This window comes from Cryptomeria japonica, chromosome 2 (assembly GCF_030272615.1).
Source record: "Cryptomeria japonica chromosome 2, Sugi_1.0, whole genome shotgun sequence".
Lineage (NCBI taxonomy): Eukaryota > Viridiplantae > Streptophyta > Pinopsida > Cupressales > Cupressaceae > Cryptomeria > Cryptomeria japonica.
In genome coordinates this window covers 380,875,157-380,947,245 of record NC_081406.1, presented here as the reverse complement: position 1 = coordinate 380,947,245, position 72,089 = coordinate 380,875,157, and the positions used below count along the sequence as shown (strand labels likewise).

General features: G+C 36.9%; 1 protein-coding gene across 2 annotated transcripts; it reads right to left on the bottom strand.

Moving 5' to 3' along the window:
- Nucleotides 1-15,310: 15,310 nt before the first annotated feature.
- LOC131026958 (protein ABCI12, chloroplastic) lies at nucleotides 15,311-54,486 on the bottom strand. 2 transcript variants are annotated; one of them, XM_057956959.2, is made up of 7 exons: nucleotides 54,021-54,486; nucleotides 51,739-51,855; nucleotides 50,436-50,672; nucleotides 16,851-17,015; nucleotides 16,081-16,156; nucleotides 15,804-15,868; nucleotides 15,311-15,719 (listed from the first exon to the last, which is right to left on the bottom strand). In XM_057956959.2, exons 1-7 carry the CDS (start codon nucleotides 54,372-54,374, stop codon nucleotides 15,717-15,719), a joined length of 1,017 nt encoding a protein of 338 aa, XP_057812942.2. In that variant the 5' UTR covers nucleotides 54,375-54,486; the 3' UTR covers nucleotides 15,311-15,716. The 2 variants fall into 2 exon arrangements, with proteins under 2 accessions (XP_057812942.2, XP_057812936.2); XM_057956953.2 differs by having other exon boundaries at nucleotides 15,311-15,690.
- Nucleotides 54,487-72,089: the final 17,603 nt, after the last annotated feature.

The window sequence follows — 72,089 nt, the reverse complement described above, 5'->3', positions numbered from 1 at the left end:
AGGATTCACTCCTATCTATTCTACATGTAGTAAACTTAAAAGGAACAGGTGATGCAAATGTGAACATTTTAACGGTCACGAGTAACATACCTCTTCCTTATGAAGACAAAATAGATGGAGTCGTTCGTCTGAAAGAGAAAGAGGGAACCTTCGCAAGGTGGCCATTAAAATATTTGCAGAAAATGATATAGTTGAATATGTTTATCATGTTTCTTATTGTTTTATGCAGTATTTTAAATATTTTGAAAGAGTTGGAAACTCTTAGACAACTTTGACATTTTTTATTATATTTACATATACACCCTTTGACAGATTTGACATCTTATAACTTGATTTATATATACATATTTGCATTATGGTTTTTTATTGCAGATTACCTTGTTGTCATGATGTTCAATCAATCTTTTAATTATAACATGTAGCTTGTTCGTATATATAGTATTTTTATTTTCTTTTATGATCTAGTTCGAGTTTAATGTTATATTATTTTTGCATTATAAAATGATTAAATATACTACCAATAAATAAAAATGATTAAATATACTACCAATGGATGTAAATATATGACTAAAATAAGGACTAAATATATGACAAATAATGACTATGATGACTAAATAAATGACCATTTAACAACAATCAATGATTAAATTAATGACTCAATATATGACTAAATTAATGACTAAATATATGAATAAATAAATCACTAATGTGACTAAATAAATGACCAGATAACAACAATCAATGACTAAATTAATGATTAAATATATGACTAAATTAGTGACTAAATATATGACTAAATTAGTGACTATCATGACTAAATAAATGGCCAGATAACAACAATCAATGACTAAATTATTGATTAAATATATGACTATAATGACTAAATAAATGACCAGATAACAACAATCAATGACTAAATTAATGACTAAATTAGTGACTACATCAATGACTAAATCAATGACCAAATCAATGACCAAATTGATCAATCAAAACAACCAATAAATGACTAAAACAGTTTAGTCATAAATTTGGTTGCGTGATTAATGACCAAAAATAAACTACTAATGGTCATGTGATCAAATTTAATCATTTATATGCAATTTTTTGTAGTTTTTTTAGTCATATATTTTTTTTTTGTACTAGTGTCTCCGGATCAAAATTCTCCTCCTTTGTCAAATCTTAGACATTTCACCTACAGTCTTGTTTCAGTTTCAACCTTTGCTTTGAATATCTTGAATTTGTCCAATGCTTCCGATTTTTCCCTCAAAAAGGCAATCCACATCATTCTAGAATAATCATCAATCAACAACATGAAATATTTGTCACCCTGTACACTTCTTATACTTGTAGGTCCACATAGGTCAGTATGTACAAGATCTAGCAATCCATTAGATGAATACTGCTTACTCTTGAAAGAAATTCTTGTTTGCTTAGCCATTTGACATTCCTTACATACCGGATTAGCAGGCTTAACAATTTTAGGCAAATATCTAACAGCTTGAGTGGAACTGATCTTAATCATTGAGTCAAAATTAACATGACACATTCTCCTATGCCACAACCAACTTTCATCAATCTGAGCAATCAAGCAAATTTTCTCATTGGCATTAAAATGAAAGATACTACCTTCAGTTTTAGTTCCTAATGCAATTTCTATATCGGAGGCATTTAGGATCTTGCATTTTCCATTCTTGAATTGCAAATCATAACCTTTGTCAACCATCTGTCCAACACTTAAGAGATTATGCTTCAAGCCTTCAACATACAAGACATCATCAATGTTATGCTTACCATCAAAAGAAATAGAACCTCTACCACAGATCACACAGGCTTTGTCATCTCCAAATCTTACTATTCCACCATCAAACCTTTCCATATTCATAAATTTTCTTTTATCACCGATCATATGATGTGAACAACCATTGTCAATCACCCATTCATCTTTCTCTTCAACTTTAGCAGCTAAAGTTTTTCCTTAATAGTGCAGCTTGTGGAATCAACATGTACCGGTCCATGTTCTTTAATAGCAATAAACACAATTTCATCTCCTTATGATTCTTCATTTGTAACACCTTCATCAGCAGCATAATAACAATTCTTCTAATGCTTATACTTTCGGTTAGACTTGTAAGGCTTATCATACTTCGCATGCTTCTCATATCTATCATTCCTATCATACTTATCAAATTATCATGTCTATCATATTTAGACATTCTCTCTGGGCATCTAGAAGCAAAATGTCCTATCTTATTGCAAGAGAAGCATTTCAGAGGCAATTTTCCATCATACTTACCAACACCTTTAGGCAATCTCCGGGCAATCAATGCTTCAAGCTCATCCAATTCTCTTTCTTGCTCTTCCATCTCTCTTCTCTCTCTTTCATATCTGGATATTTTGCATTCATCAAGATCACACTTCTTCTTTCTGGATATAGATGCTCTAAATGATGTCTTAGACTTTCCATGTGATTCACCAAACTCACTCAGTTCAAATGCAGTAATATTTCCAACCAACATATCTCTTGTCACAGTAGTCAAACTTTGGATCTCATCAATAGTAGCTACCTTATGTTTGTAAGGAGGCGGAAATGATCTCAGCACCTTAGCAACAATTTCATCTTCTTCAAGGGTTCCACGGGCACATCTGATACCTAGGACAAGTTCATTCACCTTAGCCATGAAAGAGTTTATGTTCTCATCTTGTCTCATTTTCAGCATCTCATACTTCCCTTTCAAACTCTGTAACTTAGAAAATTTGACTTGTTTATCTCCTTCATATAGGGTCTCAAGCTTCTCCCAGATCTCATGTGCAGTTGGAAGTCCCATTACATTAGTCATCTTTGAATCAGTAAGGGCACTCAACAATGCTTCCTTAGCTCTAATGTTATTTTCATCATCCTTGATCTCAGCAGTAGTAGCCAGTCCATTCTAAGGAACAGTATAGGCATCCTTTGTAATCTTCCAGTAATCCTCTCCAAGACATCTCAAGTGCACCTCCATCTGGTTCTTCCATATAGCATAGTTACTTCCATCAAATATCGAACTCTCCTTCTTAAATAATACCTCCAATTGCCATGGAGGATCTCCTCAAGTAGTCAAGCTTCTTTTGGAGGATCTAGCTCTGATACCAATTGTTGGCAACAACAATGAAGGAAAACTGAGAGGGCGGGTGGGGGGGAGGGTGAATCAGTTTTCACCGGATTAACAAATTTAACCTCAAATACAAATTTGATTAACTGTAGCAACAACAAAGATACCACAACACACAACACCGAGATTTCGATGTGGAAAACCCAGTTAAGGTAAAAACCACGATGGGAACCTACCCACAATAAGATGAATGTGAAAATAATTACAATGGGGAATGCACATGCATTCAGGCTCACTGCTCAAAATACAATAACCCGGAAGGCTACAACCCTCAGGGAAGGTTCACTACCTTACAAGGAAGTCTCACCGACTTACAAAATATTTGGACAACAATTCGGAATCAAATGAGCTGAAAGAATAGCATCTGCAAATACCTAATGACAGTTCCGATTAAGCACATATGTCTGCCCTACAAAGCTCCAATATTTGCTCAACCACAATGACGAAGGATGTGTTGAGCACTATTTTTAAAAAAATAAAAATAAAAAAATAATAATATATGTTTCCATAAGCATGAAGACTAATGGATATTTCGGCCAGTAAACTGTATCGAGCACTGCAGGAGAAGTTTCATCGAAAGAGTGTTTTCATCGACACAGGGCATATAAAGCATTAAGCAAAGGTATTTCGGCAAAAAGTTACCTTCGATGAACGCAAGAAACCGCTCATCGATACTCCAAGTTTCATCGAAAAGGTAAAAGCAAAAAGCGAAAAAGGCAAAAGGTGATTTCGAAGGAATGTCGTTACCGAAGAAACTCAAGATACATTCATCGAAATGCAAGTTTCATCGATGAACGTGGTGTCGAACAAAAGAAAAGCTTTTTCATCGATAAAAGAGGATATCGATGAAAAGGGGATATCGATGAACACTCATAAGCCTTCACCGAAGAAAGAAACTCATTGAAAGTATGGCATCGATGAAACTCACGAGCAACTTGTCGAAAAAGGGAGGAAATTATTAAAAGAGGCCGGTGTGATCATCTTCTCTGGTTGGGATATCAACTCAGCACTCTTATTTGATGGCTTTTTGAAAAAACAAGATTTGAATCAGCAGGTATTGCCCCAGGAGGTAGATAAACTGTTCCTAGGCTCTGGATATGATCCAGACAAAAAGGCTCTCCTACAGTGGGCACTATATCCAAAAGGGAAGAGGCCAATCATTGTGGATATAGAAGAAACCTTTGGGCATCTCATGGTTCATCAGGTTGGAAAGACTGATCCTAGGGTCACTGCAAAGCTCAACCTGGATGTTGCAAGATTGAACTTGGACCAGACAGAGTTTTTGGTCAGAGAGAACATTACATACAAGGGATTATATGAAAAATCCAAGGAGGAAAATCAGAAGCTGCAAGCAAAGGTATTGCAATTAGAAACGGGGACTCCTATCAGCGAATACACCTCATACCCCGCAGGACGCAGCTTGGATGACGTCTCTGATGCCCTGTACTGGAAATATCAGGCAGAGAAGGCCAATAAACGCGCAGATAATATCCAGCAAAAGATGGACAAATTGGTCAACGACATCATAGGACATCGGTTTAACACCATGCTCTTACAGGTTGAACCATATTGGATAGTTTACAATGGAACAATAAAAGCGCTAACAGAGCATGAACGGTTAAGAGCACGATTGCAGGGGGTGCTAAGCAATGACGATACCATGACGCCAGAAGAAAAGGCTGAGGGTAACGCGTATATGGATAATCATGTCAAACTCGAGGATATGCTGAGAAGAGATTTAAAAGAATTAGATGATGAAAAACCCGTTGGAATGCCTTCCGTCTACAAGGAAGGAGAGGTAATAACCTTGGAGGATTTGCAAAAGGAACCTGTCAGCGTCAAGGATTGGGCCTTGTCAAAAATTGATCGGAGTAAGGATATGGCCCCTACCGTCAACCAGATAATATTCAAGTACCTGACGCTAGGGGATGAATTAAAAAAGCAAACGCCTCGAATCAGAACATTCAAAGACGATGATTACATTCATCATTTGGGGCTTTTGAATCTCTTTTTGCTTAAGTTTAGAAACACTTAAGTTAACGACTAATATTTTGAAAAGTCGTGTCTCTTCGTGAAAAACTTTCGTCCTCATATATATATGAGAATGATTTTTGTAATGTAGAGAAAAAAATAATTAGATAGGATTAGGAGCGAAACAGCAACAGCCTGTAAGTCTTCTGTGTACAAACTATAATGGAATACAAATCTTGATCTACTATTTCCTTGCATATGTGTTGTGGATTATTTCATTTTCTTTTGGCAATCGTCTGTGATATTGTCTGATAAAGATAAGGTTATTCATGTTCTTAAGATCAGATCTATGCTTTATGTTATAATGTTGCAACAAAAGTTCTGCTTGCGGATTGTAATCGTTCCTTGCAAAGCTTAATTGACTGGTCCCTTAAGGGTAGGGTTAAATTCACTCAATCAGCACATAATATAAGCATTCATTTGGTTTTAAAAGAAATAGTAACTGACAGGTTCATAAGGGATGAATTAAAAAAACTGTCTCACAGATTCGCACTATAAGTCCTGAAGAAAATTGTGATGACTCTGTAACCCAAACAGTGAAGAAGGCACTGGCTAAAATCTCAAGTTATACTCATCATTTCTTTCATAATTAGTTATTTTGACAGCTATAGAAGTAATTAAGAAACACAAAACAAACAATTATCATAACAACAATCTTGAACTCGTCTGCTATATCTCCATTCAAGGAACTCATGCCATTTCAAGATCAGGAGATATCAGATTAGGATAACATATCTGCTATAAAAAGCACTGTTTATTGGAGACATTCAGTGAATAGGTATACCCGCCTAGGTCCTGCAGAGCCTAAAGTGAGAGAGTAAGCAACCAAACAGGTTCACTCTACATGTTGGCCAAGTCAATTGGAGGGTTTGACCATAGGGACTAGCATTTCCTTAGAACCTATCCAATCTGTTGATTTGAGACCCAACAGGATGTATTCTCTTGTTCGCACTTTTACCATTCTCTGATAATGCAGACACGACACTGATACCAAATTTACATGACTTCATTACCTATTTATACAATTCATCAACCTTGACTACAAGGTCAGCCAAACCCTCAACTCATAAATACAAAATTACATCACACGATACAAAGATCGACCACTAGACCAATATTATGATATACATGATATAACATGGACCAAAACCAAATTATCAAAAACGCAACACCACTGTAAATCACGCCAAGATCAACTGCAACACGCTACACTACCAAAAATACTGCATAACACGAAGAATATCACTGGTTCAACAAAATCACCAAGAACGCACACAAGGATCAATGCGAACCATCAAAACAAATAGAACACAATTAGGAAACACTAGCAAGCACATTAGAATTGTCTATAACAGTTGTACCAACACCACTTATGCAAATCTTCATCGATCAACATCTGAAACTCAAGAACACTCAAACAACAACAATTGTCACGATGAAAGATAACTTGTGGAGCACCAAATCATGATCCATCTGAAATGAAGATACACAAGAACATCCCAAACAATCTCCCAAAAACTCAACTCAAGATCTGATCACACCGGAATATACTAGAGGAAATACCGAACTCTGCAAAGCATTGATCAGAAAAAACCAAACTGCAAACCGAATCATATAATATGATCAATTAAGCTTCTGGATCACATAAACCAATACAGAAAGATATAATGATACTAGAAATACTCCATACACCAAACTATGATCCCAATAAATTAATCTGCAACCACCAGAGCAATAAACCAAAGGAATATGTTGACATCAATGACAACAAAATATCCTAGCAGCAGCAATGTCCAACAGTAACTCTACATTTGTACAATGACCGCATGCCAAATTCTATATATTCATGGGTAGAATCAAAGGCATTCTTATAGAAATTCGGGTGAAATGCGAATCAAAATGAAGCCTTATTCTAATTTGCATTAATAAGAAAACTTAGTTGTTCAATCAATCAATTTAATAAACACTTTTTTCATCTTTGAGAGAATTGGCATCAAGGATAGGCCCAATCAAATGAATATAGTGAAAGATTACTTAGGGCACAAGATATAATTGTATCCCAAGCCAATTTCATTGTAGCCCACCACAAAATTAAGTGTGCTACCAAAAGAAAATGTATGGAATGCAACCAATGAAGGAAAACTATTACACTCATTAAAATTTAATGTTACAACAATAATCACAAGGTAACCAACAAAGTTTTTATGTTTTTCCTTTAGTTTCTAGAACATGAATCATGATTCTATCCCAAAGATTTCATATTAAGATTCACTCAAGTATAGTGATGGCTCTGATGATGAACTCAACAATGGAGTCAAGGGGACAACTTGTGAGATGATTAGAAAAAAACTTTCAAAATGACAAAGTGAAATCAGGCATAGATGAAGAAAGTAGTAATAAAACTAAAATTTGTGATATTTCAACCACATATAATGAAGAATACTAATGAGAGATCGATACTACACCCCAACTAGTCATGCCTAGTTTGGAATTAGATATTCCAAGCTGTATTAAAAGTTGAATAACAACATGAAAAAACCCTTGAATTTATTAGCACTTTTGTGCCTCTTTTAGAATACAACTAAGCATAGTGATGTCACATGTTCATAGGTGATCATAAGATTGGGCATGACTCTCAAAGAGATAATAGAAATGGTGAAAACGGAGTGTGAGCGTCAAATATATGGTGTTGCTACATCAAGTAAAAATGTGAAACATATTTCATCTAGTAAATTTGAAGAAAAACATGAGTCCCAAGAATCTCTTGATTTGGTGGATGACCCAATGAAGTAGGAGTCTTCTGAAAGTATATTCCCAATCCAAGTAAGGAGCAATGGATTGTAGTGAAGAGGGTCTTCAAATCTTCAGTATGTGTTTTAAGAGTGTTTGATTTACAAGTAGGGAGATCTAAATGTGATTAAGACAATGGGTAAACAAGGATTTATAAATTTTATTGACTAGGAGATATGGATAACAAGAAATTTACCAATGGATGTGTCTTTTCCCTATTTGGTGGTGCAGTTAATTGGATGAGAAAAAGATAGATTTCAGTTGCTCTTTTAACAACAAAGACATAATATATGGAAAAACAATCATCGCCTATATGGACATAGGATGACTTCAAAAATTGTGTTCAATTTTTTAGTTGAGTCAAAATACAATGTTGATTCAATGTGATAGTCAAAGTGCCATCGACTTGGTAAACAACCCTACCTTTCATGTGTAATATCACTTTGTTTGTGACAAGTGGAAGACAAGAGGGTTATTGTTGAGGTGGATACTTCTATGAATGTTGTAGATGCATCAAAAAATCCCATGAACACAGATTCGAGTGGTGTAAGGTGGTTATTGGAATAAACCCCTAACATTACTTTTTGATAAAAGGCTAAATATATTTTACAAGGCTCCTAAAACCCATTAACAAAAAAACAACAGCAACAAAAATAGCTAACCAACAACAAAATAAAGAACAAACAAAAAAGCAAAAGACACTACAAACTCAAGAGCAAGTTTCAATTTCTTTAAGATTTCAACAACCTCCAACTCCTCTCAATAGAAACTTTCATGTAGATCAGCAAAATCCAACAATTCCTTCTCAATTCTCACCTTCTTCTACTTGCTACCCCATGTCCTTGTACTAAGTTTGACCTTGTCATTTTTGTCCATGTAAAGAGGAGAAATGGGGTTCTCATCCATCCTATCCAAAATAGGCATTCTAGCACTATATTCTTCCCTCTCTCTTATGTTGGTATCTTCATATCCAATACTCTTTTGATACAAGTGCTCAACCTCCAACGTACTAACTTTAGAAGGCAACTACAATTTTTCCACATGGCCATCTTAATGTTCCAGATATTGATAAATCAACAAATCACTTGGTGAGAATGCTTTGAGCTTCAAAGGCTTCCTATACCAATCTCATATTGTGTATCACCTAGTTAACCACATCTACCATGTCTTGTAGGGAAGTGGGCTCCACCACAAGGATGTCATAAAAATCAATATTGTTGAGGCCTAGGGTTTGAACCTCTAGAAATAATTCTCCAATGGTAGGTTCCAAAACAAGGTGCATTTCCTTTACCTTTTTTGTCTCTACTCTTCTTTAAAGTATTAGCCAATCCCTCACCAATATCATTCTCCTACCAATGCTTATACATTTTGTTGTCCTCACCTCTTTTCCTTTTAATGCTTCTTGAGCCCAAACCATGTACACCCTTCTCCAACATATGTCTAGTCATCCCACATGGGTCCTCCAAGGCTATACTCCCCAAATCAAAATCATACTTAGGGTCCATCCATGAGTCAATCAATTGGATGGGGAAGTCCATAGGACTATCCATGGTGTCAATTGACTCAATGGACCTAACATTTTTTATGCTATTTTGTTTGATGGTATGGATTAGAGAGTTTTTAATCACATAATTACATATTAACATTATATGCCCCTAGTGGAGGTGGGTCATATCAAATGCCTTCTACTCATTAACAAAATTTTCTAATGACAATGGATGATAAAAAGGAAAAGACATCAATTTCTTGTTTCTAAAGTGATTTAACAAAATAAAGTGGTAAGAATTCAAGGACTTGAATCTACTCACTAGGCTAATGTACCTCATTATGCATAAAGTGGTATCTTCCCAAGGGTGCTTCAAAGGAATCTACATGTGACTGGAATGGAGTTTCATCAATTATCCACTCAATTTCAAGAACCAAGATATGACATCATCTCCAAATCTTTGATCCTTAAAAATCTTTTCTCCCTTAGTTGATAAATCTATAGCCTCTGCAATCATCTCTTATATTACCTTAAATGTCATGCCATGCAGACTATCCTTTCTATTCTCCCACCCCTTTGCGAACTCAAATGACAAGGGGGTATCATTTCTATTCCATCTTTCAAGGAAATGATCTAGCCCCCCATTGTTGATAATTTTTTAAGTTTTTGGATTTTTCTTGAAATTGTTACAACTAAGTGGCTCAACCATATTCCTATTACCTCTAATTTTCACAATACTACAAAGGAAACTACCCCACCAAGTCTCAACTATCACTTTTCTCACTTTAGTTTCCATGTTCGCATTCCATCTCTCCAATAAAATGATGATAACAATGAGCCAAAAATAGAAATACTGATGTGACTTTGCCTTAAGCAAAGGGTAGTTCCCCACATGACATCATGACAAGTGACGATTAGTGCAATCATTAAATTTCATATGAATTAGTTCCACTGGGAAATAATGATCCTAACTCCTTAGCCCGTTATTATTAGCCCCCCAATTGGCCAATTAATTGACTTTCCCACTAGCCTCCCTATAAATGTGAACAACTTTGAAATTTCTTAACTTGCTAATGATGTCTAAGGAGACCCTTATCATTAAATCTAATGTCCAACTAGGTTGGGTTTTTCTATTTAGGCAATTAATAATCTTCAATGATAAGAGAATTGATTTTCAAAATTTGCACCATCCTCAAAGAATGATACACAATTGCAACTTCTACATAGAGGCTACTATGTGAACCAAGATCAATAGCATACACCAAGATTACCTTTAACAACTCCATCGAAGTTTAATTTGTACCATGTTGGTAGGGACAAGACCAAGAATTACTACATCTTTGGACCTTTATCCCCATTATAGAGATATAGATATTAAACTTGAGAAACCAAGCCTCAACCACATCACATTCAATCTTGTACACATCACCAAAAGATGAGGATTTAGTGTTCACCTTGGCTGCCACACAAAAAAATCCTTTATGACAACTATTTTTTTCAAAAATTCTAAAAACTTCTACTTTTATCTCTCTAAAAAAATTTTTGTTACTTTCCAAATTTCTCATACAAGATGGGGAATTGCTAACTTCCTTTCATTAGAGTTCACTCTATTTAGAATCCTTACATTTATTGCAATGTATACAAGTGGGAGATTCTTAGGAGACTAGGTGTTGTACAACTTACAAGTCCTAAGGCCTAAATGAATTATTTAATATTTATATAATATTGTAAATAATGTGTCCAAATTAGAAAAGGTGTCTTATTTAGAATCTTGAGATTTCAGTGTTAGCACTTTTCACCTTGTATCATTGGTCTTATGATGGATATGATAAGTCATTAAACAAAGGGTTAAGTGGTTGACTATAACTAGTATCTTTGACTAGTTCTTTATAATCATCTATAAGAGGTGTGTAAGAGATATTATTACACCCACATGAAGTGCTTGAGACTACAACCTATATTTAATGGTCAAATGGTTGTTTTCAATTATTTTTGTTGTAAATGCAATTAAAATTTAAGGAGATTGTATCACAAGAAAAATGATATTTTGGAAATATTAGCATTGCCATTACTATATATACACGCTTGACAAGCAGGGGCAACTACCAAATTAGGCCATGCTTGGGAGTTGCAGTAGACCCCCTTAGTCATATAGGTCAATTAGTCAACTAGAGAGTTACATTCTAAATTGGGAGAAGTTATTTCAAAGAGAGCGCATGGATTGAACTTGGGTATTGGCTCATGGTTTAGAGCCCATAATTTTGGAAAGTCAATTGCAATTTCTTGGGTATCTTGGCCTATATATTAAAGGCTTGAGATGAAGATTATAGGTTCAATTTTATGCAAGTTATGTTGCCAAAACTCCTCCAATTTCAAAGGGTAGGTTTCAAGTGAAGCACAAACATTATTATTTATTGTATTGCAACTCTTGTTGCTAAATAGTACATTGGGTGTGCACATTGGAGACTAGGTTTTCCCCTTTGCAAGGTTTTTCCAAGGTATATTTTGTGCTTTGTTTCTTTTATATTCTTCCTTTATTGTTTTGTATTTAATGTCATTTCTCTATTAGACTTGTTATAGATTTGTTTACTTCCATTGTCCTAATTAGATTAGGTAGAATCATCAAAACTTTCCTTCCACTACCACCTTCATTACTCAACAAAACTCAAATATTAAAAACTAAAAAATGTGAAAAAATGCCACCCTAGAAAGCCAAAAGTACAACACAATCATACACCAAACTAAATTGCAGCACATTGAATCAAGGGAACTACTACCAAAAATGCTATTCATGTATTTTACCCTATCTTTGAGCAATTAACTAATCAGAATGTTCATCCTCCATCATGGTGGGTCCACCAACCTTCTTTTTAACCCATTGAATTCCATTTACCGGATGAAATACGAAAAGAACCGATAGCTTCATGAGTACATGCATTATAAGATGCATGTAATGAGTAACCATGTTTAAAGGTAAATAAAACAAAACAAGAAATGGGGTGCCTAATTCAACCAAAAACATACCCCTAGAAAAATATTTTCCCTTACAAATACTTTCCACAACCTTAAGAACTAATAAAAATAAAATATTTCTGCTGTTGTTCCTCAAACACAACCTCCCTTTTAACTCCATTCGCTAATGTCTAGCAAAGCTTCAATTAATCTCTCTTTATAGTGCATAATTTTTTAAGCGAATTTGAACCCTGAAACTATAGGATTAAAACAAAATTATTTTACCAATTTGACTACCTTTTGCTTATAGTTATTAAACTAGCAGACTTTGTATCTTTCAACAGTAGCCTTTGCCACATCAAATTATTATAGTCATCTGATTTTCTAACCAAAACCAAACCCTATCTATGTGACAAACAAGCAGAAATCTCAATTCTTCTCATTTCGTTGAAATAACTGGTTTGAATTTGCTTCATATCCCTTTATGATGATAGGCACCCAATATTTTGCGAAGGTGGTGGTAGAGAAAGTAGCCCATGGCTCCCTAGTACAAGGCATCAAGATTTGACATTGACAGATTCAACTGCTAACAAAATTCAACAACTACTTGACATGATAAAAAAACCACCTTCTTGAGATTGAAGGCATGCAGACGCAATGGCCTCCCTTATATCCTAATTATGAAGATGCTAAAGAAGAGAGGCAATTTTGACAATCTTGTGGAGGATGGGAAAAACATAAATCTCCATGCCAACAAGAAGTTAGACTCATAAAGTAGAACTTCAGAAGCCCAAACCAAGAAATTTTGAGGAAGCAGCAGAGTATGGCGGCAAAATAGATCAGTTGTAAAGAGAAAAAGAACTAATAAAAACCTTCAGTCAGTAGTTTAAAATCCACAGAGAAGAGATACTTTAGTTGAAGCACTGCCAGAAAGAGTGAAGCAGAATTGCATTATAGCAAAACTTGTCGTTAAGCGTTTAGAGAAGATCTCCATGTTTCCAAGCTTGATCATGCCCTTATGTGTAATTGAACAAAAAGCTAGGCATATGCAGCAGCTGTTTGAGCATAGCCGAAATGACCTATAGTTGACCCAACGAATATCTCCCTTGATCTTTCCTTCACCCTCCTTCCATCTTCCTCATTATGTGCTCTGATACCACTTGTTGGATCAGAAATACACATGTGATTAATAATTGCACAGTAATTTTGAAATAACACCAAATATATTCATGGGATTTCACAGAATGAAAACTGAATGTTTATACGAATCTTTTATAAAGACAACTCAATTAAATGTCATGCAGGAAACTCCTATGCGATAATGTAACTACCCAAACAACCAACTGAACACCCTAACAAAAGATTAAAAACATTAGCAAAGCTTCTACTCATTTAACAAATTTGCCGACGAAAGTTCACAACTATGCTTCATATACATTTGTCAAGCTATGATCAAGAGATAAAAGTGCTAAGTGAAGATGACACAGCTGAAAATCTCAGTCAATTGTTATTTAAAGTAGATGAAATCAAAAGAACAGTTACCCATCAGTATCACTGTCCATGCCAAAAATAGTTAACTACCATAATGATGATAAAATTGTGAAGCTGAAGCCCAAAAAATGGGCCATTATTTACTGCCACATTCACAAAAAAGTAAACAGTGCACCCACTATTAATCTATGTATATTCTAGGTGTATGGTTTTATGAAACAACCTGTTCTTCCTTCAGGAAATTATTTTGTTAAGCTTCCACATTGTTACAGATCTATAATAACATGATTTGATAATCCCTACATGTTGCCTTCAATTCTGAATTGTCTCCATTAACTGTTGAAAGTTGAAACATTAACTCTCTTGATATTTTCCCTATATTTGAAATCCCACTGCCTGAGGATTCAAACCCCACCATGTCAATCTTTGCATACCCTGTAATCAGAAAGATTCCAGCTGTAAAGGTACCTGACCAATCAAATGAAAGGAAATTAAGGCCTATAATCATAAGAAGCTCTTTCACCTCTGATCATCTGCATGCTCTAAAATAGGTCAAGCTTCTAGGATAAATAGAGTGTTGCCAAACAGAAGCTGCTAAAGAGACCCTCGTCAAAGAAAGCAGACAAAGAACTTTAAGTTTGCCAAGCGTATGTCAAAGGAAGCACAAAAGCAACTTGAAATCTGCTATTTTTTTTTGAGAGACCATTTACTAAAGCTACAGATGCCCACACTCCAGCTCGCATTTGATATGTTCCAGACTTGGAAAAAGCGAGCAATTAATTAGATAGTAGGCCATCCCCTTCATGGGTTTAGGGAGGTCAGAAAGATCTAAGATGCATAATCAGCAACTTATGACCCCTTACACTCAAAAGTAAGATCACAAGTTTCATATTCCTATGGCCCTTTTGGCTTTTTGGCTTGGTGCCCTAGAACTATACAAAGGCTAGGTGCATCCTTCATGATTTCTGTCCATGAATAATGCTTATTTTCATTTATTGTAAAGCACGTGGTTCTTAATTAAACTCGTATAGTACAATCATACTTGCTCTCTATAATTGATTGAATATATATATATATACCATTTAGATGTTCTACATTGGAATAGCTTGACCAACTTAGTGGTGTTCAGGAAATGGGAGCCAGTTGCCATCCATTTTTCAATTTCCATTGATTGGAATAGACGGTTCTAATATACAAGACAATAAAGCTGTGAACCTGGCAAGCCAGGTTATATTTCAGATCTGCAAGAACATCTAAAAGAAAAGACCACATAGCTTATTATTTGATTGATATTGTTGTCAGGCTATTAGATTTCAAGTCTTCAAGAGGCGAGTAGCCACCCAATTAAACCTTAAGTATATCTACATTAACAGCTAAACAGCAGGGTTTGGTCATGACTTGTGCACAGCGATCAGAAAATCCCCTTCTGTTTGTTGGAGACATCATTTACAATAAAACAAATCATTATTTACAATAAAAGTGAATCTCATCTGAGTTCATACCTGATAAAACCATAGCAATTAAATTATCTTTACATCTAACTCCATACCTGTTAAAAGCATAGAGATTTAATAATCTTGGAATTCAGCTATCAAGATTCAAAACTATGACTTTTCGTTCGGTCTAAATCAGGTCCATTCAGAAATAAAAAAATTCATACAGAACTGCTAGACCTATGAGTCCACCAAGCAATAGAATAGCCAGCATATCTGGTATCTGGATTGAAAATTTTGTTAATAAATTAATCTTATGATTTGTTGCAGTTCCACGGAAGCCCCGGGCAATCATTGCCTGTGTAAGAAACATAAATTCCAGAATTACTGCAAACATTATCAATGGGAAGTCATCAAAACCTAATAAAGAACAACCAGGAGAATGTTTTTTTGAACTCAAGGCTAAGTTACCTGTGAAATCTGTTCGGCATGACTGAACAAGTTGTTGAAAATGCGCCGCAGGTAAAGAAAGAGAACTGCATTATATTGGCATTCAAACAAAGAATGGATAAGTGTATGAGTAGAAAATGTGAAAACAAATGACCATGAAGATAGAAATTTCCTCCTTCAGATATGCAAGGTAGGGAAATTAAATCTTATAAAAAGATTACAATTAATTATTGACACATCCATCATAGTAATATTAGAAATGACAATAGGTACTTCAACATTTATTTTCTTAACTCACTGTCAAGAGTCTCCAACAATGTCAAGTTTTTCCATTCTATCCCACGAGCTACAATTCCAAGTGCAATATTCCGCACCTGTCCATTCCATAACAACATATTTTTTACTTTGTACTCAAAACCAAGAGCATGACATTCCTACGCAATATTTTAAAAGCATAACTACAGCATTTGAGGAAAATGTAAGGTTGTTAAAAATAAATGGAATATAAGAAAGCAAAAAATTAAACAAAGATAAAAATCCAGTCGAGATTCTGTAGTCAATCCACTAGCCAACTTCCTTCCCACAAGTTTCCTTACATTCCTTTTGGTTCTTTTGTCCAATTGATAAGCTATTGTGCAACGAAACATACATGCCACCAACCTTGATAGCAATAAAGCAAAAGGAGATGAAAGTCCAAGGCTAGATGTTGGATTGAAGAAAATCTTGCATGTATGTTGTATAGTAGAATAAATTGAAGTGTATATTGCATGTGTACACATAAAAATGTATACATATATGCATACATAAAATAGTAGAATAAAGTAAATCAAAACCTAACCATCGCTTTTTAAGTTAATACTAAACTTTGGCATTACTTAGGTAGCCTGCAAAAATGAGGTAAATATGGCATTGTGTTAAAATTTGCTGAATCTCACGATTGGTCCTTTCCTAAAGCATCTCAAAATACATTTTTAGTAAAATAGATTAAGAACCTACAAGAACAAGCACAGGGAATGTATTCTAACAGAGATACAGCTTATCGAACTAACAGGCCAAGTTGAGGATTACCTCATCAAATACAAGACTTATAAACCGTAGAGCAAGTAAGAGTGTAAGAACAATTTCTTCAACAGGAGCTCCTATATGTGCTGAAGGTAGAATATACCACCTTAAAGCAGCTGCCAGCTGTTCAGGTGTTGTTGTTGTTAGGCAAAGGCTTGCACTTTGCAGTACCTGTTCAGATAATTAGAAATTATATATTGAACATACATATCAATTTTTCCAGCATTCATAGAGAAAATTTACTATGTACAAACATTAAATATCTGTTTTTGCAAGTTTTCAGTATGGTAGGTTGGAGAAGCATTTTTGGGATGGCAAAGAAATTTCAAATTTTTGGGATGGCGAATAATATATATTAAGAATATGAGAAACTTATAAAAAAATATATTTTACTGATTTTCAATTGTATAATTAAATTGTAAACTTGACAAGCTGAAATACAAAATACATTAACATGAAATTCTATGGCATTGAACAGTCAACATTCAACATTAAAAATTGAAAATTGACCTTGAAAACTCAGTGAGTGCTGAAATACCAATACAAAATTGTAAACATGAATAGATGAATGTGTAGCATACTTATAACCTACTGATATATTATATAATGAGGTCCACATCAAACAGATTTATGAGCTCCACAAGTTAGAAAAGAGAAGACCAATATGAGAAGCTGTCAAAATATACCAAAGATAAGAATCAATTTTCTAAGATAAAATAGAATTCAAAATGAATTGGATGAAATGGTAAGAGGGACTGTCTCTATCTAAACACAATCCATATACATGACATGAGGATAGGATGGCCATAATGGTCATATCATAATATAATATTATAATATACCTTAAACATGTTATCCAGGAGCTGCAGGGATTTTATAAGATCAATACTAATGGTTCGTCATGACTCGTGAGGTAATCCAAGAGTTGCAGGGATTGGTGAAATAGGAAGGGATAGTACTGGGTTGTGTTGATATGTTTTTTATGCACTATGCAACACAGAATAAAATACTGAGTATTCTATCCTCTCTTGAACAAAATCTTCCCAAGTGCTAAACTGCATGATAAAATGGGATGACTCCAAGATTCCCAATGTCAGGTCTTGGTGTGCTCTTGGATAGACTCGGTGTGTATGATGTGATTTTGCTGGAATCACAAGGTGGGCTTACGTTGCTACCTGAATGCTTGAATGTTGTTGGAATGTGGAAATTAACTTGATTGAAAAAAAGGAAAAAGGACAAAGGGTTGAGAGAGTTAATCTTATCCTAGGAATGCAAGAGCGATGGAAAATCATTGGTGAAACTCAACTACACTTTGCTTTGCCATGCAAAGCAACAACTCCACAAAGTTTAGTGCGATCTACTAAGGTAAGTTTGTGATGTTCAAATCACTACCACGGACATAAATACCATCAAAGCAATGCATATGAATGAAGAAGTAGTAATTGAAATTAAGCTTGGATAAATGAGTTCAGTTGACTACGCAAGATACTTCACAATTAATGAAATACTAGTAGTGTGAACATAGGAGCTTCACCATCAATCATGCACAAAGATCTTCCATCCATCAAATTATCACCATCTAACAGGAGGATACAACAAGAAACCATGCAATTATGTAGAAGAAACAACACATTCCACCATATCTTCAATGAAAAGGATGTTTATTTACAAGTTTGGCAAAAATTTTTGCCTTCTCCTCCTACTCTACTTCTAACTGCTAACTGCTATTGAACTATTAACTATTCACTATCAGCTTTTACAAATGAAGAAGTGGAGCCTTTTACAGTGCTCTCATTACAATGAGTGGCCAAGATCGAATCCACATCAATGGCCAAGATTTCAACATAGAAATCCTAATTAGGGTTTGTTACACCCATTACAAAGCATTTAATGCTTGACCAATGATAAAATTACATTGAATAGGACACATGTCTTTCCTTGAATTATCGACCAATAGATGATGAGGGTAGGTGCATCGAAGTTTGTGCCCACATGTGGTAGTTATCCTCCTTGATGGATGAGTCAGGTACATTGAACTTGGACACCTCAACTTGAAATGAAGTGATAGGATTGAAGATGATGGGGCACCACCTCAACTTGCTGCCTCTTGTAACTCATCACAAATGTAGGTGATTGATGCATATCTCTTGATCCTCAACATTTCCAAGATCTTGCAGTAATGATGGAGGGAATGAGATGAAGGTAGGAGATATTCCCATATTGCATCATCCTTGGGGATCATTCTATCTAACTTTGATTAACTCTTCTGAAACTACCTCCCTGATGTATTGGCAATAATTCTTGGATTTCCGGAGGAAATTCAAGATTGTGAAAATTTTCTTCCTTTCACGTGCACTCTCATGTTGACTCTTCTGAATCTTGTGCTTCCTTGATTTCTTCTATATGGTGAGATCTCTCTCTTCATGAAGCAAGTTGGCATCCTCACGTTGCATATACTTCCTTAGCTTGAAGTGAAGTATATGTGTTGACTTCCTTTGATGCTATGCCTTGCACTTGCTTTATAGTCTCTTTCCTTGATGTCGTGAATGCATTGATCATACTCTTCCTTGCCTCCTATCTCACTTGTCTTTAACTTGCCATCATCTTTGAGCCGATCTTCATCATTTGTTGCTAAGTTCTTCCTTGGGCCCTTGCCCTTAAATGTGGTGAAATCCTTCTTAAAAGTGCTGCTCTGATCCTTCACAATCCTCTGCTTTTACTTGCAAAACAAACAAGAGGGTGTCAGATACATATGATGCATACTAATATCTCTCATCTCTATGTGGTCTGATTTGTCTGATTAAGCGATATCTTTAGGTCTGATTGCAGTCCCTGGGGTCTGATTTTCATGCTTTCAGTTCCTTGGGCCCTTGCCCTTACTTATGTGGTGAAATCCATCCTAAAAGTGCCGCTCTGATCCTTCACAATCAAACCTGATCCTCTGCTTTTACTTGCAAAACAAACAAGAGGGTGTCAGATACATATGATGCATACTAATATCTCCCATCTCTATGTGGTCTGATTTGTCCGATTAAGCGATATCTTTAGGTCTGATTGCAGTCCCTGAGGTCTGATTTTCATGCTTTCAGCCACTTCATGATCTGAGTTTTGATCTGATTTTACTTGATTTCATGTCTGATTTTAGTTTCTTATAGGTTTGACTTTGCTGATCATTCTTCTAAGCCTGATTGCTGATTCTAGGAACAACTGGAAGTACTTTACAGCAGGTCGGAATTTTGATAGGGCATTGACAATTTGGACTTTTGATAGGGCATTGACAATTTGGACTTTTAGAAGGTCACTGACAGTGCTTGTAGGGAGGTCGGACTTTTGAGGGTCCACTAGCTGGATGTGATCGGGCTTCTTGATGAGCACTGACAATGCCAAAAGAGATCGGACTTTTGAGACTTCACTGACAAGGAATGGTCGGACTTTTCAATGGTCACTGACTGACTCAAAAAGATCGGGTTTTTCATAGGTCATTGATAGGAAGTGGTCGGGGTTTTTTGATAGGCATTAGAAGTGCTGATCCTTCATGATCTTGATCACCTTGAGCTCTTCATCAAATCAGTCCTTTACTTGATCAGATTCTTGAATCATTCATACCCCTTTTGTCAAGTCAATCTTATCTCACTTGAGGCATTGAGACAACAGCACAATCATTCACCATTGATCTTCACTCCCTAGGCTGAACTTTGGATACTAACTGAAGTGATATCAACCTGGTCAAGGATTAGGAGGAGCACTGACTGGAAGTGATTGGGGTTTTGACCCCTCACTGCCAGTGATGCAATTAGTTTGGGTTTTTGGGAGGTCATTGATTGTGACCATAAGGAGGTTGGAGATTTAAGAGGGCACTGGCAGTGGCCTCTTCCTTCTTAAATCATTGACATCTCTTCATCTTTCTCAGTCACATGGTTACATAAACACTGAAATCACTCTCACTTCTAATGGCACAATCATATCTTCATGTTTTAGGTCGCTTTTGAGCACCAAGTGGAAATGACAAAGGCAGGTCGGACTTTTTGCCCTTCACTGGCAGTCTCATCAAGAGGGTCGAACTTTTCAAGGGTCATTGACGGTGGGATGAAGTAGGTCGGACTTTTGAGACCCCACTAACAGGAAATGGTTGGGATTTTCACCCCACTGACAGTGAGCCAAAAGATGTTAACTTTGCTTGCTTAATCACCTCTATCTCTCAAAACATCAAGCACTTACCTCAAGAGATGTTCATCTTGCTAAGTAAAAGGATTTCCTCACCTTGATTGGACTTTTGGAGAGTCTCAGGAATTCTCATGAGCTGATTGGACTTTTGAGGGGGCATTGACAATAGGTTGAGGCAAGGCGGGGTTTTGGGGGGTCACTGGCAGTGACTCAACTTTGCTCAAATTTGTGAGTGGTAGCACTCACCTCACCATCATCAGAGCTTTTCCATGTTGTTTAATCCTTCGTCTTGATTGACTTGCATCTATCATCTCAATTCTCATGATTGATCTCCATACTTGCATTCATTGCTTCCATCTTTGAAGATGATGATCAAATGAAATGATCATCATATCGTTCATTGCCAAGCCTTGAGAGCTATCTAGCCTCAATTCCACCTAAAGAGAGAAACATGACTTCATTACTTCTTGACAACTTGGGGCATCACACCTCCTACAAATGAAAGGTTAATAGCTAAAGACTCAACTAAATGACCAAACTAAGACAACTAACCTAGAAAGCGGAAAAAAGTGGGGCTCCCCATTTGCCATGGAGTGATGTGTGAAAATGTCACAAGAAGTTGGTTCACTTCTTTTTTTCATTGGCTATGGGAATTGCTACAAATAATCACATGGAGGCTCAAGCGGTCTTAGTAGCTATGGAGAGAGCTTGTGATTTGGGCTGGAAAATGATTTGGGCTGGAAAAAATTTCTTTGTGAGATGGATTCAAAGGTTTTGGTTTTTCTTTTGAATAATGGGAAAGCTTCTCACTCTTCTTAGAGGTTAGTTCTTTATGTGGTACAAATTCTTCGCCTGACATGAAATTTTGATTCCATCTTTCTTATTTATATTCCTTGAGAGTGGAATGTCATTGCTGATTGTTTGGCTAAATGGGCTTCTAATGATGGTCATAGCTGGAATGATATGGATTGGGGATGAAATATTCTTCCTTGCTTTTCAAGATTAGATGCACAAATATAGAAATCCTTATCACAAAAAATTATCAGAGCTATAGGAACACAATTCTAATCACAGACTGGAAACTCTCATATTCACAATCTAATAATATTGTTGCATTAATCAACGACTAGTATTATAATGATTTGTTACTTATGCTCTTGAAAGATAAGTCACAAGTTCAAATCCCACATGGGGTGAGGTGTGTATGCCTCGTTTGTAGCATAGTTAGGTGCCTCCCACATGGAGTACGACGTAGTCCCATACCGCCATACAGCCTGAGTTGGCCTAGTGGTATAGAACTTGTCCTCTTAAAGAGAGGTCACGAGTTCAAATGCCACAGGGGGTTAAGGTATGTATGCTTCGTTTGTAGCACAGTTAGGTACCTCCTGCAAGGAGTACAGGGTAGTCCCATATTGCTATAAGCCATCTATAGACCCATATATAGACCGCCCAACATCAAGGACTATAAAAGAATCTTTCTTTCTTTCTTTCTTTCTTTCTTTCTTACAGCAACATTATAAATCAGATATTCTGAGGACAACAATTAATATGTAGTTCTGGTAAAAAAGACTATGACTGCGAACACAAAACTGCACATACACGCGTGCAACATGGATAACACTACGCACTAGGCTTATCTAATGTTGTTGTGTGCTATCTCCTTTACTATCAATGTTCTTCTTTGCTATGTCAACAAACAAAAGCAAATTAAGACTCCCTCTATGCGCTCAAACCTTTGTCCTTGCACAAGCTAACCCTCGAGTTTGGATGTCACCTATCTTCAACGAATGCGATTGTCCTACAAACTCTTTATCTCCCTAAAGCATTTCATGAATACCATGAACTAGGTCTGAAGCAAAACTTTTGGAAGTCTATGGCACATGTAAATGGACCAGCAATACAGTGCTTAACGGGAGGACTAGCAGGGGCTACCTCCCACCAAGTCTAAGCCACTTGGGTTTTCATCCAAGCAGGCAGCATTCGCCGAATGCATTCACAACAATACTTCTTCCTGCTCTTCCAAACTACCATGCCCGTATATATACAACTACTCACGTTGGCGCGGTAAAACCTCCTCAAAGTTGGCTAAAAAAATGACTCAAGGAAAACCGTTATTACAAAACAGGTTGGCCTTTGCAAAATTCTTAATAAATTCATTTATTACAAAGTAAGTCGGTTGTTTACTCTCGAAGGAAATGTGAATTATATCATGCAAAGTAAACAGTAATTAAGATTTACATCATACAATAACATAAGAACATAAAACATCAGAACATGGCCAGAAAGATGTCTTTTATTCCAAAATGTAATGTTTGTACAATCGATAATAATAATGGTTTCCAAGACAATCATGAAGTATATATGGTGCCTGGTGGTTGGTTAAGAGTACCAATCGTTGGCAACTACCAGCAACCTCTTGGAAACAATGTCATTACATGGCCAATTATTTATTAACCATGTCAAAACTGCCGACTACATCAACCCCCCAAAAAAAGAAGTCGTCTTCTAAACAACGAAAACAAAATGGTGTTTAACACAACAAAACTGAAGCGACTACTATTGGGAGGAATGGGAGGATGTCCCTAAAAGTAGAGAAGATGTCAGGGTGGATGGTTGAGAGTTCTACTGCTGCAAGCGTTGGAGCCATTTGTTCGCTACCAACTCCTGCTTGCGAGACACCTTGACAAAATAGGCTGCTTCCATCAATTTCTTATTCATCTTCTCCAATTCGCTGTCTTTCCCCCCAACTGTGTGGTCAACAGAATGATCTGCTCATCCCTTTCTCATGAATGATACATACAGCCGGCTTCTCTCCACCCAACCTACTCCGTATGGTGTATGACTTTCATTCCTCGATGACCCCCACTCTTAACCCATACGGGTCTTGTCCATACAGATCCTTTTCTCTCTTTGTGCCCAACTCCTTCCGTACAACGTACGACCTATGCTTCCTAGCATATGACCTTGATGCACTGTTCACAACGTACGACTCACTATTTCCCTCTCCATATGGTACCCTCTGCCTTGATCTTGTATGGATTGTACGGACTTCTTCGTGCTTCCTGATTTTGCTTCTTACCCTTGTTCGCTTCACCTTGCATGCTCGTGCTTTTGATACATGATGACTTTGAATTGATTTATAAGGGCCTCCTCTTTCCAGGGTTAACTTTGTGATCCCATACTTTAATATTTTTATAAGAAATAATTTTCTTCGCTTAATAACCCTTGCTCCTTTTATTTTTTATCTTTAACTGTCTTTTATTTTTTCCCTTTGTTTTATATTATCCTTCCAATCCCTATATTTTATTTTCATTTTCAAGCTCCTTTGCATGGCCAACATATTTTTTAATTTTTTAACAAAAAATTTCTTTCTTCCTATTCTTTTCATCCTTAGTTTTTTCACCTTCGACCCTTTATAAAAAGTCTTACCTTTTAATCTCTTCAAGTTTGTGCAACTTTTGCTTACCTCTCTGTCCACTTCGCTTTTTTGCTTTTTTGTTAATTCTCTTTATTTTTTTAATCCTTGTCACTCAATATTTTTTCCCTCTAGATTTTTTAACCTTGCCAACTTTGCTTTTCCCTTCTTCTGCCTTCTTCCATTTGGTCTGTATGTCACATTCATCATCTGCTTTTCTCTTCATCCCTCTAGGCTCATCCCGAGGTCTGCTTTTCTGTATGTTACTTTAAAGATAAGGCATTATGTTTTGTTGTGACTTCCTCAAAAATAATTTCTTTTTAATAAATCAGCTATAACTAAGTTACAACTAAGAGCCAATTTCAACTAGTGTAACTTACTTTTTAATAAATCAGCAAACACACGAATTTCTGTGTGCCGATTTCCCCCATTTTCCACCTCCTTATAAAATTTGGTATTAGAGCCTTCCAAAAACCTCTTGGAATTGACAGCAATCTCAGTGTGAATTGTAGGTCTGAGACATCAAAAGGTGGTCATTGTAGTTAACTGTCGTAAGGGAAGAGAATCTACACTGGGGCAAACAATCTGCTCATATTGGGCCTCCATGCTGGGGCAAAAGTTAGGTGTATTGTGTGTTGGCATATGCACACTCCAATGAGACATTGTATGTGATTGAAGGTTTTGTCATTGATGGCAACCTTACAATCCTATGACACCAGCAAGGCATTACACCGGCATCAGCAAAACACACTCTACACCGGCACTCAGAACACCGGCACCGGCACAGAAAAAGGAAGTATACCGGCACAGAGGCCGACAGGATTTTTGATATATCATATTTTGTTTATTATTTGAAAAACTTTGTAAGCCGACTTAATATCATTGTAAAATGACTCTTATATATAAAAGAGATCATTGTAGACATTTAGTAAGAAAGTGATGTAAGCGAAAAAGTAAGGAGAAAAGATTAAGCAGACCTATTATGCGAAATATAGGTTAAGGGGTATATGTAAAGAACAGAGCAGGAACCGGTACTAAATCTGGCATTGAAGATGCTATTGTAAAACAGTACAAGTTATTGGATTTGTATAATCCACATTGTAAGTCAGTGAGACTTCCCATTTGAGCAGTGAGCTCTAGGCAGTTGGCCTTCCTGCATGTGTAGGCCCCTATTGTAAGTAATATTCTCTTATTGGCCAGTAAGTGAATATTGTGGGTCACAAATCCCACCGAGGTTTTTCCCACACTGAGTTTCCTCGTTAAATCATTGTGTTATGGTGTGATTTTCATGTGGTTTCTTTCATTTCTGTTTATTGCATTATTTCTTGCATACCGGTACACTGTTGCAATATGTTCTGCATGTTTTAAGTTGAGAAATTCTAATTACCGGTTAGATACTGATTCACCCCCCCCTCTCAGTATCTGTAAGTTTCCTAACATTGTGCAGAAATTTTGGGCAAAGAATTGCACAGTTTGCAAGGGCCAAGAAAAAAGAAAATAGTGATGATCGCATTTGGGCAAAACCATTCTGGGTCATGCCAAGGAAGAAAACCAGGTCAGGTGCTGATTTTTGACAGACATGGTCAGTAGCAGAAAAAGAATAAGAAGGATTGGCACTAGGGTTTGACAAGGGCTGTTATCCATGTAATAATAATACAAAAAGAATGTGCCAGTCTGAAACCTAAACTATTTATTGCAAAATCTGATTTTTTTTTCCTTATTGCAAAGTTATTTGAAAGTCAAGACATTGAATTCTTATCTTCAAAATTTATTAATTTTTGTCATTCCCAAATGCAAATTCTAAAATTTTGAAAGATCTTTCTATTCAAACACTAACAACAGTCTCAATTTTTCTAGCTAAGGACGCCTTCTTCTGTTTTTGGTCTGCTGGTAATCATCTCTAATATGTAACATCTCATGTTACTTGACTTTTGGAAAAGTGCTAGGCAAAAACATGATGTTTAAAGTCACGAGATACTCATAAATTTATAATATGTTTGTACTGGGGCAATGACCAGATTGTTTTGGGGAGTGTTGGTGTCTGTTTTATCATCTACCAAACATTAGGATAGGATACCCGAAGGTATTCTATCCTCTCCTAAAAAATCACTACTGATTCCAAGGTCTATATGTGCGAACAAGCGACTTTAGTGGAATAGCTTCTTGGGTAGTGTATGCTGAAATTTTCAAGGGGGACTTACGTTTGACAAGTATTTTTGAACTGCTGGACTTAGATGGATTTAGCAATTTAGGCTCTTCTTTTTTTGGGATTTTCTGGGATTTAGACTTTCAAAAGAAAGGGAAAAAGAGATAGGGTTTAGGAAGGCTAATCTAATCCTACAAATTTTGGAGACGGTATCAACTGGGTGCTTTCGAGAAACCAAACCTTGCTTCGCCACACTAGGGACAACTACACAAGGCTGGTGCAATCTTCAATGGGTTGTTCTTATGATCGAGGTGTTGGGATGCACAGGGGATGGGCTCAGACTAACTTTGCACAGTAGAATGGAAATCATCCATTTACCAAAAGTATGAGCAGAAATACACCATCAATTGACACTTATCAAATCCTTCCTTCAAATTAACAACAATGAAAGCAAATCTAAATTAATTCTAACTAAGTGTTGAGGCAATTGAATCCATGCAAATCATTCAAATAATAGAGATTACAAAGCAGCACACATGCAATATATTATCTAGAAATGACCTTAAGCAACAATACATCAAAAACCTCACCCTTTTCAAATGAGAGGAGGCAAACTTATATTGTTTCTCAAAAATAAATGAATGGCTGAGATCAAACAGTGATCAAGGGCCAAGATTGAAAGTCCTAAACCCTAATTAGGGTTTCCCGAAATACTATCAGTTCAAGCAAATGAAAGAGTGACAAGTGGCGTAGCTGCTAATTTTACTAAGGTGAGTGGCCACTTTCCTCTTTCAGAGATTCAACGTATCTGGACACAATGAGCTTGACCTCCTCTATGGTGACACTTGGCAAACCACCAATCTGGAAGTCGATGAGGTCCACATCGTCGGCGCATGTGGCAAGGATGCCTTCCCACTCCACTGCTTAGGTGAGGAAGTTGTCATCGATGGAGAGGAAGTTTGCAATCTTCGAAAGATCGCCTTTGTTAATCATCCCTGAATCTCGGAAGAAGCTTGCCTGAATCCTGGCTCTCAAGTTCTCTGCTTGTAAATGCTTCTCCCTTAGGTTTTCCTTCTTCCAGATCTCTGACGCCACACAGAATACCTTGCCCAGGATCTCTCTAACACTTGCCTCTGTCTCAAAACACTTGGTCTCGGATTTCTTCAGAACCTCAATCCGAGTGACCAGAGCATAGTACCACGTGCCGAAGTCGTACCTGTCTCCTGTCTGTATGATGCCTGCATCCACTAAGCTCCTCTTTGACATGCCTCGGATAACCTTCAAGTGAGGGAGTATTTCATTCTGAATTTCATCCACTTCTTCCCAATTGGATGCTAGATCTTGGATACGATCAATCAACAAAGAAGTTGCCTCATGTGTCGATACTAAGTTTTCTACCAGGGTGTCAGCACATACCAAAGCGTTTGAAATCCACTCCTTTTCTTGAGTGTACGATCCCTTCATATCATCATAGTCCTTCATTGATCCCTATTGAAGAGGCTGTGGTGGAGTAGCGGGGACTTCATGGTTGAGCGGGCTGGTAAGATGGAGAACATACTTCTTCCACTGTTGGTTCTCTTCTTCCACTTTCTTCCTCTTTTCCTTTTCATGAGCCAGCCTCGTCTTTAGAACGTTGCAAGAGTCATCAAAATATTGGATCTCTTGGTCCTGGGTAGGCTTACCCATCTCTATGGTGGTAACCTTGTAATCATCTGCGATGACATTGTCCCTAGTCTTCCCTTCTTTGGGCACCGCTATCTGGACTGTCCTGAATCCGACACTGTCTCTCTGAATCAAGGAAAACTTCCTGGCTGGTTTGGGCGGTTTAGCTATAGCGGGTTCATTCACCTTCTCCAGGAATGCTGCGGTGACCTCCTCGGTTGAGTAGGCCTCCTTGGGAACCTTGGCCTTTATCCTTGCTCTCAGCCAATCCGGAATGGTTGATTGTTCTACAGTGTTCCGATCAAACTCATCATCTGCCTCTCCTAGGTTCGCTGGTATGCCATCCAAGAAGATTGTAGGGGCTTCAATCTGCCCCCTGTCTGGAGTTCGGAAGACCTTCTCCACCACTTCCTCAACTGGCTGGGAAAGCACTCTTACTTCATCATCAATCACACAGATGTTCATCTCTTGCTCCCCAATTGTACTTTGATCAGGCGCAATGGAAGCAGCACTTAGGATGGAGTGACTTTCGCTGGATTCTCTTCTCTCACCTACAGCCCTTTTCCCTATGACCTTTGTGGAGCTTGCACCCAACTCCTTCCTCTTTCGAGACCCAACACTTTCTGGATTCCGAGCATCACCGGCGGAGGTACAAGGATGGACGGACAGAGTATCATCTACTCCCATTAATTCATAAGTTAAAGCCACACCTTTGGCCTTCAACTGTTTTGTCTTTTCAGACGCCCACCACCTTGAGTACTCAACCACCGACCCTCATGAGGTCTGCTAGATCTGATTTTTCTCCCTCTGTCCAATCTATCAAGACTAAGGGTTCATTCTTCATCTTCTCAAAACCTGGTTGCTGAAGTTCTAGGCTTTCTTCTACCTGATCGACAACTTTGAATACTTCCGTTGCTCTCACCATACTCAAAAGAATTCTTGACCAGAACCTCTTCCGGATCTCGAAACTATCGGCTGCATTAGCCCAGTAGTCTTCTAGATCCAGTCTGTGCTCAAACGTTGTCCCTTCGATCTTCTTTATCCTATGGAATGGATCGAAATCTTTTCTTGCCTTGTATTGATAGAAGGGATACCAGGCTAGTTCTTTCTCAGCGATGGCTGTAGCCTGTGATGATGGACATGTTTCCAGCCCATTACCAATTGTAAGTGAGGACGTCCCTGCCTTCTTCTGCTTATCCCTTTGAATCACTATATACTCCTCCAATTGTCTCACAACCTCGAGCAACACCACTCGGTTGGTAGGGTAAGCTGGAAGCTTGTATGGAGGCCCAGAGAATCCCTGAATTCAGAGGTAAGTGAACTTTGAATATTGGATGTACCAACACCCGAACCGACCGATGAAGTCCATAGACTCTTGAGAGAGCCTCTGGTGCAGGCCACCTTGAAGGGTCCGAGTAATGTGCATCAAGAAGGTATCATTCACCCTTTTGAAATGGAACTTCTCCTCCATGTGGAGCTGGGGATAGCAATCATATACTGGAAATTGGTTCTCCTTGTTCCCAACTTGTCCTCTACAAGTGAGACCTCTGTACCTGTAGGTCCTGGCTAAAGAATAGAACAAGTAAGAACTCATGAAGAAAGTTCTATTCGCCTCCAGATTCCTTAGCTGGCTGTCTAGGTTGTCGCTGATCATACGGGCCCAGTCTATCATTTTTACTCCATCCAGGGTTCGAATGGAGCTCCCTGAGGATTTCCTATTATTCTATTGAGCAGGACAATCATGTCCCCAATGTCCTCCTTGAAGTATGCTCGCACTAGGCTCTTCCTCTGGAGTTTGGAGGCGCCCTTCCTCGGCTTGTCTAGCCAGGAATGGTTAACTATGGCATCATATTCCTCCAGGTGGTCGTGGTACAGACTGTTAGCTTCGTCCTTTGTCATATATACTGCGTTGTGGTACTCAAGGATCCTGAAGGCCTCTCTGATGGCCTCATCGCTGACATTCGCCAACACTCTTCCATCAGGTGCAACAATATCCTTACTAATGGGGTTGTAGTGTTTGGCACATTCAACTACTAGTTCATTGCACTGCATGGTGGGGAGGAAGCCGGCAGCGTGCACGATACCACTCTTCATCATTTTTCGTGCAATGGTGGTAGGCACAAGGTTGTCCAGACCAAACATTCACTTCTTAAACTCCCTCAGATTGATGTGTCCGAGGTTGGTGTCGCTGATGTTCTTCCACTTTGAAGTCATCCTCGATTCTGGAGGAGCATCTTTGTCTACCTGGAATTTCATAATGTATAAGGCCTCTGACTTGGATAGGAGTAAGGCTAGACTTTTCTCCAAAATATTCAGAAAATTCAGAAAAGTTTGGATGATTCTTCCTCGTACTAGTTGCCTTTCTCCAGAAATCTGTAAACCTTCTGCCAAAAAAATATTATCCCACTTCCAGCAATATCTAGAATTTTCTCCAGATGATCTTCAAACTGACATACTTTACTAAGCTCTCCTTAGTAATTTTGAACTTCTTGGTCTAATAATGAAGTTGATAATGAAGTATTTGTAGACAAGGTTAAGCAAAACCCCTAAAATCATCCAACTCATACTTCTAATTCTAAAAAAAAACTTTCCATTTTGATTTAAGTTTGAAGATATTCATCAATCCTCCAATATTCCCTTTCAAAAAAAACTTTCCATTTTGAATTAATATCTCAATAATTTTCCAATATTCTTTTCCTCAAAAAAAAAAAAACTTTCCACTTTGGATTTATTTTGAAGATATTCAATAATCCCTAGATATTTTCTTCATTTTGGATTTAATTTTGAAATCTCTGTGGATTTTGTGACATCATGTTGACTTTGTTTGACCTTCCATGTGTAGGTTGATTTTTCGAATTTTATCTCCATCTTCTTCAAATTTTGGCGGACTTTGGATACCTCTCCAAGGTATGGCGGACTTTGGTGACCTCTCTCCCACCTTGGGCAGACTTTGGTGACCTCTCCTTAGGACCCTCCTAGCCTATGGCGGACTTTGGAGGTTGCTCCCAACACTTGGCAAGCTTGGGCGGACTTTGTTGTTAGCTCCCACATGACCTCTCTAGGGTGTGGCAGACTTTAGGCAAGGCTCCTCTTGCTTGACTTAGCATCTTGGGCGGACTTCTAGCAAGGTTTCCACATGACTATGGCAGACTTTGGTGTCTTCTCCATCTTGGGCGGACTTCTAGTGCTTCTCCTCATTGGGCGGACTTTGATCACTCCTCCTCCTTAGCTTCCCAACCTTGGGCGGACTTTGGAGAGTGCTCCCACATGGCCTCCAAATGCATGGCAAACTTTGGCTAAGGCACCTTCATGGCCTCCATTATTGATGTTATTTGGCTAAGGCATTGGGGCGGACTTTAGCCTTTGCTCCAACATGGCCTCCTTCAAACTCATGGCGGACTTTGGTGAGAGCTCCTTCATGGCCCCCTGAGGTGTGGCGGACTTTAAGGATAGCTCCTCCATCACTTGGGCAGACTTTAGCCTTCCCTCCTCTTGCTTGGGTGGACTTTGGAAGGCTCTCCACATTGACCTCTTAGACCTTGGCGGACTTTAGAGTGAGGACCTTCATGGCCCTTTTACCCTTGGTGGACTTCAGAGTGTGCTCCCATGTGACCTCCCCAAACATGGCAGACTTCAGGGTGAGAACCCACACAGCCTCCTAAGGCATGGCGGACTTCAGGCAAGGCTCCTTCGTGGCCTCTCTTGCATCGTGGTGGGGTTTGAACCTGCAAAAATACTTCAAAACCCTTGTTAGCCAGACTTAGAATAATTTTCAGAGAAATTTCAAAATTTCACAGTTTAGTCTAATTTAATCGGATTAACTTGAAATTTGAAATCCATGCCTAGGTGGATCATCTGAAGCAGCAAAAAGCCTAAAATCTAGGGATTTAGCTTTTTAGGTCGAAACTTGGATTTTTCAAGTTCCGATCGAAGCTGGTCGGTGGTACAAGCGTAAACCCTAGGTTTGCACCCCGAAAAAGCAAAAAGCCTAAAATCTAGGGATTTAGTTTTTTTAGGTCAAAACTTGGAATTTTTGAATTCTAGTCGAAGCTGGCCAGTGGTACAAGTGTAAACCCTAGGTTTGCACCCCGAAAAAGCAAAAAGCAGACATCCCTAAAAAATAGGAAAAACTTTCTAAAAATAGCCATACCGGGGATCGCGCTGAAAATGCCAAAAACGAAACTTCCTAAAAAATAGGAAAAAGCAAAAAAGCAAACTTTCTAAAAATAGAAAGTTGTCCAAATTCGTCCAAATCGATTGCGATCTTCGTCCTTTGGCCTTTCTAAGCACTTTGGTGGTGTTCACACTTCGGAATCACATAACTTGCAAAAACTAACTTTCAATCGTCAAGGCCTGAAATGCTCTGAACTGGACAAGGCTTGGTGAAACTGCAGCAAAAGGTCACAGGACGCTAACAAAACCCTAGAAAGCAGGAAAATCAGAGGGTCCCCAGTAGCAATGGGGCGATGTGTGGAAAAAGGTCACCACAGGGAGGAAATTAGCCCCTTTACAAATCTAATTGTTTTGACAAGTGTGTAAAAAAGGCATGCTTACTTCTCAAACCTCTCTGATTATTTTGTACCCAAGGTAAGAAATGCTATTTTCATTGTCATCTTGTGGACAACTCTACAATAGAAATATCTAACATCATACAAGGGTTATTTATTGTATCTAAGAAAAATGTGTTCTACATAAAGTTGGTCAAAGGGGGTCCTTATCTAGATACCTACTTAGTTCGAAAAACCTAGAGATCAGTTTTTGCCATACACAAACCATAGATGATAAGACACGATCATCCTCATGTTAAATTATTTTTGCCCTTTCTATGAGACATTTATTGAGTCTTGGAACTGGAACAAATTGGTCAGGCATTAGACATTAACTTTTGAACAGATATATACATATCTCTTGCAAAAGTAAAGGCACCAAACACATTAGGGTGAGTCTGCATCTAAATGTACAAAAAGTCCTTTTATGACAAAACATATAGCCAAAAGCATAGTACATTTTAGGAAACAAATTGCATAAGCTTCACCAAAAATCAACGTGTAGTGTTTCTACTGCCATGTCAAGAGGGATGACGAAAGAAACAATATGATTTGGGTAATAGGAAATCAAGAACTTGATGAAAAATGGCAAATAATGAAGGGGGTCAAGATTCCAAAGAGAAATATGCATTTGTTGTCTCCCAAGATAAGAAACAAGCCACTGGGTGTTGATACTTTTGATTTGGTTGCATCACAGCATTTCACTTGTTGTGAGGAATGGTATCATAAATCTTACTGCAGATAATACGGAATCCAAAATCAGAATCTATAGGAAATGGTTGGTCTGATACAATAGAGGGTAGAAGTGATGTTTATGTTGTTGTCAATGATGATATTAAGCATGTGTCTCAAGATGTTATGCAAACTCCAGAGATAAAAAGATAATTGATATCTATTAGCCAACTCACTTGAAACCCAAATATCAGTGAAAATTCAGTGGTAACACTTGGTTTTTGATGTGACACAACCTAGGGTGGTTGTCCTTGGCATTGGACAAAGAGGTTTGCATGAAATTGTTTATCAAAATTTGCATACTCTTACTATGGAGGGAAAAAATGGTACTTTCTGGAACAAAAAGTATGGCCGCCACTTTCAATGTCTTTTTACACTTAGTTTAATCGATATGGTCCACAAGCTGCCTCATCAAACTTATTTTAGGTGATTGGACCAAACCACTTTTGCCAAAAGAAAAAGGAAAAGTAGAGTGGGAAACTATGAAAGTTGCATATGTAGCATGAAGCATTATGCCTAGGTCTTGGCAGAATTGCCTCCAAATAAGGTGAAATACAAACAAATGGTACTCTGAATAAGTATAATTCCTATTTTTTTGCCAAGATTCTTTGCAGCAAGAAGAAAATGCTGTGGGGAGACCTTTGCTCCTACTTTCAAAATGGTCACTTTCTTGTTAGTACCCTCCATTGCAAGCCCAATTTGATGTAAAGCTAAGTTACCAATTCAGGTATGTGTACATTCGTATATATATATATATGTATTCAAACATCAAAATTATAAAATATAAACTATCACTACCATTATTACGATGATACAATCCATAAAATGTAACTTTCCCATACATGAATGATAAATCCATAATTGCCAATAAATATTCATATATTTTAAATGTAATATCATATTCATAATTTGCAAAAATGATAATATTCAAGTTTCAAAATGTCATGAGACAATGAAAATTCAAATTACAAGCCATCTATGGGATTTAATCTCCATATTCATCTTTATCTGAAGCATCCAACCCAAACCCAAGGTCATCATTTGGTTCAAATTCAGCATCCATTGAACCACTATCCATTGAAATGCCACTCCCACTAGCTATGTCTCCCTCAAGTTCCATAGCTGCCTCGTCTATAGAGACTTGGACAAGCTGTGCAACTGTAGCATCTAAATCAGCACACTCAAGGGCTAGATCCCAATTCCTTGTTGCACCCGCATTATATTCAGGTTTCTTATGTGACAACAAATGAAGGTTGGAGTGTATATAGACCAAATCCTCTGCTTTCTTTGCACCCAAACAATTACGTTTGACTAGGTGGATAGAGGAGTATGTACTCCAATTCCGCTCAGCTGAAGAAGAACTTGCACCTTGTTAAAAGTTAAAACATCATTAGAAATTTATAAATTATAAAATAAAATTATGATAGCATCAAATGGAATTGGAAAACTGTAAAAATAAAAAATAAAAAGATACATACTTGGGAGAGACGTTTTATTGCAAGAGGCTGCAAGAAAATGGAGCCTTGACCATGTACATACCACCACTCATCACCATTCACCCCATATCTAGCATGAAGAGCTACAGTATCATGATATTTTGTGGATACAAATTGGCCAAACTCCCTCAAGACAATATTTCTTGTCTCCTCATCTTGATATATCTTTTTAAAGGCAGCCCCCCTATAGCCAGTAGCAACCTTTGCATCTCTATATGGTGGCACCGTCCTTGGTGTTGCAAGCATCTCTACACTATAAAATTTTGGCACCAAAGCAAATGCTAAGAGATTTAAGGGGGTGGTCATCTTGTTCCAACGGTCAACAACAATTTGTTGCACAACTTTGAAAAATGTTTCTATTGGGTCATTTTCTTTTCTTTTTATTGCTTCTCTTATTTTCTCCACCATGCAATCCATGGCACCATAAATTTCACCCAAACATGAGTGACCAGTATCAGCATGCCTAATCATGCTCATGATGGGCTTGGTGAAATTCAAAACATATTGCACATTATCCCACCATTTCTCATTTAGGATCAATGCTCTTACTTTTTGAGCTTTTTTTGTGTTGAACTGCATCCATACACTCCACAAGGTGTTGATGACCATAGAACTCAAGGCCTCTCGCACCTTCACAAGTTGTCTTAAGATGAGCATATGAGATGCAAATTGTGTTTCAGCAATCTAACATGACATAAAAAAATACACATCATATATCAACTATAAAAAATTAAAAATTAAAAATTAAAAAATAAAATTTAAATTAGTAATTACCTTCAACAACTCCAACTTGGAGAAGGTCCTAAAAATGGCTTGTGACATATGATGATTAGTCGCAAACATTTTAATCTCCTCGCTCTCCATGTACACTTGTTTCACGCAATCAATTTGTGTGCCAATCTTTTGCATGATTATATTGAGTGAGTGGACAACACATGGTGTCGAAAAGATGTGACCATATATAGCCTCCACTATAGTCCCAACTGCCCTACAATTTTTAGCACTGTTCGTTATGACTTGGACAACATTTTCAGGCCCCACCATGTCAATGGATTCTATGAGGATATTGGCAATGAAACTTGCATCTTTCACTTGCCCCTCACAATCCACCACTTTCAAAAACATTGCCCCTTTAAGGTACACTGCTATAACATTGATCAATGGCCTATTTTTACAATCTTTCCATCCATCAAAAACAAAGTTACCCCGAGTTTCTGGGACGGGGACAGCAGGGGATGGCGGGACGCGTTTCTGGGACGGCAAATTTTTTTGCCAAATTTGGGGACGGCAAAGGGGACGGCTATATAAAATATAGGAAAAATTTAAAATATATAGGAAAATTTCAAAATTCTAAATGTTCATATGAAAACATGGATAAAGCATGCATACATACATTATATTCATATGAAAACAATAAAACATGGATATAGCATGTGTATGATACTATGAAAAGTTGAAATCATTTTAGAATGTAAATTCTGAACATACAACATTGTTAATACTCGATAGACAATATGCAATTATGCATTCATAAATCAGAATTTCAATTCATTCAAATTGTCAATATGCATATCAATAGACTCGGAGGTTAAATTTTCCCTACTTCTATCGACGCAATTTCCCCCCATATTTTTCAACGAGGGTTTGGGGGCAGCGCCCCCAAGGTGGGGTCAAGGGGCATCGCCCCTTGCGAGGTCAAGGGGCATCGCCCCTTGCGTGCTCCCTGTCGCGATACAGGGCAGGGTCGAGGGGCAACGCCCCGCGAGGCCAAAAAAACTTATTCTTTAATAAAGGCGTTGGGTGTTATTTTCTATTGACTCGCCGAGTTTGGCGATTTTCTAATCTCTGTGTCAAAATGCCCAAAGGCTACACTGCTGCCATATAGTTTCATTGTCAAAATTATGAATTAAATTAATAAATTTAAAATTTAATTAATGTTATCTTTTAATTTTTTTAATTTTTAATAACAATTTGAATTAATAAGGGGCCTATATTAGAAAATTTAAATAAAAAATTGAAAATACAACCTTTTAAATTTTTTTAATATTTTTTAAGGGCCTTAGATATGGGGGACGTCTGGCCATCCACGAGACGGATTGGGGACATCCCAGCCGTCCCCAGCCGTTCCCGGGACGTACGGACGTCCCCCAGAACTAGGGCAGGCGTCCCCCCGTTTCGGGGACGTCCCCTCAAAATACAAGGCAATTTGGGGATGGGGGGAAACGTCCCTTGGCCGTCCCCAAGTCCCCGAAACATCCCCGGGACGGGGACGGGGGTTTTCAGGTCGGGGACGCATCCCCGGGTAACTCTGATCAAAAATGATGGACATACCTGTTTCTGGCCATGTATCTTTGACAACTTTCAACTGTGTCTCTACAGATGCTTTCTCCTTTGCCAATAAGGTAGTTCGCACCTTTTCATACCCTGGACAAACATAATCAGAAGGTGTATTGCAAAGGGTATGCACCATGCCCCGAAAGTAAGGTGATCTAACAACGTTGAAAAGAAGCCCATTGCCATAAATGCTATGCCCGATGCTCTAATCTGCAATCTGTCTCATTTCATTTTTTAAGGCAATATCCAATGGGCCTCTTTTCCGTAAAACCACAACATTCTCTAGTGCAGAAAGTGATGGTATTGGCATGAAAGGATGTGGGCCAGCCGGTCTTGTGGAGCCACTGCTACTAGAAGGCCTCTTCGAGCTTGCCTTGGTAAGAGGATGATCAGTCTTTGCTTTGCCACTTCTCCTGTCAGCTTCCTCTTGTTCTCTAATATATTCCAAAACTAGAGCTTTTGGCAGCCCATTGCCATCTGATCCCAGACAAAATTTTATTCCACGTCTGGGGATGAAGCAAAGGTGACAATTCACTCGATAGTATGAGCTGGTATACTCGCAGTGCCACAATGGTTACACCGCCAAAGAAAACTCCCACCACCAAACATTTGCTTGATCATTGTTGTATAATGCCAAAGTGGTGAGTCAACATCAATTTTAAAGGGGGGTTATGTTGAGTTTAGGCCTGGGCAACTGAAATAGAACTTGCACTTGCACTTCCAGTCTGAGCCATTATGTATGATTATATGAATAATGCACCTAAAATAAAAATAAAAAGCACAACATTATTGAAAACATTTGAAAAAAAATCGACATTATAACCCCATACTATGCATATAAAGCGTAAAAAAATATACAATACTTCTTTAAAAATTAAAAATTAAAAACTTGGAAAAATTCTTGAAAACTTGGAAAAAAATCAGATTCACTCACCTTTGATGGCTAAATCTTTCTTCTCCAATGATTCCTACGCCTTTGATGCATGTCTCACACCTTCGTAGCCTTCACCTTCGAAGAAAAATGCAAAAAGCTTCAAAGCCTGCTTGGAGAGAAAAAAATCTTGAAAGATGCAAATAAAATGAGAAGAATGATTGTATAGAGGAATAAAATGCATAATAGGGGTGAAATTAGGGTTGAATGGAAAAAAAGATAATAAAAAAACTGTTTTTTATTAAAAAATTGCACTTTTTGACCCATGGGCCTTGTTTTTGGGAACCCACAAGCCTTGGTCCGCCTGGGTCCGCCCGAGTCTGCCATGGGTTCTCCTCGGGTGCAACCCAGGCAGTTGGGTCCTCTGTGGATCCTACGAATCAAGATCCACACAAGACCCAGTTGCCTGGGTCGCACTCAGGGAGAACCCAGGTGCGGACCAGGCTTGGCTTCAAACTAGGCTCGGACCCAGCTCCGATTCCAGTCTGGGAAAGGAGAATCCGGTATCTGAATATAAAGTATATGAATAATAAAATGAAAATCCAAGAGCACTTTAATGAATGGGGATGTAGGAGGCTTAAACAATACAATCAAAAGGGTTCTAGGTGTTGGGGAAGAACATCTAGGATGTAGGCAAGTAAAGTCCTTGTATGGACTTGAACAAGTTCCATAAGCCTAGTACATAAAAATTGCTCAGCATTTATGATATTCTAGATTCAAAAGAAATTTCTTCGATTTGTATCTCATTTCAAAAGTAATGATAATGATATTGTGATTTACATTGTCTATGTTGATGATTTATCATTTAACCATCATTGATAGCAAGGTCAATGCTATTTAGAAAGTAAAATCAGATTCATGATCAGCTTTTGACATCGAAGAGTTGGATCTCCTACACTGTCACTTAGGTCTAGAACTTTGGCAGCTTGATCATGTGATCTTTGTCTCTCAATTCAAATATACCAAACATCTTCCGGAGAAATTCAAAATATTAAATTGCAATACCTTATCTGCACCTATGAAGGCTGTACATAAACTTTCAAACCACACTGATTCATTGCTAGTCAATGAATCAAAATCTTGACAACTGGTGGGCAATTTGATATATTTTACATCCACTCGACCCATGTTTCATTGTCGATTATCTTTCTCAATTTCTGTCATGACTGAAATTAGTCCATTGGCAGAAACAAACAAGTACCTTCAATATGTCAAAGGTACCCTCGACTTACGCATCTCGTATCAAAAACCTTCAGTGTTAGGCTATTATACTACACAAGCTCTAATTCAGTCAATTCTATTGTAATGAGGTGTTCCACTACTAGCTGTGTTTTGCTATGAATTTGCGAGTTATTTCATGGCAAAGCAAACCCCACCATATAAGGCTAGTGCAACTTGTGAAATTATGTAGTTGCCCCAGCTGCTCTATGGCTTGCACCTAGATCCAATTACAACTACTCCACTGTACTACGATAATCATAGCGTTTTGAAATTGGAGAACCCAATATGCCATTTCCAAAACTAAACAAGTTGAGGTTATCATCACTATATTTGACAACTGGATTATGGTGAACGCATATGTCTTCATTAGTGTTCCAGTGAGGAGCGGAGTACAAATGAAATCACCAAATCACTTGAGTGTACTAGACATAATATATAAACACAATGCATGTTTAAACATAAGGTAATTTACAGACTATTTATGCCTGCTAACATAAGTTACAACCAATAAAACTTCCTCCCTCTTGGAAAAACCAGCATACGCACAAATTCCATTGGGTACCCATTTCCCCCATTTTCCTCACAACAGCCTCTGCAGGAAAATTGATGCCCCTCTTGGGTGTTTGTCTACTAAGTATTCCATTCTTTCTCTTTGTTTCTTCTGCTCTTCCATACAAAATATCAGCAGACATTTTTTCCTTTCTATACTATTTTCTGAGTTCTTCAAAAGAATCAGAAGTGCACACTTGCTAAGCACTGGGATTTGCAAAAGGGTGTCCGCTAGGGTTTTATGTTCTGCTATTTAAGCCTTAGGTTTCCATTTTGCTTCTTGTAATTTCAGGCATGATCTTGGATGTTGTGTGGCATGAGCATACAAGAGGAAATAAAATTAGTTGTAACGATAATGATGCTAAGAATAATTAAAATGTTGAAGAACGCTTCGTTGCTTCCTTTCTTCCTGCAAGAAGCGGTGCTTTGTTTTGCTGCTGGTCCAAAATTGTTATTTAGAAGAACAATTTTACATAAAGAATAGCAGTTCTCTTATGTGTTTAACAACTTAACTGCACGTGCTCAAAAAGAAAAGATGCTACCATTCTTGTTTAGTAAGAATTATTTGAATTTTTGAAAGAAATATTTTATGTATTGTGTTGGAAAATTTAGTTGAAGGCTTTAGAAAGAGGTTGAGAGTATCTTTCCCACTTTTGTCTGTAAAACAATAGCAAACATTTTTACTTGAATATGTGGATAATCGAAAGATGTGCCCTATGATTGCATTTGGATGGTATCTTTCTTCTGTTTTGATGAACTGGAAGAAGTTTTGAAATGAATGTTTTCTACTCCACTTTTGGTGTTGAAAATAGTTCTTGGAATGTGGCATTTGGGTTTCTCTGGTCTAATTTGTTGCCTATAATTTTATCTTGAATCTAATAGCCTTTTTGAAAGATTTCAGCATTACTCTTACGTCTTACTGCTGATCATATATGAATCCACTCTGAGAAGATGAGAATTAGAAATGTTTCTGGATGTTGTTTGAATAAATAATCCTTTGCCAAAACAATCACATAAAAAGAGGATTTTCTTGCATTGTGGAATTTTCACAAGAGTATTTTTTATTTGTTTATTTTTTGGTTTTTAGGTGAAAGGCAACATACCAATAACAATCTTAAAAAATCTCCTAGTTCAAGCATTTTGGGTGAGATAATGAGCATACTTTGGAAGGAACAGCAGTTCTCATTTCTCTTATGGACGAAGCAAAAGCCTCAAGGAAATCATGCCGTCAGGAAGGATTTACATGACCCTCTTATATGTTTGTTGTTTGTTTTTGAATATAAAAAGTTTTAAATTATTGAAACATGCATAAGATACTGTTCTCCCTGTTTTACATGTTCAGAACATTTGAGAGTTAATAATCATAAATCTGTTTCAGCAAGTTGACCTTTTTGCTTGCATTACTTTTCAAAAATACTACTTAAATGATTTGTTTTATTATGCATGCTTCAAGAGCAAATAAAAAACTTGCAAGTGGTAATAAAATTTTAATGTTTCTCTATACAATGTTGTAAGGGAAAAATGCTGATACACACTAAAACAAAATTTATTTTTGAAAATAGAGAATTGTTGACAGTTAAATAATATCTTGAAATTGCAAGTCTGCCTTTTTGCATTTAACAACTTCGTGCTTGGAAACTGTTGAAAGCAATAAACATGTTAAGTAACTTTTAACTTTTTTTAACCTCTTTATGACAATTTCAGGATGAACCAAAGAAATTAGCGTCAAGAGAATTCGAGCTCAAACCCACTGGCTTCAGGAGCCAGTAGAATCCTTTTGGCAAATAGAGACAAAGCCTGCAGTAACCATAGGGGCAGAACTGATACCAATTGAATCATTGCAGTTAATGAGAATCAGTTAACTAAGCTACTATTCGCATTGTTAGTCAAATTTGCTAAAATGCAACTTGAAAATCTCATTGTTTGTCAAAATTGGCTAAAATGCAACTTGAAATTCCCTAAAACAATCAAATTCAACTTGGAAATACTCTAAATTCAACTAGGAATGAAGAACGACAATTGTAAAGGAGTACAGAGGATGTAGATGGTTTTGAGATGATCCAATCACCTCGAGGTCAAACAGAATTGAAGTTGGCTCCAGCAGAAAACAGAAAAAGAAAAAAACATTGTTAAGCAAGGGCAGTTCTGCAAATGACAGAATCTCCAGTTGCACCAGGTGGTGGTTGCAGATATGGTTGCAGATATGCCATGATGGTTCCACACATATGGGGAAATTCTTCTCATCTAGCAGTTTTGTCAAATGGAGTTTAAGAGTCAAAGGACAGTTGTAAATGATGTATTTGTTATCACTACTTAAAAATTGGGTATTCTTGTCCCATATTTGGCTAGAAGTCTGCAAAAATGTGTTTAGCTTGGCCTTGTTACCTCTGAGTTTCTTGGGTCAAATGAGGGTTTAAGGTTTTTGAAAGTTTAACCCCTCCTATGTTTGAAAAACCCTTATGTTCTATTTCTGCGTTAATTTTGCCACTTAAAGAAGGGTCGGTTTATCGTTAAAAGTGTTCCCCCATAGGTTTTTCCCTAGACGGTCTTTCAAATATTTTCAAAATTTACGCCTTTGCCTATGTCTTGTTCTAATGTTTGTCGGGCTCCTTAATAATTGTGCAACTCATTCTTAATCCTACGGTTGTCGTTGTTTCGCTAGGCAAAGATGCTAGCAAGTTAATGTTCGTGAAATAGCGAAAAGGCTAGGCGGGCCCAACCAGATGATTGACCATCTGATTAAAGGACTGCATCTTGTTTTGAATCCAACGGCTCGCATTGCTTCGCTAGCCCAAAGTGCACGTGATTTACCCTTTGCGAAGTAGCGAAAGACTTGGCGGGTCCCAGAGGCGAGTAAGGTAATTGGTTAAAGGACAATCAGCTCAGAAAAGATCAATGGCTCGCGTTGATTCGCAGCCTAAAGATACCCGTTGTTTACCTTTCGCGAAGTTGCGAAAAGGTGGAGGGCCCGGGCGAGTTGGTCACGGCAAAGGTAATAGACGAGCAAGTTGCTGAGATCCAACGGTTGTCGCTACTTCGCGAAGATAAGTGGCCTGAGGTTTAAGCTCTGCGAAATAGTGAAAGGGTCGGTGGGCCCAAAGGACAGGCAAGTCATAAGTTTTAAAGGCCGATTAAGTAGGATTTAATCGGACGGTTGTCGTGGATTTGCAGCCTCAAGTCAAGCGGAGGTTAGTGTTCACGAAATAGCGAAATGATGTGGCAATCACACGATGGCTGACATGGCAAGACAGATGGGTTGTTCCGTGGAAAGAATTAGTGACTTGTCAAATACACATGGCCCTGAAGGGTAGTTGAGGGCCCGCCTTGGTTCAACCGGCAGTTATGTTGAGAATGGTGAAGTAAAACACGTGGCGGCTTCAGAATGGAACCCGGTGGAACTTCCTGAGCAAATAGCCGACTACCACATGGCGTTTGTTAACCGGTGATGCAATAAAGCAAGTGGTCTCTGAGTTAAAGGGCCCACTTGGAAGGTCTAAAGCGTGTTAAATGGTGTTCATCTCGTGGTCGATCCAACGGTTGTCGTTGTTTCGCAGCCCGAAGATGCCTGCAGTTTAGTCTTTGCGAAATGGCGAAAACCGTTAGCCGTCATGGTTGAGCGCAGTTAGTTAAGAAGACTAGCGGTCACTGTAGGAAGTAAAGACCGAGCAAGTAAATGATGATCTAATGGCCGGCGTTGTTTCGTGGGGTAAAAGTGTGTATGGTTTAGTGTTCGCGAAATGGCGAAAAGAAGGTAGGGCCCGTCACTAACACAGAAAGACCGGAAGGAGTAAAAGCAGTGCAGGTTCCCGAGATCCAACGATCGCCGTTGCTTTGTGAAAGAAAAGTGCGGGGGTTTTAAGCTCTGCGAAATGGCGAAACGACTAAAATAGAGAAAAACTTAGAGAACTTGTGGTCCGTTGGAGCCTGTTTTTGAATTTGATTTTTACGAATTCAATTTTGAGGTGATGGCCGAAGCATGCGGGATTAATTTCTCAATTCAATGCCAACTTGCCGTATTAAGGTCCGCATCAATTGAATATTGGTACCATCTCGACAAGTTTGTTGCAGAGGAGCTGGTGCAGAGCAAGTTTCTTCAGGCAAATAACCAGGTCTTTTCTGTGTTTTCCTTGCTAATTGCAGTCTGAGAATCGGTGTTGCTGTGTGAATTGTTTCATTAGAGTTTTGTGCAAATCTCAATTGATATAATTGCATTAACGGGATGGCGCCAAGAAGGGAGTTAACAGGAAAAGTAAATTACCAGGATAGGAATATTTGTGATGATTTTCTGGAACAGCTAACTATGTCTACCAATGTCGGGGCCAAGGCTAAAGAATTGGTACCAAAGAACCCTTGTTTAAGAATCAGGGATGGCCTATATGACAAAGGTAATTGGTTAAGGGATCCACAAATAGGGATGTCAAGTTTAGGATTGTTCAAAGTAGGTTTTAGTCAAAGACATTCCCTTGCCCCTTTAAACAGTATATGGGAATTGGATGTGGGGAAGCTTATAGTCCCTGGTGTATTCATGGATGTAGATTTGTTGACTCTAATTGCACAAAATTATGACCCTATAGCTAGATGTATCAGGAATGTGAAAGGATCAGCCCTGATTGAAATTAAAGATGATGAATTCAGAAGTGTGTTTAAGCTCAGTGAAGCTTCAAATTTGTTAGAGCCTATTGATTTTGAATCACTGGCCCAGGTTTATGATGCACAAAGGGATCACCTTAGGAGTGGCCCATTGAAAGAGTTCTTTGTTAAAATAGGAGGGTTAACAGTTGTAGGCCCCAGTACAATGGAACCCTTCTCCCTGAATCTGTTTACTCTAAGAGCTAAGGGTATGTATTGGGCACTTTGTCAGATTTTTGGAGAAGATGCTGAGAAAAACATGCCAACCCATTACATGTTGATGATTGCACAGATTCTAAACCCCTCTCTGGCAATAACATTTGATTATGCGCCATACCTCACTGATGCAATTCATGCAGGGCTAGTAGGGATAAAAAAATGGTAAGGTGGATAGACCGTTTGGATGGTATTCTCTTCTAATGCACATGTTTTTGTTCAAGGGTGTTGATTATTTTGCAAAAGAAATGGATTTGGTTAAGGTGAAAGATAAGGAAGAGATGCTTGTTCAACTTTGGAGCACTGTTTTATCCTGGGACAGAGAGGATGCTAGCTATCTAAAGTTTGACAGATGCTTTGCATCTAAGATTAGGATTCTTTTGTGCACAGAAAACCTTAGGATTCCTAAGGCTCTCTTGGAATTCCTCAGGCCCAAGGAGTTTGTAGAAGGTATTAAGATTGTTCATAATTGGGGAGATATGTATTTGTACCTTGTTTCTACAGTTTTCAGAGTATATGGTTTCAGAGGCACTCCATATTTATTACCTTATCAAGTCCCACTGAAGATAGGAATTGCTGAAGTCTTAAGGCAAATTGGAGATGTACAAGAGGCAGAGCTGACAAATAGGGGTAAAGGGACCATTTTCCCAACTATTACCATGGCACATCACTTTGTGATCACTAAAGGTGGCTGGAAGTATTTTGAAGAATTCTTTAAACCATATAGATTGTCAGCTACTGTTTCAAGATTTGCAGACCCTGAAGATTTTTTCAACGGCATGTTTAGAAAGAGAGCAGTTTGTAAAGGTAGGCCTCACCAATTTCAGTTCCTTGAAGATCTAATTAGGAATGAATTCAATTTGGATGAGCAAGAACTGAGGAAAGAGAAGTGGGTTGCATATAAAAGGGCTCTTGACTTCATTCATCAATTTGATAGTAGTTATGACCCTCTTTCTAGTTTCAATCCCTTTGAGGAGAAAATCAAATTCTTGATTCTTTATTTTGAAGACCTCATGCAAACTTTGAAAGAAAAGAGAGAGGCTATAATGAGAAATGATCCTGACAGGGTTAAATTGGTTCTAGCTAATCCTGCCTTTGCTAAGGCTATCCCACCTGGTGATTATGTAATGCACAAGAAATCAAGATACAGTGTGATGATGCCAGTGACAGGTGAGCCTTCCACTTCAAGAGGGAAAAGAGCAATTGAGGATGTCATTGACATCCAAAACTCCCCTAAAAGGCAAAGAGTGGGGAAGGAAGTGCACAAAGGAGCCTCGGTATTCTCCATCTCAGTCCCCTATCCACATAGGAGATGAGCAGGCGGTGGCCGAACAGTTGTTACAGTTAAGGAGTCTCGGGGAGATTGCCTACACATATGAGGAGACACAAAAGGGGATGCCAGAAGAGCCACCTAGTGTTGAAATGAACTTGACTGATGGTGAGCTCAAAGGTAAAGAGTTAGACCTTATTGTCAAGCAAACCAGTGAGGAGTTCCTGGCTGATAGTAACTTTGTTACAACAGGGGCCTTCATGCAATTTGTATGGAAGCAAAACATGGAACAATTTAAAGCCAGATGTGAACAAAGGAAGAGTGAGCAGCCTCACAGAGATGTAACTCAGGTGGAGGAAGAGGTGAAACAAGAAATGATTGAAGAGTTCAAGACCATTACTCCTGAAAAGGGAAGAGAGATGGTATCAAAAGCTGGTGTTTTAATCCTCCCTGAGTGGGATATAGCTGATGCTCTGGTACTTGAAGTAGTCAGAAAGGAAACTAAACCCATGGAAGGAGTGACCTTCAGCAGAGATAATGCTGCTTTAGTCATGTGGTCACTAAAGAAGGATGAAAATAAAAGAAGGAAAGATGTATCAGATTCTAGTCTCCTAGGACGCATGATTGTAAAAAGAGTCCAAGATACAGGAGTGGTGGAAGCTGCAAGCACAGTCTTGGAAACTGCAAAGTTTAGTGTAGCAGTGGCAGAAAAAGAGGCAAAAGAAAAGGCTAATCTCCAATTGAAATTGGAAACAATCTTAAAGGCTTACAATGAGGCCAAAGAGAGAGTAGCCAACAGAGACAGTATTATTGCTAGACTTCAGAGTCAATCGGCAGGTCAGCACCATCCAGGTGAATCCTCTACTCTTATGATAGCCTCTTCTCCAGCAAGACCTCCACCTACGAGCCCTATCATAGAATATCCCCCTTCTCCTATGCCTTTTGGTTTCCAGTCAGTTGAAACTGTTCAACATGAGTTGGAAAAGTTGAAACAGGCTCAAGCCCTGTTTGCAAGCAAATATGAGGAATAGGTAAAAGCCACAATTTTGAAGTTTGCTGATTCAGTTAGGCCCTCTGTTGTTCACATTTCTATGAAGAGAATTCTGAATATTTTGACCGAATTAAGAGAAGATGAAACCACCTTGGAACCAATTCTTAATAAGTGGATGTCTAGAAGTAAAGAGTTAGAGCTCATGTGTTCATCCCATGCAGATGCAGAGGCAAATGACAATCTCAGGTCCACTAATGAATTCATAAAAGAAATGAATATACACTCAGAAGAAAGGGCAGGTGTAAAAAGAAAGGCCCAACTATATAGAAAGGAATATTCTGATCACAAGTATGAGATGTTTCCAGGAGGTTTTGTTGGTCCAGCTCTGTTAAAAGAGGAGAAAGCATGGTTAGAAGAGCTGGATCACAACTTGTCCAAAAGGGTAAATGAAATCATTAATACTGATGACGCGTCCTTATTTGTCAAGACAATTGAGGAGATTGAAAAGGTAAAATCACATTATGGTTTCATAGAAATAGAGATTGGGCAGTTGAGAGTCACTTGGAAAAGGCTGGAAGGAATGAAGAAGAAGATTGTTAGCTTTTCTTGGCCGAATGATGACGTGTTCCAGGAATGGAAGGATAAATATATCGGACAAAAAGAAGAAGTTCCCAAACAGTTAGAAGATCTTGCAATGGGACAACAAGTTGAAGAGGCCGTTGATACCGAAAAGGACTTGTAACTGTTTCTTGGAGAACATTGCGATTTGTAACAAACTTTTCTTAGGTTTGTCCGAAGCTTGTATGCATCCATGATGTTATAAGTGGATACCAGGACTATTAGGGAGGGGATCACAAGAATTTTGTAAAGAACCTCTGGCAAAATATATCTAGGTTTTTGGTTCTCTCAGAGATTACTTTGAATTATGTAACACTTTCAAAAATGAATATGAAAATACAGATCAATACTTTTCAGGCCTAAATCTGTGTTGTCTTCTGGTGTGCATTCGTTAATTTTGCTGGTTTCATTTTGAGTGATATAGGGTTATTCAAATGAGCATGGATTGTAAGGCAATCTTATAGACATATTTCTGGCTTTTCTCTTTATGAGAGGAATTAAATGTGCATGAAATATTTCTATCAGTAGATCAACTGTTTGCTGCTTTGAATTTGATGAACTGTTTTAGTTAAGTGGGAAAGGACCTATGTATATGTTAGGCATGTATGGGGTTCATGAAAGCCGAAGTGATGAAATGTATAAGAATGTTAAGTTTTGAAAAATCTTGCTTGATTTAGGTGACTCTGTGGCCCGGATAAGGCACTGGTATCAGATTGTAGGATTTCTTTCTATCTTTCTTGAAGATCAATACTGAAAATGAATACAAGTTTTTCTTTTAGTGTTTCAGTTTCATTGAGGTGATGAAATCCACGGGTTTTTAAGCACTAGTTTACTGTGGATCTCAATTTTAAAGTGTGAAAGTATTCACAGAAAGTATACCCACCTGAACTTTGGATAAGTTCAAAGTGTAGAAGGTCTCAAAACCTTGTTATATGTTACTCTTGAGTTCCATTTCCCTGATCTTTTCATATGCAGACAGAGTTGATTTATTTCTTACAGGAAGGATAGAAGGGAAATCAAAATTTGAGACTAACAATATTTTCCTCTTCTTTGGCTTTTGTGCTTCTGTTCTCAAGTATATCTTGGTCTAATTGTATAGATACTCCCTCAGCGGTAATTGCAAGGCAACCCAGAAGCAATCTAGTTGAGGCTGGTTTTGAAAACCAGTTAATTCTTCAAAATTAAGTGAATAAGGAGTTGAGCACAGTAAAGCAAAGTATTTTTTAGACAGCTACACAGCATTGCAAGTGTTAGGATAATGTGGTTCTGCAGATTGGTGTCCTTGATTAACAAGTTGCTGATTTCAAAAACCACCACCTGTTTGTCTGTTAAGAAACAATGCACAAACTTTCTCTCTTCAACAATCTCTTGATTTACATCCTCCTCCATTCTCATACCAAACGAACATTGAGTTATGTCATGTAATGCCAGATCACAAATCTAACAATATGCTTATGGACATCCTTCATTAAAGTGTCCCCCTGTTGATTTAATCAAAAAGCATTACAGCTTCTTTTCCCAAAGTCTTCGCAAATTTGCAATAACTACAATTCTTTGGCATTCTTACCATTCTTTCTGAGAAAGTGCTTTTGTTTCCTTCCTCGTCGTTGTCATCTTCTTCAGGATGAAATTTATGTTTTTTGCTTTACACAGTTATCCTTGTCTTTTATTTTGTTTCCAAATTTTAAGGCACAATGTACAAAATCCTTATTAGTATCTGACGATCCAACCTCATTATATGCCGTGTATATTTAATGTCATTGCTGAGTACTTTAAGTCCAAAATAAATCTTGCTTCAGTGCAAGCTATGTATTCAATTTAATATACTAGTTTACTATTATCCCTCTTAATGTGGTTGGTAATTACATCAATTTATAATCTTCATCATTTCATTGGATCAATTTCCACATTATATATTTCCTGAATCATCACCATACATAATATAAATACCAAGGTAAACAATCATCACAGTTGGTATTTCAACACAGATAATCTGAATTTTAAGGAAAGATGGAGTGATGGAAGTAAGCATCCACCTATAGATCAAACAAGAAGCAAAAACACATGTTATTTTCCATGCACACCAAGGTAAGGAATCATCAATGCTAGTATTTCAATTTTCAACACAGACTAAAGCAAAAGCAACCTGAATTAAAGGAGAATTGAATGATGGAAATTCCGGAAGCAAGCATCTACCCATAGCTCAACTAAGGAACAAAAATAAATGTTAAGGCCCTGATTTGCATTTCACTCAACACTAGACCAACCATATCATGCCCTCCGGTAAATTTTAGGAGTGGAATTGAATGGCACATATCCTTCAGGATTAAAGTCAAAGATTATGGTATCCTTCACTTATATTAAGAAGACATCAGAAAACTTGAGACATAAAATGACTAATTGACACCAAAGTGCCTTCAAACTGACAAGAAGATATAGCCACTGCTAACAAACGAATAATTTATCAGAATCCTCCTACTCCCCCAATACCTGTGATGAATTAATAGTAATACATTCTACATTAACAAATAACTATAATAGATTAGTTATACTTATAACTTACAACTAAAGCATGCCAATATGATTAGATTTCAATAAATGCATGCAAAAATGTAACAGAATGAGGACTGGAACCCTCTACCATACAATTATCATAACAACTTGACTTACCGTGAATGACAAACAAGAAGCTGTTGTAGCTAGTGATAGACCTTTCCTAGTGAGTTGTAGCGGACCAATCTTCATAAGAACATATGAATACGCCCCCAAAGCTGGAGGTATGCTTGGCATGTGCAGCATGGATGGCGGAGGTGTGCGCATCTGAACTAAAGACGGAGCTCCATCTGTACCCACAGCCAACATGACAAACAAAATGCCTGAAAGTAAAGTTACTCGGAGAAGTTGATCCTGCCATATCAATAAAAGATGCTCTAATCAGAAATTTCAATATCTAGAAAATGAAGCTGCTCCCTTGAGGGTAATCATGCTACAAAACCTCAAGGACATCCAATCTTGCAACATTAAAGTTGAAACAAATCCTCAGGATACTTTACCCTCTTGAAACCATAGATGCTGTTGCTTTTTAAACGAGTAAGACCCATCATCGAGCCCAACTCTCCAAAATACAAATATAGCTTTATTAGGTATATGGAACTGATTTGACAAATAAAAGCAAATAAGGCAAGTCACAATAATTGAAGCACCACGTGATTGAGACCCTTTCCTAAATGAACTGGCGTTGAACCCCTAAGAATTGACCCAGAGATTACAGATTGTCATGTACCAACTACTAAACGTATACAATATATTAAGAGGTACCATGCAAGATACTTGCATAGAAATCATTGCACAAGATCAGGTGTACAAGTATAAGTTCTGGATGCCACCTTTATTTGATGACATCTCTCCCTGCTACTCTTTAAGGGGGTTAATTGATGAGAAGGTTTGGCAAGTAAATGACATCTTCCATGATTCCTATTTAGGGAGTACATTGGAGGAAATGTTTGACAAGCAGTAGCCATCTTCCTTGGGGCCCTCTAAGATTTGTTTTAAGGGGGATGTTGTCAAAACCATCTTATCAGGCCCACTGAGTTATCCGATATTGTAGCAAACCTTGAGATTGATGTCATGTAGACTATAGAGCATTTAGTCTCCCTACATGTTATAGGTGTAATATAGAGGACTTTGCTCCACCTTTATCTATCATGTAACACTCATTCTTTTTTTGTTTTTAATTGAGAATGTGCACATGGTATCTTGGTGTTCTTGTACATTGACCTATTTATGTGTCAATTTTATTTTCTGTACATGATGGGATCTTGCTCTTAATTCTCACAGTGCCAGCATACAATTGACAAAACACATTTTGTAATCAAAAACATAATGATATTAACAAAACCATATGCATATCTTTGTTGTCTACAGTTTGAATTTTCTACTTGACTGCATTATAGAGAAAAGTGTGCAGTCATACTTGCCAAATGCCATGTGGAAGTGTCCACCTGGATAAAAATATCAAAAACAAGACTAATCCCAAACGAATAACCATGTGAGACCTTGCAGGCAACACAACAAGGGCCAGAAGCCATGCCTGCATCAAGATGCAATTGTATGAGTAAATTAATGGTGCAAAGTTGAAAGGATACATGAATTAAAATACATTATTCTACATAAGATTAAGATAATTTATAGCTTCCAAATAATGGTATGAAATGAAAGATGATTGACAATAATCTCAATAAAAAGTCGAATGGATGCATTGTGGAAGAAAAGTTAAAGCAACGAGTATTAGATACGATTGTAATGTTGAGGAGGTGTGTTCCATAAACTTCATTGTAGTACATGTTAAAAATATGAGAGAGATAATTTTTATATCCTATATATTAATGTGCGCTTTATTTTGGTCCTAGATATGCATGTAAGCTTAGCCATATGCAAGAAATAAATATACATACAAAGTTTGCAATAAGTATTCCTGCAATTGCTGACTAAGTATACACCAATTATGCAAAATGGAGCAGAAGATTTAAATACATGTCAGGCACAAAACGTAAATTTTTATGGACAATTGAAAGTCCAACATCATTCTCAAAGCACTTACCTGGAGGAACTCACTTTCAGTTCTAAAATTTACAGAAGAACTATATGCATTTTCTACAAATAATAATAAGACATTAAGTTTTATTTCAGAATTAAGTTGGAGAAAGAAATCCACTTAGTCTCTCGTATAGGGAATAATCTAGAGTGGGGTGTTTTAAGAGGTCTAGTTGTTCGTAGGAAAAGGAAAATAGTTTCTTTTTAAGTTAGAGAGGAAAGGAAGGTTTTTACCAGTAGTATAAGTTCATCTAACATTAAACAGACAGTTATTGTTGCAGTTTACGATGATATGTATATGTTATTCCTGGGAGAAATATTAAGCTTCTAAATCTTTTACGTGTAAATTCTTTCACTTTTGTGGGTGGTAGAATTATGCAAATTTTGAAGGTGGAATCTCATATTCTTGACTCAAAAGAATTGTATAGCCTGGAGACAGTGTGGCAAAGATTTCCTTCAATTGGATTTCTTGTGTTTTATGTTTGTGCCCATCAGATTTTCTGCATTAATTGGTGTCTGAGAACCCAATGGCTCGGATGGGAGTTCATGTCAATTGGCTCAAGAGATTTAAAAGGAATGCAAGGCAGCAGATATATATGATGGTAAAAATGCTCGGGTGGTTGGAGGCTCTTGAAACCAGTTTACAAAATAATGATTCTGTTGAGGAAGGAAAACCATGGAGCACAAATTCAAGCAATTGACACTATGGATTGGCTGATACAGGCTGTAATTGAGGAAAGCACTTAAATTTAAAGCAGATGTTTCTGAAATTAAAGAAATACTGAACCCAGCTCTATTTATGACTTGGGTTTAAAAGCCTGAATGATAATTCGATGTGTATAACATCGAGGGAAATGACCCTAGAAGAAAAATTTGCAGTTGCACCAATTAAATACCATGGTGCTCTATGGTGAAACAACTTGAAAAACATTAGGACAAAGAAAGGGAAAAATAAGATAGTGGACCAAGATATTAAAGCGCCTACAGGCAAAGTTCCTACTTATTCTTTAGATTATCAACAAATGTTATTTAAAGATTCACTAAACTTAAAACAAAAGGGAATTTATGAGATCCCAAATCAAGATTGGTGTTTAGGAAAATGAAGAGAAGGCAGCAGCAGGGTACATTAGTTCGCCATAATCGTAAGTTGATAATGAGTCATCCTTAATTAATGTATACACAATTAATGAGGCATATCAGTGTGCTTTTAAAGAAGAAAAAAAAGTGTATAGGAAGAACCAAATATTGAAAGAAATAGGCTGTAATATCCCGAAAAGAGGAAAGGGAAGCTCCTCCAAATCTAATAAGGAGGAACATCAGAGATTGCAATATTCTGCTGGACTCTACAACATAAACCTCTGACTTAAAATGCCTGAAAAAACTTTACAACTGTAAGTATCAGCTGCTAAAGCGATGCTTCTTCTTCTTTAGAATTCGGTATCGATCGAATAAGAATAATAGTGCTGATTATTCTTGAAAAGTCAATCTTTCTTCTTCTTCTTTTTTAACTCTTTGTTACCGTTTGGCCCGAAATAGTAACTTGGAATGATTAATGATTTCACAGAGACATTATATAAAGAGCATACACATGGAAATGTTTTTATTCCATTCAATGAACAGGGAATTAAAAAGATGTCGAAGGTAAGGAAGAAAAGGATTTACCTGCTTGACTCTGGGATCCAAATTATGAAGAAAAGTGGCAGGAGATGCAATGTATTGAGCAAGAGGGGCAGATGTAGCCCCTGCCACCATTCTCAATAACTTATCAGCACCCACTATGCCCAATAATAATCCCTTCCTCTTCCCCTGCCCCTCGTCATCACCCCGTGCCTTTGCCCTTAACCTTATCAGCCCGTGCCCATTTCCTCTACTTCTGCTCTTTAATGTACAAACTTTCAACTTCCTAACACCTAACAAATAACAATTGTACTTCTCAAAGCAGGGACAGATTGACTGCAATGGCGCCCTTGCAATGGTCATGGGTGTTCTGAAATCCATAAACAAATAAGCTGGCATTCTTCCTACTTCATGCCTCCGCTGTATACACTATTTTCCTGCTCTGAACTCCTCCGTTGTTTACACTTTTCTCTCAAAAAATGAAGCAGTCGAATCCTGATAAAATAATAATTATAGTATAGGAAAGTGTAAATAAAAAATATATAAATAAATGAATAACAAGAACAGAGTTGTAATGGTGAAAAGTGTGTATTTTTGTTTTTTGTTTTTTTTCTTTCGGATTTTTTTTTTTTTTTTCCTAGTCTAATTCAATGATTACAATGGAAAAGGAGGAGTTTTGGTATGGTTCTAAATTAATTTATTATTATTATTATTAAGAGAGTCGTGATAATCATCATAGTATTCTATTATTAATTGAAGTATTATTAATCGAAGTTATATGAATGCAAGTGTAAAATTGATTTAATTTTTATTTCAAGTGTAAAAAGTATTTTGCACTTTTAAATTTATATTTTTAAATAGGTCTATATTCCCCCTTTCTATCTAGTTATTATTAGTTGACAACCACAAAAATTTGAAATTGTACATTAGGATGTTATATAAAAGAACAAATCCTAATTCATTACTGCACATCCAAAAATCATTAGAGACTTCTATTACACATTGCATCAACATAAGAACATAGCATCAACATTACATTTACAATTACACATGTCTAGCCATATTCCATGATTAACTTATGTCTTCAATCAGTATTCTACACTTTTGACTCACTAATAAGTGATTGGCCAAGGGAGAAAAAACCCTAGCTCAGAAAACCCCTAAATGTTATCTATCAAAAACTAATCTTATTTCAAACATGTGAAGAAGTTCCAAAGACTAGAATCAGCAAAGTTGAAATTTTGGCATATAATTCATATTCATAGGCCTAAAGGTTAATGTTGCAATTCGAAGTGAACCACATTAGCAAACAATAATTTTCTTAGGCCCAAAGCAATCATTAACAAATCTTATTTTCAGATATTGCGGGCCTTAACAAATTTCATCTACAGATTTTACATAGCTCAGCACTCACCCTCTCTCTGTTGAGGGAACATACTGTGGACATGGTGGAGGATAAGCAGGAGGCTAAGGACCTGTATAAGTTCATGTTTAATTAATGGAACAGTGTCATTGATGCCACTGGGGTGCGAAAGGCGTCCCTGTAGTTTGTTTTTGTGTTTTTTGTTGCTATTTCTTATTTTCTAAGGCTTGGTCTCTTTTTGTTGTTAGTTTACTGTTAATGTTGTTATAGTGTTGTTTTTGTACTGTGGGCTCGTTAATAGCTCTACTATGTAAAGGGTCAGTGCCCTCGTTCTCACTGCTTTTTTAATCAAAAACAAATCTTATTTTAAGTATATTTGCAAATCAATTATTGACATTTGTCACAATCAAATCAACTTTAAACCAAGAGTTAAGTATCAATATTTTATTTATTTAAATTATGTGAATTTATTTTATTAGTATTTATCAATCTTGTCTCTTTATCCTAGAGTAGATTTGTTATTCATTATGATTAATTTACCTAGGATATTTATGTGAGGTATTATATTTTCCCTTCCAATAGTGTAACTAAAAATAAAATTTCTCTCATGTAGGATTTTAGTTTTATTTGGGTAAAAAATTCATACAAGACTTTTCACCTTTATTTTAGACTCGTTTTGGCCCATTTGTCCTAAGTGCAAGGAATAGTGTATGAGTAGCATATTTTTTGCGTAAAAGTTGGCAATTACATAATCTTATCTTCACACATTCTCAAAGATTGATCTCAGCTTACAAATTATCGATTCATTTGCATAGGTCAAGTCTACAGGGTGAAAATGACCTTAGATCAAATTCATAGCAAATTAAACCACTGATTTTCAAATTCAAATTTGAATCCAACCTCCTTTCAATAATCACTTAACTACCAATGTTAATGTAAAATGTTCAAATGTATTTACTAGTATGTTTTATGAAAGGACAAAAAACCTAATTAATTTGAATCATCTAAGAGGGTGATAGGAGAGATTTATTTCATATTGCATCAACAAATATAATCATTAAAACACTACCATTGAATAAATTGTAAAAGTTGTAGAATACAACCTCACAAAACCCAGTGAACACCTATATGCAAATAACCTGTCACAACAATGGAAGATTTACAAAACACAAAGATTGCTTTGAAAACCTAGAGCAAAAGAATGCAATAATAATAATCAGATTGGTTAGGATTACAAAGGGAACAATCCTCATAAAAGGAGATCAAACCTAAAAACATAAACCCTAAAAACAATTAATAATTAATAATGAATATTAATTATTAATATTCCTAAGTTTAGCTTCCTAAATTTAGCTTAAGTGAAATAGAGAAAAGGTGACTTAATTATTAAACCAATATGATTTAATTAATTAAGTAAACTAATACCTTTTACTCGAACACCCCCCCTTAAGATGAAGTTGGGGAGAAGCTAAAAAAACTAAGGACTAGATGCTAGAAAGCTAAAAATGGGTCCCGACAACAAGGCCTGATGAGGTACCCAAGTACAACGAAATCTCTGTAAAGTGGAGAAAAGGGAGAAAACCCAGTGGGAACAAAACTCCTCTCCAAGAAGAGATGAAAGCTCAAGTGAAGTACTAAGAAGCCTCCAAACAAGAATGTTCCAAAAGATAGGAACAAAAGATGAGTGTGAAGAATCACTGAAGCATGAAGAAGTTGCAAACTCTGTCATAGAATGACTACTAAGATGTTGTAGTAAGATCCTCCTCTGAAACAAAAGATGATCAGGATCAAGAAAATATGAATCTGCATGAGTGCTCTCAATGACACTACTCAAATCTGAATCAGATGGCAAACACAGGCAAAACATCTAGAATCCGAAGATACAAATAGAACGAGTACCAACGGTCTAAAGAACTGACCAAATGAAAAATAGAAGGTCGCCTTCGAAAAAGGAATGCAAGAGTGTCCATATGGTAAGTGTTCCATCTCACTGAAATGCATGGGTAACCAGTCAATGCATCCACCTAGTACATAGGAACAAATACTGAATAGATAGCTCACTCCAACGTGAAACCAAAGAAGCGGTAGCACGTAATTCTGACAAGGGAGAGGTATGACAGGTACACTGAATCTGAAAGCCATAATGTAGTGCATGAAGAAGAACAAAGAACATCTGACCGTGCAAACATGAAAGTACAAGCAAATACATAGGGTGTGCAAACCAAGGCACACATGCATGAGAAAGGTATGAAGGCAAAAAAAGGCAAACATCAAACCCCCATGGCACTTTATATCATAGTGCGAGTACAATAAGGCACAAAACTAATGTGCAAGATCCCATAATACATGTGCAATACAGAGGCACTTTATGTCACTATGTTTATAAAATCATAAGTGCTTATAAAGAAAGCTCAGAATGTCAAAAAAAGACATAAGACTGGAAATACATGAAGAACAACCAAAAATGAGTCATCCCACGCAAACGAGAAGTTTCCACGACGTCATATGTCCAAGTAATTCACCAGAGTGTGAAAACACAAAAAACTGAATAAAATATACCAAGAGTAAAATATGGAAAAAGTGCATGGATAGTTGTGAAGAGCTCTGAAACATCGTCCCAACGCCGCTGGAATCACGAAAAACAAAGAAATTGACAAAAAGTTATGAGTTCGAGACTGAAAATAGCACCTCTGACTTCAAATGGTTGTAGAATACACCAGCAGAAAAACCAGGTGATGAAACCCATATATCTAGAAAGTAAACAAAACCAACTTTCCGATGATATCTCTTTTGCCAAAAAATGATATCGTATGCCCAAGTTATGGCCAAAAGAAAAAAAAAAAAACCTCTTTTAGGGCACAAAGAGGGTCATAGTGGCCATGCAAGTTGTTTGTACTGTTGAATGTACCACTAACGTCGGCGCTGATGCAATGTACTTTTGCTGCAAAGGGTTTACTTTTTTTTTTAATTAAAAAAAATCTTTTAACAACATGCACCAACTTGATTTTTTAATTTTTTAACAAAAAAAATTTTTACCAGCTAGTTGATTTATTTTTTTGAAAATATTTCTGACGCAAGTGCGGGTACGGATGTACGGATTTTTGTGTCTCAAAAAACGTGCCAATAAAAAATCATGTCTCAAATGCCACTGTCACCGAAAATAGGCAAATTATATATCAAAATTCATGGAATCAACCTTTTGAATCCAACTATGAGGTCCTTTTGGGCCTAAATTACTCTGAAAACAAGTGCCCCCTAGATCACAAAAAAAATTGAATTCTTCAAATCCTCATAGATCTAGCCCCGTGAATAAAAATTTGACAAACAAAAGGTTAATCTTGACTATTTGACATGTGTTGAATTTAATGGTGAGGTCCAAATCAACCCAAATTGCACAGAAGACCTGATTTAGGTAAAATCTCTCAATCTAAAGAACAGGAAAGCCTCAGGTCTAAATCTTTGAACCATGTAAAAGGTGTAGAATACAACCTCACATTACCCAGTGAACCCCTGTATGCAAATAACCTATCACAACAATGGAAGATTCACAAAACATAAAGATTGCTTTGAAAACCTAAAGCAAAAGAATGCAATAATGATAATCAGATTGGTTAGGATTACAAAGGGATCAATCCTTATAAAAGGAGATCAAACCTAAAAACATAAACCCTAAAAGCAATTAATAAATAATAATTAATATTAATTATTAATATTCTTAAGTTTAGCTTTCTAAACATAGCTTAAGTGAAATAGAGAAAAGGTGACTTAATTATTAAATCAATATGATTTAATTAATTAAATAAACTAATACCTTTTACTCTAACATAAATATATGACACATTTGCTTTGTATTTTTTTGAACTTGTAACAACCTTAAATTCATTCCAAAGGTTTGATTGAGAAGACCCTCACATAGCAAGATCTTAAAGGTGTTCATCAATATTGTTGGAGTAATTATGACACTTTATCTAATTATTTAATTGGTCCTTTAATTACTTTTTCACTGAAGTTAAACTTAGGTTGTTTTTTTCCTTTTATAAAATTAGGCTAATAATAGCGTAAGTTGTGTCATTCATTATGATTGTAACACTTTGCTCATGCTATGTTAATCTAGCATTAGGGTTTTTGAATCTAGGATTCCATTCATCCTTTTATAAGGATTCCTTCATTCATTGTAATTGTATCTCCAAATATTTTTGTTTGCAATCAATATAGAATTTCTAGGTTGTTATGGAGCATATTATCATTACTTGATCACTTTTGTGTGGTAGGTGTTTCACTTGCAGATGATTCTTGGCTCCTATGGTTGTATCATCAACTTTTGCATGGTATTAGAGGATCAGATCTGTCAAGTTCTTGTCCATGAGCTTAAGGGATCCAACCTTCAATGATTTTTTTGTACACATTGGGCTCAAATAGAGGTTTCCATCACATTTGTAGTTGTAATAGTAAAAAATTAGGGTTTCCACCACAAGAAGGGAGAAGACTACTAGTTTTTGCTTAGGGACCACTGCATTAAAGAGGGGTGAACCTAACAGATCTAGCCTCAAATTAGCAAGGACAGTGCCGAGAATTCTTATTAGATTCACTAGATTGGAAATTGATACCCTTTTTTAAGTTGAACTGTAAAAATATTGAAGTTAGGGTAAATGTGCTAAAATTGGAGAGATTATGTGTAAACAGTGAGTTACAGTCATTGGACAAAGCCACGAACTTGGATCCAAGCAATATGTGAGCGTTCGGATCTATTCCCAAAAGGTCATCCTAAATTGTCAGGACTAGAATGCTCGTCGCTCTTGTCCTCCGCACTTTTCATCATCCAAAGCGGATCCTATTTGTCTCTGTGATAATGTCGATCCTGAGAATCGTAGCTTTGCACCTATTTCCTACACACATAAAAAGAAGGAAAATTGTTGGGAACAGGGGTTTTCCTACACCAAACCCTGGCTTAGGAATTAACCTTGAATGAAATATTGCAAATACTAAAATAATTAATGGAAAGTTATACCTCAGATCTGCGATTGTTGATGATGATACTTTGCTTCTTAAATGTACTCACATATGTTGTATGAAATGCATATGAATGATTGAATTTTGCTCCACAATGATTGAATGAAGAATATGCAGCCTTGGACATCTCTAAAAATGCTTGATGATGAATATTTCTTGGATGCACGGATACTTGATTGCTTGGAGATGAAGACTTAGGATTGAAATGAATTGATTAATGTCTTTATATAGGGGTATCTAGGTCATTTGTCGATTAGGTCGACCTCCAATAGTCATGCGGAGCCACAAAGTTAATTTCTTGTTCGAGAGATAGGGCCCATCTCCCATTTCAAAATAGGGCCCAACTAAGAGGGACCAGGGCGTTGGGTTCCTTGGTCCTACTCAATCAAGGACCTTGATTTAGTCCCAGAGAGAAGGGTACCCCTCTAGGAAATCAATTGGTGGGTATATACGTGGCATCAAAACTAGAGATAAGGCACTAGACGGACCTAAAATAAGAGATGAGGATGGGACACACTAAAGTAGGGGCACAAACATGAGGTGTAAATTTTCCTAGTGACAGTTTACGAAGCTACATTTAGCCCCCACTTTAACGGGAGTATGAGTCTATGCAAATACTCACGGCAAAGTAGATGAAATAGATGAAAGGGAGGAGCAATTAGGAGCATAATCATAGGGAGTATAAGATATCACTAATTTCAAGGAACCAAGCCACCGATCTTAGGATATTAACTCACTCAAATGCATGCAAGGGCACACAAAACAAGACAAAAAAAAAGGCAAACAAAGATAAAAAGGCAAAAGACACACAAAAAGATAAAAACCAAAAACAAGACCTCAAGTCAACTAGTCGAAGAGACTTTGATATCAAAATGTCTCTTCCACTAATATCATTCTTGAAAATGTCATCTCAAGAACACAAGTGATCACATAAAAGAGAAAGAGCATACATCATCCATGATCTAAAAATAGTAAAGCTATAAGCTCATGAGAAGAAAGAGAGAAACGTGGATACACATTCTAGATGTGTCTTTCTAGGTGATCCTTGAGAAGAATGAGAGAGGACATGGATAAACATTCTAGATGTGTTTTTCCAAGTGATCCATGTTGGGGGGGAGAGTAGGAATAGTCCAGTTGTGTTTTTCTAGTTCCACTCATCCTCGTGTGTGTGTGCAAGTGATGTCTAGTTTCAAGTGTATAGCATCGCATATAAGAGTTTGCTTTCTCTAGTTTCAAGCATGCTTCAACCTGTTTAAGACCAGGAATAACTTTAAGAAACCCCCTGGGTAAAGGTGTAAAATCCTGGCGAATCTTTCATTTTTGGGGGGGCAAATATTATTTTTTTGGCGATTTTTTTTAATAAAAAAAATATTAAATTTCATTGGAGAATTTTTCTTAGTTGGGTGAGAATTGTATGAAAAATAAGGTGAATTTTTCATTCTTTTTGGGAAAAAAATTTAATTTTGTTGGCGAATATTTTTCTATTTTGTGAAAATTTTAGAAAAATTCAGGCGAATCTTTCATTATTTTTTGGGGAAAATAATATTACATTGGTGATTTTTTCATACTGCGTGAAAATTGTAGAAAAATTAAGGCAAATTTTTCATTATTTTTTTAGGGAAATAATAATTACATCGGCGAATGTTTTTCAATTGCATAAAAATTGTAGAATAATTAAGGCAGATCTTTCATTACTTATTGGAGAAAAAAACTAACTTACTAATATAGCAAATGCATCACATCTTCATTGTAAGTGTCTTGCATATCTGTATGAAATCTTTTAGAAACCTATTTTTTCACACGTATGAAATCTTGATGTAAGATTCTAACCTATCCTTTTGCATAGAAAACACTCTACTTGTCTGAGGAAGAAAAATATGGAGGATAGCACAAATTTAATATTCAATGAGAAGCTACCAATATTAATCTATGTTGAGGTCCATGAATCATGTACATGTGCCAAGACTTTTTGAATGAAAGCTTGCTTGTGGTATATTTTATATTAGAAAATGGCAGAAAAGTACATCTCACATAGATTAATACAATATGTAGAATAATCCAAAGTATAGACTTGATAGTCAGTTGCTTCGCAAATCAAGAAATATGGTCATTAGTTATTTCCAGTCAACAATTCTTAGTAAAATAGTTATATTATTTGCATGATGCATTTCAGGATGTAAGATAGACATATTTCTAGAGATAAGTTTTTAGGAAGTGTTATTGCCTTTCTTGTAGAGGTTTTAAAATCAAGTGCATAGAAGGTGTAGTTGAATTCTAGCATAAGGAGATATGGTTGAAGGTTTGTAGATGCCATGAAGTAAAACAGATTGATGACTTACCTTGTAGCCAGAGGGTTATTAAAATAGCCAAAGATAATCAGGGGGTTATTAAAAGGCTTGAGTGCAACTACAGGTTTCGGATATAGTTGAAAATAATTTTGATCTCTTTGTCAATCGCCATTTCCCCCTTATAATAGGTAGAATGCAAAGAGAAAGTTGGGTGAAGACACAGGAGATGCAATTTTGGAGTCAAGCATCCCTGCTTGATCAAAACTCTCAAAGTTATCCTCTACTAGGAAATGCAATGAGAATCTTGTATCCTGGTATTCTTTGCATCAATAACCACAAATGTGTGATAGTGGCATGGCTCATAAGGTAGTTGGAATTCATGGAAGCTTTCTATGTTTTGGCACCAAAGTTTTCATGTATACTGGCTCGACGGTTTCATGACATCCTATACATGCAATACATTATACACATTCTTGTAAATGACTGGTAGCTTATTGTATTAATTATGATTATAAAAAGGAATACCCAGGTTGTAAAGAAGGATTTTGTAATTTTCTCATCTCTGGGGAGAGAAGAACTAAAAACAGGGCTTTGTCTTGTCTAGTGTGTAGGGCGGTTTCATGGTGAAAGAGTGTACACTTTCTCTCAGTAGTTTTTCAATTAGTTCATGAATAGACTACTATATTTATTATTGTTGCTAAGATTGTCACCATTTGTACTTTCAGATGTTACATGAATGGTGAATCATAATATTAAGGATATTTTGATTCGTCTTGGCAATTTCATTGTCAATGTTTGACTGTGTAGTGTGTATGCGGGTTTCCTTCAAGGAAGGAATTACAGTATATTTGCAAGTTACTATAAGTCTAGAGTAATGTAATAGATCTATAACAATAATTTGTGCAAGTACACATGAAGTTGTGTTAACATTAGGCATTAATTCTCGAGTGGCTCACTACTTTGAAATGATATGTTGCTTGGGTTTGCATTCTTGATCTCAGATTTGACTCTATGCCCTAAACATAAGCACTGGTATGTTGAAGCTATTCAAAATCTATTTTAGAAATACATCAAAATCAAAGTGAAATTTACTTTGTTTCATAAATACATCAAAATCAAAGTCCAATTAAATGTAGAATAATTAAGGCGCATCTTTCACTATTTTTTTGGAAAATAACCCATATAGCAAGTATACTACATATTCATTGGAATTAGAAACATACTTTTTAGCACATATGAAATCTTGATCTCAGATTCTAAGCGATCTTTTCACATAGAAAACACTCCACTTGTCAGAGGAATTTATGCTTGTCAGTTGGATGAAGAGTTGTATGGGTATGGATGTTAGCTTGTTCCTGAAGAAAATATTGAATTGGCAGTTAAATGATTATAGCAGACTGATGAGTTATGATCCTTTCATTAGGTGGCATGAAGAGCTGCATGTCAGAATGGGTACGAATGCTAGCTTGTTCCTAAAGAAAAAATTGAAAATTAAAATGATAGTTAAAAATGATTGTGGTTGATAAGTTTGATTCTTTGGAAAGGCAAAAAGGTGAAAAGGATTATTTAGAACTTCTAAATTTAGAGTTGCGAGGTTTTTCATAAATCGGTAGTAGTTGAGTTGATAAAGGAGCATTATAAATATTTCCCTCTACACTTGTTCAAGAAAAATATCATAAATGGAATGCCCATATGTAGATGTTTCCTATGTGTTCATAAGATATAGGTTTAATGACACTTGGTGGAGAATATTTCAAGAAGGTTGTGTTTATAGAAGCACAACAGATTGCTTTGTAGTTAAAGGTACTTTGAAATCATAGGAGGTAGCTAAATGGATTTTGAAAGAACATTTGTAGCTACAGATAGCCTTTCCCTAGCTTCCAACTTTTGCCCCCTCATTTATTGAAGCCTAAGAGCTAGAGGGAGTGAGGAGGAGAACAATTAGGACAGGGGAGAGTTAGCTCTAGCAAAGAGCCTATTTAGTTAAAATTGATAACTAAAGTCGAACCCCTATTCTAATTAAAATATTCATCTATGGAGCTCCTCCTCTATTTCTTAGAGAGATGAGATGCATCTGTGAGCTCCTCCTCTAGTTTGTATAGTTAGAATCTTGCATCTGTAGAGCTCCTCCTGTAGTTTTTATAGTTAGAATCTTACATCTATAAAGCTATCAGCAATGCGATGGTGGTGCGACTCAAGTAGTTGAATTTCTATAGTATTTTATTCTTCATTATGGTTGTAAATAGCCCAAAGCTTGTTGCATTCCTTACTCTTATAAAAGTAATTCCATGGTTGTAGTGTGATAACTGGAAATACTATTGGGAGAGGATATTTCCGGCTACAAGCCCAATACTGGTGTATATCTTTAATCTTGTCTTAATATAATGAGTGTTGGCCCTACCCAGCTATTAACTTATGAAAAAAAAAATTGTTCAAATGATTTATATGAATATTATTGATGAAGTGATATATCATATGAGATTTTATTTTAAAGTTTAAACTTCACTCTATTTTATGTTCAATAATAAAATATACTTTTAAGAAACATAATATAAATTTAATTAAAATACTATTTATTCATGCAAAATTGCAAATATAAAAACTATCTAATATTCGTACGATCGTCAGTTTATATTGTACGTCCATTCATGTGAGGAGTTTCAGTTGGCTCAAGCCCCCCAATACTCAAGAGGACTTGGGAGTAATTGGGAATTAACACAACGACTACTCAAGTCTCACATGTGGGGATGTTAAGGGTACTTTGATGAACATTAATGCCAATAAATGTGGAGTAGTTTTAGGTGCCATACCCATAACTAATCTTAAATCATGACAAAGACGCCTCTCATTCTCAACTCTGATATTGCTGCGTTTGAATTGGGCACAATGGATACGCCTAGTGTCCTCAAAGCAACAAAACCACAGATGGCTTTCTTGGGTGAAATCATTAATAAATGGTTGGTTGGGGTCTTGGAGAACAATCATGAGTATATTTTTCATGGTGTGAAGACAATCCTAGGAAGGGAATTCCCATGGTCCCATCCAAGATATAGGGTAAGTTTTGATATCCCCACTTTCTTCCTAGCCATGCTTATGTATATGGGTGTTTCCTAGGAATGGTCAAAGAAGCTTACCCAAATGGTGTTCAAACACACATATTTGGGTGAAATTGATGTGACATTGGATAACTTGGATGTGAATTTCCGCATTACCCTCCCACATCAATACTACTTGAGCCAAGCACGTAGCTATCCAGTCGTGACCACATTGCAATCAGAGGTGTTGCAGGCACATTGGAATGAAGTTGACTAGAGCATCAATTTCCTTTTGCTTGTAGATAAAATCATAAACCCTGAAGAGGTAGAATGGCATTGGGATTATTTGACCACTAAGGGATTTCTGGATGAAGACGAATTTGTGCCTGATGATTCAACTGAGATGGTGAGTTTGTTGGTGCTTGGCTGAGGAGAAGAATGGATTCCAAACAATAATCGTGATGTGGAGGACATTTCTAGGACTGAGGTCCACGCCAACTGCATCCAAGATTGTTGGGCGGTGCAACAGGCGAGATGTGGCAGACAGATGAAACTGGAGAAGGAAAGAGAGAATGTGGCTAGAGGGCGTGTAGGGACTGGCAATTAGCCATGGTTAGGGGCTCTCATAGGTTTCATGGTTACCCAAAATGGGGCCATTTTGGTATTTGATTAGATAGTTATATTGTGAATAGTTGATACTTAGGCCTATATGAGTCATGTTTTAAATCAATCATATAACTATATCCATATGAGATGGGTTTCAATTTTGTGTTTGTTATTGGCTTTTGCCCTACTATATTGTTAAACCTTTTTTTGATTTAATATAGTGGGTCTTGGCCTTACCCAATGATTTACTTATTAAAAAAAACATCTAATTAGAAGCATGAGATTGAAATGACATATGAGCCATGTTTTAAATCAAACATAGAATTGTATCCATATAAGATGGGTTTCAATTTTGCATTTGTTATTGGCTTTTGCCCTACTAAACTATTAAACCTTTTTTTGATTTAATATAATGGGTGTTGGCCTTACCCAATGATTTACTTATTTTATATATATATATATATATATATATATATATATATAATTGAGCCTAATTGATCATCTACAGTAACTTAGTATATTAATATTACAAAAAGTATGTAGAGTATTTTAGAATCCAGAGCATGGTAAATGTAAAACAGAGCTGTAATGAAGCTGATATAAATTTACAATGAAAATTAAAAATTTGTGGATTGCAGCGAGAAATTGGAATTGGATGTATTTACTACAGACACGTGTATTGGTTTAATGTATTTAATTTTATTATTTTTTATTTGCCATACTTTATATAAACCTTCAGCACTACGAAGTTAGCTTCATCGAGAAATTTCAACTAACTCCGCAATTACACGAAGATCTTGGCCATTGATCTTACATAAGATAGACGCACATTATCACACTTAGGAGACAAGCATGTTGGACCCACATCCTAGCCATGTTATGTGACTTTCCACAAGTCATTCATTTAGTGGTCCAAGTGTATGTTTTCACCGTTGGTAGGGCCCATGCAGGTGGAGTTAGTTTTGGTGAGCAGCTTTGATTAATCGTGCAACTGCGTAATGATTTGGGCCATCAAATAAAAAGAAGGTGATCGCTCAATACTGTGGCTTATGAGAAGGATAGATTGGTCCAACCCTTTTTGATGTGTCCTTTGACCTCTAGCATGCAGAATCTTATTGGTCCACTTAAGAAGATCCTGATGTCAGCAAGACCAGTGTGCCATGTGTGTGTGCAGGGCTACGGAGTTAAGGTGAATGAGCATCTTGATCTAACTGCACAATCACACATTATTTGGATCTTTGATCTCAAAGAAAGTGCACAACAGGGTAAATCTTAAAAAATCAGAGTGACCGGGTGGCTAACAAAAGGGGCCGGTTACGATGGCAATGAAGGAGACTCAAGTCATAACTAAAAAACTGACTACCTGCTACAACCGGTCAATGACAAAATCTTTGCGGATTGTGGAATAGAGACATGTGTGCACACTGCTTAATTAACTATACTACATTATATAATTAATTAACTATAAGTATATACTTAATTAATCAATCAATTTAATGACTTTTGGATGATTGCATATCAACAACATAAGCTTTATTTTGGGCCAATGTTTTGAAGGATACAAATTTCTTCAAAAAGTCTCCAAAATAGAGACATGTGTGAGCATTGTCTAATTAACTATTATAAATTGTATACTTAATTAATCAACCAGTTTAATGATTGTTAGATGATCACAAATCAACGACATAAGCTCTTTTTCAGGCTGAAGTTATGAAGGACACAAGTTTCTTCAAAAAGTCCTCAGAATAGACATGTGTGAACACTGTCAGGAATGAAAGGTTTTTAATAAATGAATGAGTGAATGTTTTTAAGAAAAGAAAGAAAGGAAAAGAAAAAAATTAACCACAATTTTGCCCATTGAGGAAGCTCTTGAAATTAAGGGAGATTGGACTTTGGAGTAACCAATTAACTAGGGAGATTCAGAAATTAGAATCCAAATTCAGGGATGCAACAAAGTCTGTCTGCACCGGTCTGTTTATTCATCGTTTCAAATTCAATTTTTTGGGTAAGTTCTTGAGAGAAATATAGAACACCTACATCCCACATTTTTAATTTTTTCAATCTGGTAGTTTAGATTGTAGAATTAGGGGACCGGTCATTAAAGGTTTACATTTTCAAGCTTGTCTGCCATCACTATCGTACCAGGCTACCGGCAATGGGGAAAGCCAAAGAGATACAAAAAATAGACTATGCCCAACTGGTTAAAACCCCATGTTTCATTGATGAATTCCATGATATTTATGATCCTCTAATCCATGGTAGGCTAACCACACAACTTATATTTTCATGTGAGAATAAGGTCATAGAGGGCATGCTCAACAAGGCACACAATATTGTGTATAATAAAATATTAGGCCAAAACATAAATAAAACTACAACATGGGATGTTGGATTGGGACACATGATTTTACCTAAGGTTTTCCCTTGCTCGGAAATTGTCATGGTCCGTGCCCAAAATTATGATGAAAATAGATGAGCAATTGTTAATAAAAATATTCAAAAAGAAATTTTGTCCATTACTGAGGAATAATTTAAAAGTTTGTTGACTCAAGGCTCAGAGCAAGAGATTGTGGACACTCAAACATCCACATTGACCTAGAAAACCTTGCTTGTAATTATGAAGCAATCGATGAAGAGGGGAGAAATAATTATCTCAAAACGATAACAATGGATGGTAAACAATTGGATCAAAATTATAAGCCCCCTTATAAAGGATATATTTTTGTGTCATGGGTTTAGGATACTATTGCCATGCTAACATTTTTCCTGAGTTTGGAAAATAATATGGAAGTGGGTGCAAGCCTCCTTGAAATGGTATTTAATATCCATTGTGTTAATCAACTTGTTAGATATAATTTTGTTGAGCACATTTTTCAATCCATGCATGAACAGTTTGTAAAGATTAAAAGAGGTTCCTCTAAGAAATTTAGGTTTACAACCTACCTGTGCCATCTTCTTCTAGTGAAATATAGTAGAGTTTTTGAGTCCAACAAACTTCAGATTCAGGTGTATAAGGATGATCAGGTGAGAACCGTGCGTCTAATATATGAATGTACCACTAAGATAAGGATGCATGATAAGAGAGGGAACTATAACCATTTTGTAGACTTCTTTTTGGCTCCAATGTATCATGCAATTACAAACACTCCAATGCCTAGATTGCCCGATTCTTGTAGAAATTGCATTCAACTAGGACTTGAAATACAATTGGCTGACTGGTACCTCATGGAAGAATATACTATGTTAAGGTTTCATGGATCAAGAGTAGAACCCTACAAACTTCCAATACATGTGACAGAGAGTGTTTTTGCATCGAAATGTGTACTACAGATGGAGAGTATAAATAAGCTCTACTTTTATGATTAGCAAAAGAAGAGCATTTTCTGTCATTTCCTTTTTCATGTGGAGGGTACACATTTGAAACAAAAGCATTCAGTGTGGTATATGAAACTTTTAATTTTTTAAATTTTGATGTTGACAGTTACTGGTAGTATGATCCATGCAACATCATTAAAGCAATGGTTGTGGTGAATAAGAACTCTGCAAGTAAAATCCAACATGAAAGTAAACCCTTGTTAGAAGTGTTGAAAAACAAGGATTCTTGAGATGAGGTCAAAAGAGTGATAAAGGAAACTGTTGTTGAGAAAAAGTATTTCTCTAGAACAATTGTCAGCACAAATTATGGCATTGCACCCACAGAGAACAACATAGCAAGAGATCCAAACTAGGAGGTCCGACAATTTTTACAAAGGACTTGATGCTCCATCTACTAGAAATAGTATCCCAAAATATCTATCAAAGGCTTGTGTAGAGGCAAACTGGACACAAAACAAAATCAAAGATTTTTGGTCTATAAGGAAGAATCTAGGTGAACCAAAGACTATTGCAAATTTTGAAGATATCCTAGAGGAATCCGAGTTTAGCAAATTGTGGAATATAGAGAATCCCTCTGAAGCATATAATGATAGTGATAATGATAGAGATCATGATAGTGATAATGATAGAGATCATGATAGAGATCATGATAGTGATAATGAGACACCCTTAGGTCAAACTCCAACAACTGTTACAGAATCTGCAAAAACATCTATTTTGAGTGAGACCATGTTAGAAAAATGTTCTTTAGGGGCAGCCATAATGGAAAAATTGGGTTATCAAGGTGGTGGTCTGGGGTCCAAAGGACAAGGCCCTTGGACGCCATTGGAGGTAGAGTTACCAAGAAAAGGTGCATATCATTGAGGCATTGGAGTTAAATCAACAGGGAAAGGTGATAATTATACACCTGAACCTCGTTTTGTCATAGCTTCAAATCCCGACACTCGGATTCAATCACAACCATAACATGGTGGAGAATCAAGTGCTATTTCCACTGGTGGGGATGGTATGGGTACTAGTAGTAGCTGCAGTCAACAAGTGCAAGGATAGAAAGACACTCAAAAGAGGCCAACAGTAGAAGATAATATACAAAATCTCAATGATCAAGGCATGTTGAAGAAAAAATCTTATGACAACAATGACAGGTACAAATCCAACTACATCAAGTTCCACCGTGAAGGTATTGTTTCCAGCTTTAGAACAAGCCCCCGACCCTCAAACAAGTCTGATAACCCCAACTGTAAGTCAAAGTGGGACATGATTAGGAATGGGTTTTTCATCTTTTGCTAGACCTCACAATGAAATAGCTAGAGCCACAAGCATAGGTGGAGGTGCATGTTGGAAGAATGTTGCAAATATGTGCTTGAGAGATGTGTTGTCATTGATGTCAACATATTTCTCTATTTGAGATAGTGATGCAGTGAAGTTTAGTGAGTTAGTTAGTTCAACATACTAAGTATGATGAATATTAGAGTTTGCAGAATAAAGGGTTTGTAGAGGGTTGTTTGTAGTTGTTTCAGTTCAAGTTTCATAGGTCTGCATGAAGGTTTGATTGAGTTATGGGTATCTATGTTGTGGTTGGTCTTTCAATTGTTCAATGGTGACTGTAGACATCTAAAAATGGTCAACGCTTGCGGAGTCATACTTTAACATTGGCGCATTGCCTTATTTTAGGGTTTTTGCATCACATTAACATTTCTCCTATGTTGTGCACTTGGTCTTTATCATTTGCGAGCATCGAGTCCTTCTTCTGCATTCTTCATTTGTCTCGCTTTCGAATTTGGTCTTGTCAATAACAATATTTGTCATGATTTTGGTCGATCTTATCTTGTCGCATCAATGTGTGTGCTCATTTGGCATATTTTGACATCGTCAATCCTAATCGATGATAGAATTAGGGTTTTATCCTCTTATCAATCTTGTCATCTTGCGATCGATTTCTCATCGATCGTTGTCATTTTCAATCTTATCATCATGCGATCGATTTGTCATTGATCGTTGTCATTTTCAATCTTGTCATCTTGTGATCGATTTGTCATCAATCGTGGTCATTTTCAATCTTGTCGTTTTGCAATCTATTTTGTCATCGATCGTTGTCATTTTTGTCATTTTGCGATCGATTTGACATCGATCGTCGTCCTTCTCAATCATGTCAATTTGGATCAATTAGTCATTGTTCCTCGTCAATTGGTGCATTTATCAATCAAATCGTTTGTCAGCATTGGTCCTTTGTCAGTCAGAATCATCATCAAATCGAATTGATATCAATTATCCTTTGTCAAGACCTAATTGTCATTCTTGCATTTTCTAATTCATCTTCTAGGGTTTCATGATTTATTCATTTAACCTTGTTTGTCCTTTCTCCCTCTAGGTTAAATAGTTTATTTATCCTAAGTCTTCTTGTCACAATTAAATGTTTATTTAATTGGCTAACTAA

Bases quoted from the DNA above. Each gene is read 5' to 3' on its own strand.
- LOC131026958 (XM_057956953.2), bottom strand. From the start codon at position 54,374: ATGCCAGCTTATTTGTTTATGGATTTCAGAACACCCATGACCATTGCA. The intron at 17,016-50,435 runs GTAAGTCAAGTT...TTATCTGAACAG, and splicing joins CTTCTTGTTTGTCATTCACG to GTACTGCAAAGTGCAAGCCT. The intron at 15,869-16,080 runs GTGAGTTAAGAA...AATATAATGCAG, and splicing joins ATTGTTGGAGACTCTTGACA to TTCTCTTTCTTTACCTGCGG.